Here is a 72,089-nt window from a genome sequence, read left to right as displayed (position 1 = left end):
GGGGTGATAAATACTTCCTCTATTCACTCAAGGGATCGCTTTTGCTCATTTCAATAGCTGAGAAACACCCTTGAGAGTGCCAAGGAGAGCATGGTCCTAGTGAGGTGATTGAGATTTGAGAATCCAAGAGAGAGGCCTCATTAGTGAAAAGAGAGTAGCAAGTGTGCATCTACCCTTCTTATTAGGCTTGTTGTGGTCAAGTGAGAATTCTTGCTTGTTACTCTTAGTGATCGCCATCACCTAGATGGCTTGGTGGTGATTGAGAGTTTGGTGATCATCCGGTGGAGCTTGTGGATGACCCAAACCAAGTTGTGAGCAGTTGTGGGTGATTCACCACGATGGAGTATCAAAGAATCAACCCATAGAGAGAACTTGATCCTTGCACAGATCAAGGGGGAGCTACACCGTTGCGTGGGTGCTCCAACGAGGATTAGTGGAGAGTGGTGCCTCTCCGATACCTTGGCAAAACATCGCCGTGTTCCTCCTTCTCTCTTTACTTTAAGTATTTACTTTGAGCAATTCAATTCTTGTCTTTACATTTGTAGAATTGTCATACTAGAGTAGGATTGGAACTTAGAGTGCAAAACTTTTATGCGGTAGAACATTAGAAACATATTCTAGGCATAAGGGGTGAAGTGGACTAACCGTATGGTTTAATTATTGCAAAGAATTTTAGAATTAGCCCAATTCACCCCCCCCCCCTCTTGGGCATCTTGATCCTTTCACCTTGCTCAATGCTTTCAATAATCAAATCATTACATGATTGTAACAGAACCGCCCAATTTATACAAGATCAAGTACGGTTGTCCCCGCTAACATGTTGACACACACATACTTTCACTCATATAAACCCGGTAGTCCGCCGAGTGTCCCGAAAGACCTCGGTAAATCAACATCACAACCAAGATCGCGTGATTAAGCAAATACACATCACATACATAGGATTGTAGCGGAAAATAATATAATAAATGAATTCACAAATAATAGTACAAGTTTGGGTTTCAAAACCGATTAGTGAAAACAACATAGCTTTCAAAAGGTTACATTAATATATGTTCCAAATACATTGCTAGCATAAGTGACATCATCCGACAAAAGCATATAGATGAGAAGTAACTATAGAATCACCGAGCCACCGGCAGTTAGCCACCATCTTCACAGGCCGAGAACTTCACCTGCAACATGGTGGGATAAACCCTGAGTGCGAGAAGGTACTCAGCTAGACTTACCCGTCAAAACCAGAAATAAAGGACACCAAGGGTCATGCAAGGCTTATGAGGTGGGCTAGCTTGACATAGTTGCATAAAAGAGCTTATGAATATAGTAACCAATTTAAACTTAGCATCAAGCTTATCATCATTTACCTGTCCACTAGATTAGCACCTGTACTAGAGCACTCACTTATTAGGAGCAAACAATATTAACCATAGCAGGTATAATAAGGATGTCATCATCATATCATCATTTCTAAACCATTAGGTTATTAGTGTATCTACTTTGGAGATAAGCCCGTCAAGTTCTCACTAACCGGGAGAGATGGCGACTTGAATCGAATTACAACTCAGCTGAAGGGGTATTCCTAACTCTCACCCTGGCATACTTTGCAAGGGTAGCCATGGGTCACCTTTGGGACAACTCAGGAACCAAATTCGCAGGTTCGATCAGCACCAGCGCTCTCAGGGATTACCCTTCTGCCAGGATGATCAGGACTTTTAAATCACCTGCCCTTGGACTCACGCCTATGGCTCCCTTCCGAGGCGTACTTTATACTTATCAACTCCCGGCCTGAGTTGAGCTACTCGGCTTCGCGGTCGGTCTTCGAACATGGCCAACTAAGAGAGAGGCATGTGTTCAACATGAACAGGAAAGGCTCCAAGAATCAGTCCTTAAGCGACACAGACGGAGTCACTACAAACCGGCAAGCCTCTGTCCGGTCTTCATTTCAAATTAAGACTGGTTCTTTTCCACGATAGCAAATATAGCCAACCGTGCCATATGTATCTTCCTATATCTCGCAGGTGACAGGAAATCACCTGACTTCTACTGCGTTTAAGCAGGGCTAAGCACTACACGAGCCTGAGCTACATAGGATTCAGGGTATCAATATCTGGACAAGGATTGGATAACCAATGCAGCAAGTGTTTGCATCCAACACCTAAACTTAATGCAACAATATATATATATATGTAACAATAATACTTTAACTGCATTTCAGAAATTAGGAGGCTTAATATGCTCTGGGGCTTGCCTGGGATCCCACACTGAGTTAGTGTTAGTTAGACGACACTCGCTAAGTGAGCATCTCTCGTCCTAGCACTTGTCCAGTCCTTCCACCTTCGGGATAGGTCCACCATACACCGTCTTCGGGTTCGGCTCCAACATCACATCCTTCACATGGTGCATCTAGCATACCTAGATGAGATGCAATATGCAAGTGCATAAATATGAAGAATAGTACCATGAGACGCCTCACAAAATAGCAAGCAAGACAAGCATAGTTTACACTAACACACTTAAGTACTTTGCGATGCTTAACTTAAACATCACACAATCTATCATGCTAAGATGGCAAAGAAGACGACAACACCAAGCATGACACAAGTTTCCCAAGATCTCAGGTGCTCTAACTCAGTCATCATTCAAGGCATGAGTCACACTTAACAATATACAAGCAAACACTATAATTGGAATCTGCCAATTTCTAGATATGCAAACAGCAGCTACAAGATTTAGCTATAACTGGAGTTACACAAATCCAAATGACTTGCAAGAAGCCATTTTGGAAAGCTTATGAAATTATCTACATTTCATCTGTAACCATCATAGCATGATTCACAAGTTAAGTAGGTCGAAATTATACATTTACAGAAACTGGTTCATACAAAACAGAGAGCAACAAATCCTGTATTCTAACTTTAAACAGTTGTAACTCAAACACTACTTGGCCAAATGATACCAAATTTTAACAGCAGCTAGATACATAAATTATCTACCACTTTTGTATAAACAAGTTTCACAACAAAGCACATTGTCATGAAGAACTTTGCTAAGTTCCCAGATCTATCCATAAACCACATCGGCAAGAAAATAATTATTAACTTATGTTGCAAATTCATAATTGGGCAAAACCAACTTTACCAACATGTCACACATGACTAAAGAACACCAGAAAAACTAGTGTCCATGACCAAATAAATTCTTTTAATGCATTTCTTAATTTATTTTACATAACAAGGCGACTTAATGAACATATACCAAAATTATACAATAAATTCTACAAAAATTACAGTGGCTCACATATCCTCTCAATAGTCTACTGTACAAATTTCACTCCATTTGAATATATATAGCAACCTCTATGAAAAAGACAAGTTGCTAAAGCAAGAAATCATGTGAGAGCAAGATAAACCAATAACTCACTCATACATCATCCAATACTCATGAAATTTTTACCACACATCAACTATCATATGAGTAGCATGCCACAAAAATTTCACATCATTTGGAGCCCTATATCTACAGTTATGGAAAATAACAAATTCAACTAGCATTACAACCTTACTGCACATATCTATTTTTACCGCAAAATATTGAGACTAAAACATGCCATATTATAGATCTAATGCATAGAGAATTTCACATGGATTCCAAAAAGTCCACATTTACTATTTTACGAATTTCCTATGATTTACTATGATTTTCCAAACTTTCAGCCGATTTAAAACAAATAGGTCCCTTGAGGCACTATTCACTTGAGTCAATGACATTGCAGCTAGGCCCTTGACCTTCGTCGAATTGTCGCGCGAGGTCCTCGACGTAGATTTGCACAGGGAGGTCGTCGGGGTCTCGTTGCTCCGGCCGGAGAAGGCCATGCCGTCGGTGGCTGAGGGGCGGGGGAGCACCAGGGGGTCCTTGCGCACCCGCAGGGCTGCTCGGCTTAGCCCAAGGTGGCCCACGGTGGCTTGGCCACGAGCGGGCACCGGCTGCAGTGCGATGGCCGGAGCTTCCACGGCTAGGGTGGCAGGTTGCGACGGCGAGCACGAGCACGGCATGAAGGAGATGGCAGCAAAGCTGAGGGTGGTGCTCGTGGGGAGTGAGAAAGCTGGGAGCGGCGAGAACGGCTGCGGCGGCGAGCTCTGTTCGGCCATCAATGGCGGACGCGAGCGAGGGCGAGGAGAGAGGCAAGGAGAGCGAGCAGTGGGGGGGCGCGGAGCGTCTGGGAGTGGCTCAGCGTCCACAAAACGCGAGGAGGAGGCAAGGCACGCGGCAGGAGGTGGGGGCGCTCGGCTCGCATGGCTGCCACGCCCTGGCCACACGTCAGCATTTTGACGAGCAGGTGGCGAGCGCGATCCAGCGCGTCTTGGAAGCCGTTTTTGGGCTGGTTCAGTTGGGAATTTGATGGTGGGCCTTTAACGAAGTTTGATCTCCATCCGATGCTCTACAAATTTCGTTAAAGGTTCATAGCCATTAGAGCAAAGGATTAAGAGATAATTAGGCCCTAATTTGACACTATCAATGAATTAATGTCGATCAAAGTAAAGCTCGGTTTTTGTTCATTTTGGGAAGTCAAACTTGGTCCAATTGATCCCATCTTTGGGTATCCTCTTCTCCAAATAATTATCTCCATATTTTATTTTGCAACCCAAACATGTTTCTTACAAAATTTTGGAGAACACGGAATGTCATCGTCGATGCCCAAGATTTCTGACTTAGGTCTACAAACAGCAGCAGTTTCGATCTTGTAACCTCTGTTTGCATCATCTACAAACTGAACTAGGGCATACTCCAAAAACAAACTATGTTGTACTCAAAACAAAGAACAACTTTTATTAAAGGATCAAGGTCTGGATCAGCTCGGTTTGCAAGATATAAAGCTCCAAAGTAGGGTACCCGCAGTTCAACCTCAGTTAGGACTTAGCCAAATTCCTAGGCTCCAAAACAACACTGTATTGAATCTTGTGAGTTCCATTTGACTAGGTTAGAGGCCAAACTAACTCTTGACCATTAAACAAAGTTTGTTCTACACAAGATGAACTACAACTTTTGTTAAAGGTCAAACCTCATAACTGGTACATAAGTCAAACTTTCACTTTATAAAACAATTCAAGCAAGGACATAACTTGTCATTTCATGTGACTTCTTGATTCCAAACTTCACGAAACTTTTCCATGGATCAATATAGATAATTATTGATGCAAGACACATGAAACAAGTACATCCAGCATTTCCCAAGCATACTCTTTAGAAAGGGCAGCATGTAAGCAATGGTGCATGGTCCAAGTTTAAATGGTGACTCATTTTCATATGTTTAACCTAACATCTACATCACTACTTAACATGCCATGGTTGAGCTTAAACTCAATGCTTAACTGGTGACAAACACCTAGCTAGGGTGTTACAGCCCTCCCCCTTAAAGGAATCGCATCCCGAGATTCGGCGCGAAAGACTTTTAAGGGAAGAGAAACATGTTACCCAGTTTCCAACATCAGTGATAGCATTAGGCCACTTAACTTTGGAGTATCAAAGAGACTAATTTGGTCATGACACTTTCTGATACTTGCTCTTCTTCGTAAGTTGTTGTCTAAAGAATTTCTTTCGTTGGCGTCCATAAAGCATTATTATATTGGAAGGAGTCCAAGATAGCATTGTCCTACGTACTTCGTCCTTGAGGTACGAAGAGTGATACAAACATAGACTAAATACTTGTAGCATTTACTTCTCTAGTGGATATAGCACAGAACTTATGGACTTTGCACTAGATTGCAGTCGGTTGACGGATATTCCTTACAACGGTGTTATATTGGCTCCTAAGGTCTAAAAAGCAGTTCTCTACTAAAGTGGCTTGAGCACAACTTCTCATAAAGGATGTGATCATAGATGGGGTAAACATCCTTTAAGGGTATGAGAAGTTAGTTAACCAATATCCAAACTGGTTGTAGCAGTGCAATCACTCAGATGTCAATTGATGGAAAGCTACATAATGTTCCATGTGTGTAGTGCTCTTTCTCTGATAACACACTGTATTATCTGAGTCTATTGAGTGAGTGGTAAACGTAATAGCTGACTCAGTCGGCTCAACGTTCTCAATGATCATTCCTTAGGGAGCCTTTGGATCCAAGTTGCAATAGTGATCTGGTTGAGTCTGATGCAACCTATTGGGTAAAAACACATATAAGGTACCAAAGGCATGTCAGCATTGGAGAACCATTGACGTAGAAGGATGTTAGCAAGGCTTGGAGGACAACATAAGTTGCAAGTAATCACAAAACTAGGGACTAGTTGACTACCAAGCAGGTTAAGTAAAATTTGCCTTCGTGGTGCAGTTGCACAGCAAGTTGGGTTTACCTGCATTGTAGCAAAACCAGCTTTCTTAAACTATATTTGACGTAGTGGCTTCTATTCTTAGGCCAATCAATATCTCAAAAACCATAATCCAAAAATCTATGGTTTGACACCTTTCCAAATTACTTTCGAATTGCAAGGGCACAATTTGACTTCTAGAACACCTGAATTGCTCACGCATTGCTGATCTAAGAGGGCAAAAGTAAGGCACATAGGGGTGCAATTAGTCTTCTCAAGGGTATGGAGGGTTGCCTAACAGCAATACACCTACAAGTTGTAATTTCTTGGCATGAATGACAAACACAACCGTCTAGTGCAAATGATGATCGCAGTCACAGCAAAATTGCAGATTCTGTACCCTTTTGTTTTCTATTAATATCTCACAAAATACTGCTCCAATATGCACAAATTTTGGTGGGCATGTAGATCCATGGTTCTTCTAACTACTCACCAAAATTTAACTCAACCGGACACCGTTTGACTATCCAAAAAATTCATCTATCAAAATTGCTCTGTTCTGAAATGACAGCAACCGAGCCGACAAGATATCTCTCAAATACAATGTTTTACTCAACCAATCCTCAAACAAACTTAAGGCATTGAAAGGTCCTAAGCAAGGAATGAGATCACCAAGTTTGGGGTCAATCCAACTTCGCTTGAGTCAATATCGCCGGCTTGAAGATAACCGGTTTAGTGCCACAAAATCTGGACAGATTTCTCGTTCTTCCTTTATAACCACGGTAGCTTTCTCGCTGAGGATGGAGGCTAGGGTTTTCCTTACATGCCTCTTAGGAAAAAACCTCAACCGTTGATTTAGACACCAACTCGACGATGCGCAAGCATTTAACTGGTGGGATGTTTTCGTAGGGCACAAAGCATTATTCCACCTGGAGGGCATCCCTATATAGATAAGGAACCGTTTCTAAATATTCTCTGGCACCTCGTCCAATAGAGCCTTGAACAAATCCATTTGTGGTACCTAGGGGCACAATGATGCTGATCGAAACTAGGGATATGCTTTCTCTAGTTCTTTACTTAGCTGATACAACATCTTGCACTATATACGTGATTGTCCAAGATGGAATTGACTTGATAGCATAGGTTTTGGAAAACAAAGCAATAGTTGCATTGCTAAATGTCCTTGTTGTTTCTTTGCTTAACATCGTCCTATGAGAACATAGCCTTCATAGCTACCAATAAGTCGCTACCTAGCTGGAGATTAACCTTACTATGGGTAACTAATCACTTGTCTCTCAACACTCAAAGTTCCAAATTCTTACTCTTGACCACAACAATAATTGCAATCAAGGCACAAATAGACGGTCGCCAATGAAGTCTACAGATAAGGAGTCACACTAGAGATGGTTGATTTCAACTGTATGACCATCATGCACCTACAGATCAAGAACTTGAATGGGAGGTTCATGAGCACCCGGTGACCTGTTACACCACATGATATCGCCATACATTATCATTAGATTGATAACTTGTCCAACATTAAGTGTTGGGTACCATTCTGATCCAACATGGATGACATAAGTTGTTCACTAGGTGACGGACGTCAATACTGGGTCAACCAAGTGGAGTCACTTGTCTACCACCTCTTGTAGTCTGTTAATGTTTATGTCAGTGACTAGTTCTTCAAAGGGTATCCTTTTTGTGACTTCAAAAGGAAGCTCTACTACTTTCGGTCTGATATATGGATCTTCGATAAGATATAGAGAGATAATCAAGGAAGAGCTCACGTGAAAATAACACATCGGTGCAGTTCGACAATGGATCATGACTAGAAACCTCGATACCAGTGCACACCCAGCAGCACAACCATGCGTCGGCCACCCACAAGGAGGCCCTAGGTTCCGTCGCGGCACCGTAGATCGCTAATCGTGGCACCATTACTGATAATACAACCAAAGCAAAATTTCCAGTGGCACCAATTAGATTGTAAGAACAAGCATTATGCAAAAGAGGGATAGCAAACAAGGATAGTCATAAGGTTAGGAATCAACAAGGAGGCGATCAGAAGATCAAAACACAGTGCAAAAGAACATAGCCTAATTGCCGAAGGCAACTAAGCAGGAGACTCTTGCTAATTTCCATATACGTCTTGTGTCCACCCAAGTGATTACCAGATAAAGGTTAACATGAGATTTGGTCTTGTCGAGCAGCAACATGAGATCAAGACTGATAAACATCCAGAGACTTGAAAGAGTTGAAGACAAAATACACGAGATTCGAGGGACAGAGCCATTGCACTGACTAGAGATTTAGTTGATAAAGCAACAACATGATCTACGAGGAAGAGGTTCCAAAGCCAGGGCAGATAGCGATTAGCGTTGCACTAGCTCATCAGTAAGAGAAAGAGCAATGAAGTCCGACAAAGATTTTTGAGCAAGGTCCTCCCCCACACGAGCGGGACAACCATGACACATGCAAGCATTCAAGGGAATTAAGCTTGGGCCTAAGGTCAAGCAAAGGCATGGATAAAGGTCTTCATAGCACAACGTTCAATGGCTAGCAACCACATGTACAGGCTCAGGCACCTAAGAGAGAACTTAATTGAAAACGACAACCATGAGATTACCAAAACTTGGACGTTGTTCTAGGATAGCGCTCTTCAACACTCATATGCTTTCCGAGGACAAAAGGAGTGACAGCTACGGCACTACCTAGATTACGAGCATCCACACCTACATCATGGTCTTAAGCAAGCATTTCAAAATACTCAATCTAATTAGCTTAAGCGACTATTACTAAGCACAAAGCTCACACCTAACAACTAGTCACCTACAACAACACCGCTACACATATCATGCAAAACATGGTGGTAAAGTATTGTTATCTTTTATTTTATTTTATTTTTTTATTTTTTTTATTTTTTTACTAAGTAGGTGGATATCTCTACAAAACAAGTTTTACTTACATTTAGCAATTTAGTTTTCAAAGGGGTGAACCTTTTGCTAACTATTAACTTGTCATCTATTTCCTTTGGAAATAAACATATAAGGCGAAGCTAATCACACACTATCTTCAAGCACAACTATTCAAGCAGCATGGAACAAGGCATTTTGTCTAGCTTCACATTGGTCACAAGTTACTTAGTATTAGAACAAGGTGAGGGAAGCATATTTATGCACAAGCACAATCATGATGCATGCTCGTCCTATTTGTTCTCACAAAATTGCCAGCCTAAGGCGACAATCACGTTCTATGTCGGTGGCATAACACATACTCTCTCGATATATAGCTAGTCGTCAGCTATATTCAATCTACGCATTCGTGGTTAGCGTACCTGTAGGCAAATTCATTGCAGCCCATCCCCACAAGAGATAAATAAGCACACAATGAAAGCAGTAAACTAAGATACTCTCCATATATATATCCCCCGATGTATATACTTCGGTATCCATAGCTACCCGATAAATATACCCACAATTAAGTACCTTCATATATACATGTGTGTAACATGTAAATATTCTAGTAACCAAAGCTAACTCTCCCCTAGACCGACGGTTGGACGGTCATGCTCTCACAACTCACACTTACCTAGGCGTAGAGGCAATGATCCATACATTACCATTCAAATGAATGGCATCCATACAATAGCACGCCATATGGACGACGAAAGTAAAAACCCCCATGTTAGTACTTAGATAACCACCTAATAATCCTTAACTGGGCATAAAGGACGATGTCGCTAGCATAGTTTTGCAAATTAGTTTTTGATAACTTTGCCTGTAGCTAAAGTTTTAGTTAAAATGGGCTTTTTAAAACCAAAACTTTGTTTTTAAAACAATGTACATGACAGTATTATGCTTAATCTTGCTCTGATACCAGCTGTAATAGAACCGCCCAATTTATACAAGATCAAGTACGGTTGTCCCCGCTAACACGTTGACACACACAAACTTTCACTCATATAAACCCGGTAGTCCGCCGAGTGTCCCGAAAGATCTCGGTAAATCAACATCACAACCAAGATCGCGTGATTAAGCAAATACACATCACATACACAGGATTACAGCGGAAAATAATATAATAAATAAATTCACAAATAATAGTACAAGTTTGGGTTTCAAAACCGATTAGTGAAAACAACATAGCTTTCAAAAGGTTACATTAATATATGTTCCAAATACATTGCTAGCATAAGTGACATCATCCGACAAAAGCATATAGATGAGAAGTAACTATAGAATCACCAAGCCACCGGTGGTTAGCCATCATCTTCACAGGCCGAGAACTTCACCTGCAACATGGTGGGATAAACCCTAAGTACGAGAAGGTACTCAGCTAGACTTACCCGTCAAAACCAGAAATAAAGGACACCAAGGGTCATGCAAGGCTTATGAGGTGGGCTAGCTTGATATAGTTGCATAAAAGAGCTTATGAATATAGTAACCAATTTAAACTTAGCATCAAGCTTATCATCATTTACCTATCCACTAGATTAGCATCTGTACTAGAGCACTCACTTATTAGGAGCAAACAATATTAACCATAGCAGGTATAATAAGGCTGTCATTATCATATCATCATTTCTGAACCATTAGGTTATTAGTGTATCTACTTTGGAGATAAGCCCGTCAAGTTCTCACTAACCGGGAGAGACGACGACTCGAATCGAATTACAACTCAGCTGAGGGGGTATTCCTAACTCTCACCCTAGCATACTTTGCAAGGGTAGCCATGGGTCACCTTTGGGACAACTCAGGAACCAAATTTGCGGGTTCGATCAGCGCCAGCGCTCTCAGGGATTACCCTTCTGCCAGGACGATCAGGACTTTTAAATCACCTACCCTTGGATTCACGCCTACGGCTCCCTTTCGAGGCGTACTTTATACTTATCGACTCCCGGCCTGAGTTGAGCTACTCGGCTTCGCGGTCGGTCTTCGGACATGGCCAACTAAGAGAGAGGCATGCGTTCAATATGAACAGGAAAGGCTTCAAGAATCAGTCCTTAAGCGACACAGAGCCTCCGTCCGGTCTTCATTTCAAATTAAGATTGGTTCTTTTCCACGATAGTAAATATAGCCAACCATGCCATATGTATCTTTCTATATCTCGCAGGTGACAGGAAATCACCTGACTTCTACCGCGTTTAAGCAGGGCTAAGCACTACACGAGCCTGAGCTACATAGGATTCAGGGTATCAATATCTAGACAATGATTGGATAACCAATGCAGCAAGTGTTTGCATCCAACACCTAAACTTAATGCAACAATATATATATGTAACAATAATACTTTAACTGCATTTTAGAAATTAGGAGGCTTAATATGCTCTGGGGCTTGCCTGGGATCCCACACTGAGTCAGTGTTAGTTAGACGACACTCGCTAAGTGAGCATCTCCCGTCCTAGCACTTGTCCAGTCCTTCCACCTTCGGGATAGGTCCACCATACACCGTCTTTGGGTTTGGCTCCAACATCATATCCTTCACGTGGTGCATCTAGCGTACCTAGATGAGATGCAATATGCAAGTGCATAAATATGAAGAATAGTACCATGAGACGCCTCACAAAATAGCAAGCAAGACAAGCATAGTTTACACTAACACACTTAAGTACTTTGCGATGCTTAACTTAAACATCACACAATCTATCATGCTAAGATGGCAAAGAAGACGACAACACCAAGCATGACACAAGTTTCCCAAGATCTCAGGTGCTCTAACTCAGTCATCATTCAAGGCATGAGTCACACTTAACAATATACAAGCAAACACTATAATTGGAATCTGCCAATTTCTAGATATGCAAACAGCAGCTACAAGATTTAGCTATAACTGGAGTTACACAAATCCAAATGACTTGCAAGAAGACATTTTGGAAAGCTTATGAAATTATCTACATTTCATCTGTAACCATCATAGCATGATTCACAAGTTAAGTAGGTCGAAATTATACATTTACAGAAACTGGTTCATACAAAACAGAGAGCAACAAATCCTGTATTCTAACTTTAAACAGTTGTAACTCAAACACTACTCGGCCAAATGATACCAAATTTTAACAGCAGCTAGATACATAAATTATCTACCACTTTTGTATAAACAAGTTTCACAACAAAGCACATTATCATGAAGAACTTTGCTAAGTTCCCAGATCTGTCCATAAACCACATCGGCAAGAAAATAATTATTAACTTATGTTGCAAATTCATAATTGGGCAAAACCAACTTTACCAACATGTCACACATGACTACAGAACACCAGAAAAACTAGTGTCCATGACCAAATAAATTCTTTTAATGCATTTCTTAATTTATTTTAGATAACAAGGCGACTTAATGAACATATACCAAAATTATACAATAAATTCTACAAAAATTACAGTGGCTCACATATCCTCTCAATAGTCTACTGTACAAATTTCACTCAATTTGAATATATATAGCAACCTCTATGAAAAAGACAAGTTGCTAAAGCAAGAAATCATGTGAGAGCAAGATAAACCAATAACTCACTCATACTTCATTCAATACTCATGAAATTTTTACCACACATCAACTATCACATGAGTAGAATGCCACAAAAATTTCACATCATTTGGAGCCCTAGATCTACAGTTATGGAAAATAACAAATTCAACTAGCATTACAACCTTACTGCACATATCTATTTTTACCGCAAAATATTGAGACTAAAACATGCCATATTATAGATCTAATGCATAGAGAATTTCACAAGGATTCCAAAAAGTCCACATTTACTATTTTACGAATTTCCTATGATTTACTATGATTTTCCAAACTTTCAGCCGATTTAAAACAAATAGGTCCCTTGAGGCACTATTCACTTGAGTCAATGACATTGCAGCTAGGCCCTTGACCTTCGTCGAATTGTCGCGCGAGGTCCTCGACGTAGATTTGCACAGGGAGGTCACCGGGGTCTCGCTGCTCCGGCCGGAGAAGGCCATGCCGTCGGCGGCTGAGGGGCGGGGGAGCACCAGGGGGCCCTTGCGCACCCGCGGGGCTGCTCGGCTTAGCCCAAGGTGGCCCACGGTGGCTTGGCCACGCACGGGCGCCGGCTGCGGCGGTGGCGGCCGAAGCTTCCACGGCTAGGGTGGCGGGTTGCGACGGCGAGCACGAGCACGGCGTGAAGGAGATGGCGGCGAAGCTGAGGGTGGTGCTCATGGGGAGTGAGAAAGCTGGGAGCGGCGAGAACGGTTGCGGCGACGAGCTCTGCTCGGCCATCAATGGCGGACGCGAGCGAGGGCGAGGAGAGAGGCAAGGAGAGCGAGCAGTGGGGGGTGTGGAGCGTCTAGGAGCGGCTCAGCGTCCACAAAACACGAGGAGGAGGCAAGGCACGCGGCAGGAGGTGGGGGCGCTCGGCTCGCATGGCTGCCACGCCCTGGCCACGCATCGGCATTTTGACGAGCAGGTGGCGAGCGCGATCCAACGCATCTTGGAAGCCATTTTTGGGCTAGTTCGGTTGGGAATTTGATGGTGGGCCTTTAACGAAGTTTGATCTCCATCCGATGCTCTACAAATTTCGTTAAAGGTTCATAGCCATTAGAGCAAAGGATTAAGAGATAATTAGGCCCTAATTTGACACTATCAATGAATTAATGTCGATCAAAGTAAAGCTCGGTTTTTGTTCATTTTGGGAAGTCAAACTTGGTCCAATTGATCCCATCTTTGGGTATCCTCTTCTCCAAATAATTATCTCCATATTTTATTTTGCAACCCAAACATGTTTCTTACAAAATTTTGGAGAACGCGGAATGTCATCGTCGATGCCCAAGATTTCTGACTTAGGTCTACAAATAGCAGCAGTTTCGATCTTGTAACCTCTGTTTGCATCATCTACAAACTGAACTAGGGCATACTCCAAAAACAAACTATGTTGTACTCAAAACAAAGAACAACTTTTATTAAAGGATCAAGGTCTGGATCAGCTCGGTTTGCAAGATATAAAGCTCCAAAGTAGGGTACCCGCAGTTCAACCTCAGTTAGGACTTAGCCAAATTCCTAGGCTCCAAAACAACACTGTATTGAATCTTGTGAGTTCCATTTGACTAGGTTAGAGGCCAAACTAACTCTTGACCATTAAACAAAGTTTGTTCTACACAAGATGAACTACAACTTTTGTTAAAGGTCAAACCTCATAACTAGTACATAAGTCAAACTTTCACTTTATAAAACAATTCAAGCAAGGACATAACTTGTCATTTCATGTGACTTCTTGATTCCAAACTTCACGAAACTTTTCCATGTATCAATATAGATGGATATTGATGTGAGACACATGAAACAAGTACATCCAGCATTTCCCAAGCATACACTTTAGAAAGGGCAGCATGTAAGCAATGGTGCATGGTCCAAGTTTAAATGGTGACTCATTTTCATATGTTTAACCTAACATCTACATCACTACTTAACATGCTATGGTTGAGCTTAAACCCATTGCTTAACTGGTGACAAACACCTGGGGTGTTACAATGATGTAGCTATATCAATCTTAACAACATAGTTAGTAGCATCATGTGGCTCATTGGATAATAGCTCATGAGAAACAACAAGATTATCATGATTGATCTTGAGATTTGTATATTCTTCTTTTAGCATTTTGTAGCTAGTGATGAGCTCATTATGTATCCCCTCAAGTTTATCATGTTTTTCTTTAAGCTCCTTCTTAGTAGATTTGAGCTCCTTGAGTTTGGATGACATAGCTTCATTTGCTTCTCTAAGCTCAACACTAGCTTTTTCGCTATGTCATATTTAGCTAAAAGTGAATCATTCTTAAGTTCTAGCTTTTTATTTTTAACTCCTGTCTTTCTAATAATTTTAGTATATTGATTGAGCAACTTGACAAGATCATCATAGGAAGGTGATTCAAATTCATCATCACTATCACTATGATCATCACTAGCATGATAATTACCACTACTCTCATCATCACTTTGTACCTTTCATTCACCCTTGGCCATAAGGCATAAGTGTGTAGAGGATGATGGCGATGGTGTCGGTGAAGATAGTGAAGAGTCAATCACAATAGCGGCCACCTTCTCGTTCTCACTATCATCATCGGATGAGCAACTTGATAAATCAATATCCATGAGCCAATCACCGATGATGTATGCCTTGCCATTTTTCTTCTTGTGGAAATCCTTTTTCTTGCCATCCTTCTTCTTGTATGGCTTGTTTTTCTTCTTCTCATCATCATCTTCATTGCTTGAGTCATCTTTCTTGCCCTTGTACTTCTTCTTGTATTTGTATTTCTTTGGCTTGGGGCATTGATGTGTGAGATGACCAAGTTCTCCACAATTATAGCAATCCATCTCCGAGATTGACTTCCTTTTATTGCTAGTGAAGAACTTCTTCTTTTTGCCATCAAACTTGACACCGTTCTTGTTGAGCTTCTTAAGCATCTTGCGGTTCTTAAGCATCCTCGTTGGAGCACCCACGCAAGGGTGTAGCCCCCCTTGATCTACGTAAGGATCAAGTGCTCTCTATGGGCTAATTCTTCGACACTCCGTCATGATGAATCACCCACAACCGCTCACAACTTGAGTTGGGTCATCCACAAGCTCTGTCGGATGACCACCAAACTCCCGATCACCACCAAGCTGTCTAGGTGATGGCGATCACCAAGAGTAATAAGCATGAACTCTCACTTGACCACAACATGCCTAATGAGAAGGGTGGATGCACACTTGCTACTCTCCTTGCACTAATGAGGCCTTAATCTTGGATTCTCAAATCCCAATCACCTCACTAGGCTCTTGCTCTCCTAAGCACTCTCAAGGGTGTTTCTCAGCTAAACAAATGGGCAAGAGACCTCCTTTGGATGAATAAAGGAAGTATTTATACCCCCTCATTCAAAATGAACCGTTAGGAGGTTGAGTCAGCACTCTACGGGGTGACCGGACGCTCCGGTCAGTTATCCCCATCATAGAGCCGTTAAGTTGTGACCGGACTCTAACCTGTGTCCGGTCAGCACTGACCGGACGCGTCCTATCACGAAAACTGCTCTCTGGAACCTTACTGATGTTGACCGAACACTAGTACCCAGAGTCCAGTCACTTCGCTGCTCAGTGTCCGGTCAGTAACTAGATCTTGACCAACGTCCGGTCAGCACTGACCGGACACGTCCGATTAGGAAACTCCCTCTCTGAAACCTCTATGGAGTTGACCGGACATAGGAACACAGCGTCCGATCACTTTTCACTCAGTGTCCAGTCGCAACCAGATGGCTCCAGTTGATCAAATGAACTAACCGGACTCACCCTTCAGCGTCCGGTCACAACCAGACCAGCGTTCGGTCAGTCATTTGACCCTCCATTTACTTCCAACTCGAAATCATATGTGAATGAAGTTTGCTCCAATTGATCTTAGGGCTACTCCTAAGCTACCTAGTGCTAGATTTGACAAGTGTGCACCACACCTAACCCACTAGACACACCTAGGTCAAGCTACTAGTCCATACCCCCCTTAATAGTACGGCCAAAGGAAAAATAAAGTCCTAAACTACTCTAAGTGTCTCTTCAACACCAAACGACACTTAGAACTAGTCCATCCTTAACCTTGTCATCCATCCTTTGAAAACCAAAACGATTGCTATCGTAGGGGCATGACAACCATGATCGCCCAATCACTTGCCATTACCATGACCTAACTTAATTGCCTCTACAAAACACACGTTAGTCATAGTAATCTCGTATTGTCATTAATTACCGAACCCAACTAGGGACCTAGATACTTTCAATCTCCCCATTTTTAGTGATTGATGACAATACAACCTCGAGTATGTGTAAGAGATGAGGTTTTCAACATGCTTGGTTCATATAAGCCTGTTCGCTTGGTCGTATTTGGCTTATAAACTATGGTTTATCAGCTAACGAACAATATTTTTCTCTCACACCAAACTAGCCAACAGTACTTTCAGCCATGGCTTATAAGCCAAACAAGCCCAAACGAATAGGGTTTAAGCACCAGTCAAAGACCCAAAGAAGTACTCTGTAACGTTCAACATGGACTTTCTGCTCCCAGACTCTCCAACAAGTTCACACAAGCAAACGAAGACAATGGCTCATGGAGTGCATAGTTCCACACAGTTGCTATGAACCCTACATGCACCATAGTCCACAGTCCACATACACAGCTCCAAGACTATCTCTAACAATGGGAACCCAAAACCAAGATCCATTTCATGTTTGGGTAGTGCTATAGGCAAAGGTTTCAATACATATTTTTTGTCTTCTCCAACAATAAGACATAAAAGAGAACCCTTTCAGCAAATAGGTCTCTAGAAGAGAGGATACTCAAATTTAGGTTGTGCCTCTCCAGGCACCCAAAATGGGTCTCCTGTATAGGTACTCTGTTGGAGACCGTTTGGGTGCCCTTGTGGGTCACATGTTGCAGATAGTCTAACAGCGCCATTATAGACCAGGAAAAGGTTGGACTTTTTTTATTTTTAATCCTTTTTAAACAATATTTTAATAGTAATCCAAAAAAAGTATTTGCAAATCTATCTCTTTTGGTCGCGCTAGCACGAGTGGCACGAATGCACCACTTTGTCGTGCCACATGCGCTGGCGCAATAAGGGGTGCCACGGTGACACGCATCGTTGACCGGAGCTGGCGTGGCATTCCATGGGGCCCGCCCTGTCGCGTCAGCGACTCAGGCACGATAGGGTCATATACGATTTGGTCGGCCCGGCCCATTTTCCTTTCTCTCTCGCTCTCCCTCCCCTTCACTCCGCGCGCCTGGGCGCCGCCACCACCCCGCGTCCCCGGGCCACGCTGCGTTGGCTGGGAGCCTGGGAGTAGTTAGTCGCACCAACACCCCACAATGGCATCTAGGAGGATTGGCTAGACGGCGCAAAGCAACGTCAACCTTCTCTGCCTCTGTCATTTCCGGAGGGTTCGGTGGTGGCGGAACCCAACGAACAAATTCTAAATATAGAACACTCTTCCAGGGGTCATAAGGAAACAACATAATCAACGGATCGAACATTTCATTCCCATCGATCCACTAATAGAAGCTGCATCCCTCTAGGTAGGCATCAAGTGTCGAGGGGCAACGTTTAAGTTAGCAACAGTAGAAAGCATGCCCAGCTGACGCGGGATGCTTTGACTGCTTCATAAATGCTGGTAACTCATGGTAACACAACGGTGTTGGCTCTGTTGGTAGGAAAGGATCGATATCACCTTGGTCCTTCGGATGGTGCACGAATTGGTTGTCATTTCGAACCGCCATTGAACCTATTATAAAGTAGTTCAAGTAAGCAAAGATACGAACCAATAATCATGTAAACCCATGAAGCCAAACCCTAAAACAAACTTATTGAATATAAATGATGTATATACATACATAGTCCAACTCATCTATACATCTAATCACCACAAAAAAACACTTCGAATAGTGCAACCCATACCGCTGTCTAAACCCTAATGCACTGCCAACCAAAACCCTAATGCACTGCCAACCAAAACCAATAAAAAATCATAAAAGTTCAACAAGTACAACATGAGCCATAATATATTAGACGTGATTAGCCAAAGCAACTTTCATTCAACCAAACGAAAGCCGATATTGCAAACAGCAGTCTAAACCAGAGCAGTATATAAACATCAACTAAACACAAAAAAACAGAGGTGAGGGAGTCATACCTCATGCACAAGACCGTTCAAATCTGAAAAGCAAATGCAAACTTGATCAAAGGTAAATAGAGGATGGGAGGAGGAGAAGAGAGACAACACGACACAACGATGACCTCGAGCCTGCCCAGAGTGGCCACAGAGTGAAAAGAGATAGACAAGAGGGAGGAAAAAGGTGGTGGGCCACAGCCTTTATATGGGCATGTCCCGCCTGGCGCAACAGCGCTGTCGCGCCAGAGTCGGCCGGGGCCCACGTACCGCCACAGTCAACACCAGGTGCCACCGTGGCTGGGCTTGTCGCGCCAACGCATGTAGCGCAACAGCGTGGTACTGTTGCGCCAGCCGCGCTGGCGTGATCAAAAGGGTCACTTTTACAAATACTTTTTTTTAGAATTAGTATTAAAATATTTATTTAAAAGCATTACAAATAAAAAAATTCCGAAAAGCTCGCAGAATCCAGCTGCCCGTTTGGATGGAGAGAGAGGGAGTAGTAGCGAGCTACGAGCAGCAGGGCATGGCATGCAGCCCTCTCCCCTGCCCTGCTGCAGCAGCAACGCACAAGGTAAAGGGAGGAGGGGCGCAGGAAAAAGGTGACAGACAAACAGAGGCGCAATCTTGGCCACCCCGCACAACGGCACACGGCGATTCCCACCTACAGGAACGGAACAAGCGCAAGCGTCCACAGCCCCATTTCCTTGGACTCTCCCACGCCGCATAGGTAGTGTTTGGTTGGTGGCATAGGGTGGGATGGGATTGAGATGGTCCTACTTTCAAGTTGTTTGGTTGAAAGGTGAGCCCGTCCTACTTTCCTTCTACCTGGAAATATTCTCAGTTGATGCCGTGACTCTCGTCCCTGTTTTTTGGACGGACGGAGTCGTCCTCCCTTGGATAAGCCACGACAGGAAGACGAGCACGGGCAGCGAGGTGGCGTATGTGGGTGAGCTCCGGCGCCGGCCATGCCGTGCAATTCATCTCTGCCGCCAGCCATGCCGCGCGAGCGAGGAAGAGGCGGCGGCGCACATAGGCCCGACGAAGCAAGGGGAGGAAGAGTGAGCGAGGTTCGGCGCCACCGCGTCGGCCAACCCTGTGAGCGCGCGAGCGAGATCCGACCTTGTGCCATGTGGCTAAGCTCGCCGGTGGAGGAAGCGCTCAGTGGCTCGCTGTCGAGCTCGAGGCAGAGGAGGCCCATGGCGGTGGGCGGCCAAGCTCGAGGCGGAGGACGGAAGAGGCACGGGGCGGTCGGCCAGCTGGCCTCGCCGACGGAGGAGTCCCCAGGCAGGCCACGACCGTGCTTGTCGGGGAAGAAACGAGGGGCGACGCGCGACCAAGGTATGGAGCAGGCGTCGGGAGGAAGAGATAAGGAGAGAGAGAGGGGGGAAGAGATAAGAAGAGAAGGAAAAAGATAAAAAAAAAGAGAGAGAGAGAAACTTACAAATGAGTCCCACTTGTCGATAGCTCATTTCACTTTTTATCTCTGAACCAAACACAAAATAAATCAATACCGTCCCTCGTCAACCAAACAGAAAATAGAGCCATCCCGTCCCCATCCCATAAATCAAGACAGAACCGTCCCACTCCACCTTACTCTCAACCAAACTCCACCTTACTCTCAAGCAAACCAAACTCCACCTTACTCTCAAGCAAACGCTACCTTATTCTCTCACCTGCACGCCTCCCACTTCCTTTCTCGGGCGACGTGACATTCCCTACCTCCTCCCAGATTCTCTCTCATACCAGCAGTGGAGTATAGTGTTCCTTGTTTTTCAATCAGCCCATAAACATACTACAGGCATACAATCACATAATGGAAGATGAAAGAATTGGCGCAGCTTGCAAGACGACCACAAGACGACGCCCTGCGCCGTGACAAAACTTTGCGGCTTATAAATACGCACATGCCCAAGACCACCCTTCAAGCTGCTAAACCCCACACACCGAGCGAAGTAGACAGACACTGAGATACACACGAACACGTAACTGAGACTCGGAGTAGTTTGTTCCTGAGCTGAGTGAGCTCCCCTCTCCTCAGTAATCATGGGGGTGCAGAGCTGCGAAGGCCAGGTGATGTTCTCCTCCATCGCCCTGCTGCAGCAGAGGTTCAGGGAGCTGGAGAGGATCAGGGAGAAGCGGGAGAGGCTTCTCCACGTGCTCGCCCCCCGCCCTGCGGCCACCGCCTCCCCGAGGGAGATGCCCGTGAAGTGGTTCTTCCACCCGGAGCTGCTCTACCCATGCAGGCCGCTGCGTGACACCACTGCCGCTGTCGCCACCGCCTCCTTATTCCCGGCCGTGCCAACCACTGTCTGTGAATGCAAAAGCTTCCAGCTCCACGGCGATAGCAACCCCATCGCGGTGGAGCTGTGGCCCAGTAAGACCTACAACTACAAACATGTCTCTGGTGAAGTCGACGTCGACACCTCGCTGCACCTCTAGACTGCTACTGCTACTCCTGCTACTGAAAAATGTTGCAATGCCTTAAACTGCTGTTAACCTCTTGGTGTTGCTCTCGCAGTTATTTTGGTAGCCTACTACTATGTTCTTCTCTTCTGTTGTAACAAGGGGTATTAGGAGGGTTGACGGTGTGCTGTAATTATTACCAGTAGTACGATGGTCTTGGAGTTCCTTTATTGTCACCTCTTGGCACTAGAACTGCTTGCATCTTCCAACAAAGCACTGTTATCATCCGAGTACGAGAGTACCTCTGCAGGACAGCCATTCTCTGTTATATCTGGATACTCATCACCAGAGGAATCATCAGAGCCCTTCTTCTTCCGTTTGACGATCTTCTTGGAGATCAGGCGGTTCACACCCTTGTTGTCAACACCAACACATTCACTGCTTATTGGCTTAAATAGGACTTTGCCCACCTTCCTTGCATTAGCTTCCACTATCTGTGAGCAAGAGAGGCCAGGTAAAGGTAGTAAAAACAACTACAGAAGATTATTTAATTCTGCAACAAAGAATGAAATTTTGGGTGAATTGTGAAACAGAAACTATGGATTTCTAGGGCTGCAGCAATTCAATAAAGTGTAACGAAGACTTCGGGAAAATGGGAGTTGCACCAACTAATAAAGGTTGTGTACCAATACCAACACAATTTCACTGAAATAACCTTATAACCCACAATATGAGTTCTGAATTGACAATTGAGTAGTAGCTTTTCTTATCTATTAGTTTTTGTATACTTTCTTTTTCTAGCTTCAAATAAAAAAAGCAAGTACAAATGGAGAGTAGTATTAGCACCACATAAGTGGAGGACATGTTATAGCAACCTTCTGAGTATTGTTGTCTTTTTATATGCACAAACAAGCATGTAGAGGTGGTCGTGGATAATTGTTTTTATCAGTTGGTTCTTACTTCTTATAGTATGATAAGGCCAAAAGCATCTCGAAATTTATATAGTACAAAATATCCTATAAAATGATCTAAGAACCAAATGCCCTGTATGGAAAATTGATTCTAATGAGAGTTATTTAACAAAAAAAGGTTTCATGGTATTGCATCAACAAAGAAAATTGAAGCTTTTAGTGGTGTCTTTCAGCTTTCAAGTAATGACAAGGAAAATTCATAATAGTTATCTATACTAGTAAGTTCTTAGAGGGAGATTTCTAGTGATGACAAGATAATCGTATAATAATAATTGACCTGGTACTAGAACTCTTGAGCAAACAGAGTACACAAGGAGTTGTAGCAATTACCTCAAGTTCGTAAGCTTGAGTTTTTTCTCTATCATCTTGGCGATCAGAACCTTCCTCCTGATATTCACCGTTTTCTTCTCTGTAATCCTTTTCAAGAATCACAAGCATTTTCCCACCTTCTTCTGGAATATAGCCAAAAGATGCACAGACAAAACCAGACACCGTCTCATACTGATGCCCCTGCCAAAAGATATTGTCCAAGTGTCTCAAGATATCAGCCAATCTACGAGAAACATGACAGAAATACACAGCACCATATAATGATGACTGCCAAGGGCATATCTCACAAACAGAACATTTGTGAATATTTTGTTGACCTAAATATTAAATGTCCAGTTTCCACCAAAAAAATAGATATAATCACGTCATATCTGTATAGATTCTGCAAACCAGGCATCTCTAAATGATGGAACTCACATTTCGATGATCATCATACGGTGTCCACTCCAACATATACACATGTCCAAGGGAATGCATAGCAACTGTAGAGAAAGCTAAGATCAAATGAGAAACAATACCTCTGGTATTTTGATACCAAGCTCTTCAGATAGGTGATCTATCGATGTATTTGCATCAACATCAAATGTTCCATCTCCCCGCCTTACTATATAGCCTGTTTTCTTCTGGATTTCCTCCTGAAAGGGTGAAAAACAGAGTAGCAGAAGGAATTGAGAGGCTGCCTAAGCAAATGACAAATAGCAACTAGCTTGTTACATGGAAAAATCCTTTGTTTTGACTAGGATACAGAAAATAGGAGTGAAGCAGCTGCTTCCAGAACTTGGAGAAGCACTGAGGCAGGAGATCTAATCTCTCCAGTTTTCAAAACCAAGCTAATGGAACTTCAGTTTGAGTTAGCCAGATAATCTTCAAGAGTCCTGTTAATTTCCACCGTACTATATGTCTAACTATAGATTCAGGACACTGGATAGTTCCCAGCTGATCTGGTTCTAGGCTTCTCCACTTCTGGCTTATGAACCCTGCTTGTGTTATGGCCATGCCCACAATAATTCCAAATTCCAAGAAAATGCGATCACATAAATACCAAGAGCACACAAGTTGATAAACAAACACAAAACTCTTTGGAAGTTCACAAATAAAACAGTCCTCACTGAATGTCTCTTTTCAGTTTTTGTACTGATTTGAGACACCCTGAAACAAGATTGTTGGCATTGATATTTGTTTTAAAAATACAAATATAATTTAAGAATACATTCCTACAAGGATCCAGCATACTAAGAATGCGATAATCTGTATTTTTAGTGTAAATAACTATATTAGTGTTTTCACCCTGGTTTTGCAGTCGCAAAGTTGACCTAAATATATTGGTAATTGATACATGACTTACCTTAGGCTTGTTATATACCACAGGAAACTGGTTTAGGGCCTCATTGGAATGCAAAATTCTTCTAGAAACGCAGGAATAAGAGAAACGTAGGAACAAACTGCCCTAAGGAATTATATAAGAATTTCACATGAATCGGTTCATTTTTCACAGGAAAAAGCAGGAACAGGAAAAAAATCCAGCGTTCCAAAGGGGTCCTGAACGTTGGGATGGAGCGCAGGAAAAACACAGGAAGTCGGGGAGAGAGTGACACAAAGGAAACTTTCCATGAGGTTCAATCTCCTGGTCAAATTCCTCCAAATTTCCTACGAAACAAGCCATTCCATAGGAATTTCATAGCATTTGTAAGAACCCAACCCTTTGTTCCAAAGAGGTTCACAGGAAATTTTTCTATAGGATCTCTAGAATTCCTCCATTTTTCCTTTGTTCCAAAGGGGGGCCTATTTCTTTTACCCTTGCTCCTGCACGTATAAAAAGTGGCAGAGACGACACCTAAAATATGTCCAACAGCAAAATATGACCATATGATTTGCCTGTCTTTTTTGGCATGGCTCAGTATGTTTGGCCCACTAAATTTCCTAAGTTCAAATGCTAGCATATCATTATTTATTACCAAGATATGAAAAGTCAGTTCTGTAATAAGAACGATAGTTACAAGGCAAAAATGGAATAATAAGCCAAAAGAAAGGGAGAAATAATTTTGAAAAGGAAATGGAAAATAATAGTATGCATATGTATGGCACTGAACACCCACTTGCGATGAAATAAAAAATTCCAGAAATAATCACCTTGGAATCATTCTCGTCAAAGATTTCACCAACTATTTCTTCCACTACATCTTCTAGTGTTACAATCTGCATTTTTTTTTTGCCAAAAGTCAGAGAGTAATTCCCAATGTCCCATGCAGTGATAAACATATGAAATTACAAACTGTTCTGATAAACATTTTCTGAACACAACAGGACTTAGTTGCTGCAAGAAATGGATAGATATCGCTACATGAAAGGGTAATTGCTCGAAGACTGTACTTGCCAGGGGTATGTGTAAGACAAAGGAAGCTCATGGGTAGTAGCTTTGTCCAATCATTTGTAACTTTTACCAATGAGCATCAGTAATGAGAAAAACAGCTTAAAGAATTATCCTTTCGGCAGCAAACATAATCAATTCATTGCTCATCAACTACTTCTGAAAACAGAAACTGTTGAAAAAACTGTGAGCATAACTACTTCCTAAGAAACAATCTCTAAACTTGTGGAAAGTAATAATCTCTGCTGCATGGAGCATAACTAATCTCTATGCATGCAGCAAGATCACTTGAAGCATCACATCACATGCTTGTGCTAAAAACATGACCATTGTGGAATAAAAGCCAGTAGTGATGCCAATAAATGGCCATCAAAATGTCACCATGTACTGACTAGCATTCATCAATGATTAGCCAAACTAACTAGCATGCTTGGAAGTTACAGCTAAAAATCGATTGGAGTAAACGATGTTGAACCTCATTGTGTGCCATAAGTCAAAATGGTCTCAATCAAGCAACTAGACTTGGATGAAATGCATAACTAGAATCATTAAGTATAAAAAATGGGTTTCATAGGGACATACACCAATAGTTCCACCATATTCATTGAGGACCACTGCCATATGAACCTGCCTGATCCGGAACTCTCTTAATAGGTTCCAAACAGACATTGAATCTGCCAGATGAAACAGATCATATCATATGTTACATCCATGACGCATAGATGGGAGAAAACATGTGGCAGAAATGATTAATTGTTGTGGAAAAAAATCCAACCCTATGACTACTGACAGATGCCTTCTTTTAGTTCATCATGATACTTGTATCCAACAATGTTACTAAAAATTACCTGGAACAAAGTATGTAGGCATATGTGCGATTTTCTTAACAGTGATTTCATTCAACTTCTCAACCTTCAAATGAAAAATACGCCTTTTACTTTCCCATTAGAGAAGCATCGTGTAGAGCAAATAAGACTCACTGCGATTAAGTTTTATTTTGAATAGGAGTACTTGGAAAGCAGCTATTGAAGTGCCTGAACCGTGACTTGGGGCTCTTGGTAGGTTTCAACTCTAGCCTACCCCAACTTGCTTGGGACTGAAAGGCTATGTTGTTGTTGTTGTTGTGATTAAGTTTTACATTAAATGGTAAACAAGAGACATACCTCTTCAACATATTCAAGCATGTCCATTGCATATGCAATTCCAACAATATTATCTATGCGCTCCTCAAATACAGGAACTCTGGAAATAATAAACAGCAGCAGATGTCAGTGATAAGACTTGAAAATACACGCGACAATAATAGTTGACAATACCTAGAGTACTGATGAGTTTCCCACAACTTTTTGAAATCAATAAGTGTTGCAATAGCATCAATTGCAACTACGTCCACCAAAGGCGTCATTACTTCCCTCACCTGTGTATCTTTAATTTCCAGGACATTCTCGATCATATCCTGTTAAAAGACTCAGGTGTTGACTTTAGCTGATCAAGTAGAAAAGTGTCCTGCACAAGCAGGCACGGACTAGGAATTCATAATAGTGTAACACAGCTATAGGTTCTAGGGCCTAGAATCTAGGCACACATAAATAACTATATGGTTCTTTTTCTTTCTTTTTTTTCTTTTTTTGTATATGTGTGAGTGGGCTATGCTATCACAAAACTACAGATTTAAGAAGTTTTATCACAGAATTATAGATTTAGTGTGTCCTTGTTTTTGAAAAACTAAAACTACACATTTAGTATTTCTATGTATTGCAAAAGTACTGATTTCATCAGGTAAAATCTGTAATTTGTGACAAATTGACACGATAAATCTGTAGTTTTAGATAGTTTCAACAATCTATCAGTACTTATGTATTTCCATGTTACTTAACACAATTCTTACGATGATTCTGAGGGAAAACTATGCAGAATGAATACCTGTGATCGAGAATAATGAATTCGAAAGTTGCCTGCAGGGGCAACAAATGGGATCACTTCCTAAAGATCAATGGGATTGCTATGGAAAGGTTCTGCAAAATACCTAAAGGATAACAGTAGCCAAAGTGTGCTAATAAACTATCAAGAGGCAAAATCCTAGTCTGCAACAGTATAATCTAACTCAAACCTTTGGGGCCACACTGCTTGTCAAATTCTGGATATATGTGATGAGATGGTGTACAAACATTAAATTAGCAGTTAAAATCATGCAAAAATGTTAGTTACTATTTTCCTAAAATTTCGTTAGTTCACTCTTTATTTACGGAAGTATTCAGCTTTCGATATGATATAAAAATCGTAAGTAAAGGCTTGCGTAGATTGCACAGGATAACAAAATCTTGCTGTGAGGTACACAGAAACATAAAGAATAAAGAAGGAAATGTGCAGCACAATATATGGGCATCTACATATACTAGATTGTCTAACCTGTTCATCTTCTGCAATTGCACCACTCAACTCTGCTCCTCGTAACATTAACTTCAGTTCATCTTCAGTAACATATGGTTCACTGAGGAAAGAAGTGTATATGATGCACAAGATTCAGAAGTGGATCTCCAGAAATGTAAACCCACCATCGTCACGTATTGAGATTTTGTCAAGAATTTAAATATGAAAAAGGAAAACTAAATCTTATCTATATAGGAATCACAATTGTATATTGGTTAAACATATACAAATGTAGTAAACTAACAGACATAGCAAATCAGTGTACTTGCGTAGTGGATTTTGTAAAAAATGTAAAAAATAACATACAAATGTGTATTGGATTACAATATCAGATACTAAATTCAATTTGTACACTGTAACACCCTAATTTTGCATTTTCAAAAAAATAGTCAAATTGATTTATTTAAGCAATTTATGTGAGTATTCTAACATAGGAAAGTAATAATTTTTATAAAACTAAAATCAAATATAAGATTAGCTACAAGTGATGCATACATGCTGCTGCATATTATTTTGTGAATGTTTGTTATTGATCAAAAATTTCAAAGAGAATTGAAATTTGAATTTAAAATGCTTTTGGAAAAATTGTTTGGAAAAAGAAAAAGTGAATTCTTTCCTTTCCTCCCCTTCTCTGTTTTCGGCCCGCAGGCCTTCTCTCCTCACCGCGCCAGCCCAGCTCAGCCTCCCCCTTGCGCACCGCGCTGGCCCAGTACCGCCGGCCCAGCCTAGCCGAGCGGCATCGCAGCAACTGCCGCGCCTCCCTCTCCCCGGCCGCTGACCGACCGGGCCCGCATGTCAGCTCCTCCCCCCACCTCCCTCCGCGCGTCTCGCAACCACCGGCGCGTGCGCCTGGGCAACCGCCGCCCGGTCTTCTCGCGTCGTGGGAGCGCCTCTCCCCGCGCCTGGCCTCTTTAAAACGGAGCCACGCCCGAGCCGCCCCCCCTGCTGCCGCTCCCCGCTCCATTTTCTCGCTTTTGCTCGCGCCTCAGAGGACGCAACCGACGCACGGAGATCTCCGAAGGCCGCCGTCCGCCGTCCGCCGTGACCCGCCTTCCCCGAGCCGACTCCGACCCCGAGTTCCCTGCTGTGAGCCTCCCCATGCTCTCCTCTCTCTCCCCGACCTTCTTTGGCGTTTGGGGGCTTCTAGCGCCGTAGCCGCGAGCGCCGTTTGCTCTTGGACGCCGGCCATGGCGACCGCCGCCTCGGCCTTCCCCTCCGGCCACTTCTTTGGCCTGGCCGAGACTCCCTACTTCCCCCGCTAACTCCTGTGCCCTCGGTTCTTCGATTCGTGAACCCTAGCCCCCATACCGCGCTCGCCGGCGAGCTCTCGCCGCTGTTCATGGCTGAGCCGCCGCGGCTGCCACTGTTCCCCGCCGGCGTCTCCTCTCTCCCCCGGATCCGTTTCTGGCCGTTCCTTTCTAATCCGACGGCCACCAGTGACTGATACCCCCTTCGTGGGTCAATTTGCTAAAGAGACCCCGTACTTTTCTAAGTCCTAACCCGCAGTCCAAAGCGCATTTCCCCGATTATGCATTCTCGTTTTGAAAGCGTAAAGTTCACTGCTTTAGTCTAAAATACGTTTTCAGTATTTACAGAAATGCCATTTGAATTGTTTTGCTTATAAAATTGTCATTTTAGCTCCGAATTGATTCGTTCAAATCGCGTTAGCTTCGTAATTCCATAATCTACATGTTGGAACCACTGATAGTCAAGTTTGGAACTTTTTAATTTTATGGTTAGATTTAATTAAATATATTGCTATAGGAAATCCCGTTTAAATCATAACTTTCGCATTTTAGCTCCGTTTTTCGTAAACTTCGCGTTGACGTGATCGAAGCGAGACGTAGATTATTTTCACAAACATTTTATTTTGTTTTCTATACTATTGGTGTACTGTTCTAATGATAGGAATGTTTGCTTTGCATGAATGCTTTTGAAATGTTGTATGTTGCCGTGTTGGTCGCGTTCAGACGGTGAGGAGAATGTTGGAGACCAAGAATTCTTCGACGACCAGCAGGACCAGCAAGAGTTTGTGAACCAAGGCAAGTATAGCATGGGCCTACCTTGATGTCCTATTTCACTTTAATCAATTACTCATTTGCATGTGTCTAATTTTGATACCCGTAAAGACATCCTAGTGATTGATTATCATGTTCCTTGTCTTCTATGGGTTATTTGCATATGGGTAGATTGCTAGTGCTCTAACTGAACATGATATACACGATGATGAATGATTCTATGAAACTAAAAGTATAACATGAGTTATAACAACTGTTCCATAGGGCGAAGCTGCAAATGACTTTTGATCATGTTGCTCCCAGCCCTCCATAGCTGGGACTGACAGTGCAACCGGGAGAGTCAAATGGCTCTGACTTTAGCTCAGTAATAGGACATTTTCTAGCTAGTTAGAGGTTACCTTTTTGACGCAAATGGGGCTTGCCACGTTGGGTATAGGGCTGCCTCTGTTCCTATGTGTATAGCCGCGATGGATATGTGCCATAGGAAAGGGGGGTTCCTACATCTGCCTGCCAAGGAAACCTAGCGGCCTTAACTTGTTAAAGAAACCTATGAAATGGCTTCATAGTGTACCCTGCCCGCTCACCTTGGCAGTGACATGGGAGTAATTAACCCGGACATATGGGAATCACGACTCGCGGTAAATGTGCACCACCTCTGCAGAGGGTAACAAACTGTTATAACAGCCGTGCTCACGGTCACGAGCGGCCCGAAAAACTCACAGAATAACTGGTTACTTGTTGTTGATCATTTAGTTGTTATATGATGACATATGGTACACTTGACCCTGATATATGTTCTTATGGGATTAAATGGGAGCTTAAGCATAATTTGATAATATTTGATAATAAAAGCTTGTCGTACTAAAAATTCTAACTGCAGTAAACCAGTGTCAACCTTTTGAGCTTCATAACCCAATGTTAACTTGTTAAGTACGGGATGTACTTACACTTGTTTATTTCTATATTTGGATAAAAATCCCGGATGGGTAACAGATGACAACGGGTATGAGGAATTCCCTGAGGATTTTTAGGCTTGTGGTCAACCAGTTGACCTGCTGTGATGAAGCCCGCGAGAGATTTATTATCTTTTTATTTTCCGCTGTGTGATGTAAGACTAAGTTGTATTACGGATCTGATGTAAGGACACCGTGATGATACTTTATGTAATTTGTCAGCTTGTGTGTGAGTTGGATCCCTGGGCACACACGAGTTTTGTGCATTCAATTTTTTTCCTTAAAATTGGGTGTGACAAATTGGTATCAGAGCCGTGTTGACTGTAGGACGCAAGCCTAGTTAGAAAACAGTTGTTTTAGCATCTTTGCTCCTCTGGTTTCTTGCTTACTGTCTTATTCTTGTTATTTTATTAAAACATTTATGCTTTTCATACCTTAATCTATTATATAAAATTGTTGATTCTAATTCTATCTCACTTTAAATCTATAGATGTCTCATACCCGAAGACTGCTCACCTCAGCACTGCTGGCTATCGTGCCCTGTTCACCCCACGTGCTCCACAGGCGGAGAAGGAGATTGTGATCATCTCCGACGACGAGGAGATGGCTACCCCGACGCCTGCACCTGCTTCTACTCCAGTTGTCGCGCCGGTCTATCCTGTCGTAGCTTCATCTGAGGAGTCAACGGCTACTTCCCCTACACCTGCACCATCCCCAGCTGTCCCCGTGGTGGAGGAGGAGATTGGCTGGAAGTGCAGGTACTACTTCAAGCCAGCTCCAGAGACGGCCTACTACCACACCCTCCTCACGTGCTGGACGACTACTACCCCGACTTGCACGCCTCCATCAGCTACCACTGTGCCGAGTACCAGCATCCATTGGAGGCTACCTTCTGGAAGCTGGTGATCACCGCCTGGAACGACATCAAGAATGGACATGAGGTGGAGACTGTCCACCGTGCCCCTGCCAGGAGAGCCCATGCCTTGGATGGCATGGAGGATGCAGCACAGAACGCCTACATCCACTACCATGGTCGTCGCTTTGAGGCCACGAGGGAGGATCGCTTCAGGTTCCTTCCTCGCAATGATCATGAGGGTGTTTGGCAGGTCTTGGCTCCACCAGAGAGTGACCCAACTCTGGAAGCAACGGTGCAGCATGTCCACGCTATGCAGGGGGTGGATGAGGAAGTCAAAGGAGAACTGCGTGCATCTCAGAAGGCTCAGAGACGCCTCCAGAAGCAAGTGGATAAACTTCGAGCTCAACTTGGGCAGCCATCCATCTACAAGAAGAAGCGACGGTCCTTTACCATGATTGACACCGCTCCATAGGTGTTAGATGCCTTGATCTAGATTACCACGTCGTTAGTTCGTGTTTCATATTTAGTTTTGTTTGGTCTTGTGAACTTGGATGATTAGATGTTTAATTTGTGAACTTGGATGATTTGGTATTTGTTTGATTGCTGAAAGTTTGTGGGCATGTCCACAACTTCCTTAGATTGGAACTTTAAGTTTAGAATGAAATCTTAATGCAGATGTTTCGCTTTATCTTATCTCTGCTGTGCTGATTTCTGGAGCAGCCTGTGTTCTTTATCTGGTATCTCGAAATCTGGGCTGTCAAAAATTCTGAAATTTTTGTGGAGATAACTAGACTTCTGTATCTTTCAAATGTCTCTGGAATCACGTCAATAGCTGTTCAGGTTTGTGAGATCTAGCTGACACAAGTTGATGTTCTTGCGCTGTCTGGAACCCAGAACAGATTCGGTTTAGCTCTACTTTTGACCATGTGTGTGTCAGAATCTGTAAAAGTGATCTAAATAAAAGTTGTAGTTGATCTCCTAAGCTTTCTAACAAATCTTGGTGCACCCCTGTTGGATCTCTGAAACTCGAGTTATAACAGTTTTACTGAACTGCTAAATTTGAATCTTATCCAGAAAATTCTCAACTTTGTTTGTTTCTTATCTTATGTAAGCTCTCTATAATTAGAAAATCTCTAAATTTTGCATATTTGTTGGAAAACAGATGGCCACAAGAGGAGGAAGAGGCAGAGGTCGTGGTCGTGGACGTGATGCTCTCATAAATCCACCACCACCGCCACCTATGACCATGGAACAAATATTGGGAATGTAAGCACAGCTGAAACAAGCTATGATGCAGCGCTTGGACAATGAACCTGCAAGAGGACCACCGCCTGTTCAGGTCAGAGATAAACGTGGAGAGTTTATGAAGGGTCGTCCACCGGTGTTCACCCATGCCTCAAACCCTATGGAGGCAGATGATTGGTTGCGTGCTGTGAAGAAACAACTGAACATAGCACAATGCAACGATCTTGAGAAGGTGTTGTATGCTTCTAGGCAACTCCAAGGAGCTGCTCAGGTTGGTGGGAATCATTCCAGTTTAGACGTCCCAACAATGCTCCTGCTATCACCTGGCAGGAATTTAAGGACAATTTCCGATCATACCATATTCTAGATGGACTAGTGGAACTGAAGCAAGAAGAATTCAGGTCTCTCAAGCAAGGATCCATGACTGTGGCGGAGTATCGAGACAAGTTCGCACAATTATCACGCTATGCTCCAAATGATGTAGCGGACGACAAGGATAAGCAACGTCGTTTTCTCAAGGGACTCTATGATAGACTGCAGCTCCAGCTGATGTCTAATACTTACCCTAACTTTCAGTCTTTGGTGAATCGCGCTATCGTGATTGACGATAAGCGCAAGGACATGGAAGTTAAGAAGAGGAGGCTACAAGGGCAAGCTTCTGGAAGCAACACTCGCCCACGTGCTTATCCTCAGCAAGGTTTTCAACAAAGGAATCAAGGACCAACTCACCAGGGAAACCGTGGTCAGTATCCTCAGCGGAACCAGTTCCAGCAACGCCCCCACTACCAGCAACAATTTAGAAATCAGCGTCCCCCGCAACAGACCAGCAATCCTGCAACACGCCAGGGAGTGCCCAACAATGCTCCTGTGAAGAGTGGTGCACCCAACAATCCCAACGCCTGCTATCGCTGTGGAGAAGTAGGTCACTATGCTCATCAGTGTCCAAAGAAGCAGAACCAACAAGCACCTCAGAACCAGACCGGCAATCAGAAGTTCAACGCCCAACCACCTCACACTGCGAAGGTGAATTATGTGTCATCTGATGCAGCTCAGGAGACGCCTAAGGTCATGTTGGGTACGTTCAGCGTCAACTCTATCTCTGCTACCGTACTTTTTGATTCCGGTGCTTCACATTCTTTTATCTCCCAAGCTTTTGTTAGAATGCATAGCATACCTTTGTGTGCCATGAAAAAACTCATACTAGTAAATTCCCTTGGAGGTAGTATGCCAGCTTCTTATTGGAGCCCCTCAACTAGCATTTCCTTAAGGGGATAGACTTCAAGGTGAAGCCTATTGTGTTGAGAACAGCAAGAATTGATCTTATTCTGGGAATGGATTGAATGAAACAACACCGGACAGTGATTCAGTGTCAGGAGAAATCTGTGGTTGTGACATCACTCAATGGAAATAGAATCTATGTAGAAGTGGTAGTGCAAGCTCAGCCTACAGCCACAGTGAACCAGCTAGATGGTGAAGTCAATGAACAAGATCGTGTCGTGGAGGAGTTCCCGGATGTCTTCCCCGATGACTTGCCACGTATGCCACCTAACCGAGACATTGAATTCATTATTGAATTATTACCTGGAATTGCACCAATAGCTAAACGTCCATATAGAATGGGAGTTAATGAATTAGAAGAGTTTAAGAAACAACTAAAAGAGTTGCAAGAAAAAGGTTTCATACGCCCCAGTTCTTCCCCGTGGGGGGCACCTGTGATCTTTGTAGATAAGAAGGATGGTAGTCAACGGATGTGTGTGGATTACCGTTCACTTAATGAGGTTACAATCAAGAATAAATGCCCTTTGCCTAGGATTGACGACCTGTTTGATCAGTTGAGAGGAGCCCATGTGTTCTCCAAGATTGATCTCCGCTCAGGGTATCATCAGTTTAAGATTCGAAATTCGGACATACCCAAGACAACATTCACTACACGGTATGGATTATATGAGTACACCGTTATGTCTTTTGGATTGACCAATGCACCTGCATACTTCATGTATCTGATGAATAAGGTGTTCATGGAGTTTCTGGATAAATTTATGGAGGTATTCATAGATGACATACTAATATTCTCCAAGACTGAAGAAGAACATGCTGAACATATAAGGTTAGTCTTGCAAAAGCTTAGAGAGCATAAGTTGTACGCTAAGCGGAGCAAGTGTGAGTTTTGATTGAAAGAAGTCTCTTTTCTGGGTCATGTTGTCTCCAATGGTGGAATAGCAGTGGATCCAGGCAAAGTGCAAGATGTATTGAATTGAAAACCACCAACCACTGTAAATGAGATTCGTAGTTTTTTGGGATTAGCTGGATATTACAGGAGGTTCATAGAAGGTTTTTCCAAGCTAGCCAAGCCTATGACAGCTCTGTTGGAAAAGAATGCTAAGTATGTATGGTCAGATAAATGCTAGGCAAACTTTGATGAGCTAAAGAAGAGATTGACTACAGCTCCAGTATTAATTTTGCCCGATTTAAGCAAGAACTTCACTATTTATTGTGATGCATCCCGTTTGGACCTTGGATGTGTGCTTATGCAAGAAGGAAAAGTGGTGGCATATGCATCTAGACAACTAAGGAAGCACGAGTTGAATTATCCTACTTATGACTTGAAATTGGCAGCTGTGGTTCATGCTTTGAAGATCTGAAAACATTATCTAATTGGACATAAGAGTGATATCTATACTGATCATAAGAGTTTGAAGTATATCTTCACCCAATCAGATCTGAATCTGAGGCAACGTCGTTGGTTGGAATTGATCAAAGACTATGATTTGAAAGTGCATTATCACCCGGGAAAGGCAAACGTCGTAGCTGATGCACTTAGCAGAAAGAGCTATACCAATAGACTTCAGATGACATCTATGTCAGCAGAGTTGTGTGCTGAAATGGAGTATCTCAACTTGAGCCTTGTCACTAATGCAATGGAATTGGTGATAGAGCCTACATTGGAGCAAGAGATACGCAAAGGTCAATTGGAGGATGAAAAACTTAAAGAGATAGCAGAGAATGTGGTGCTTGGAAAGGCACCAGGATTCAGAATTGATGAGAATGGCACTCTTTGATTCGGAAAAAGGATATATGTACCTGAAGTGAAGGCTATCCGTGATGCAATTCTGCAAGAGGCCCATGAGTCTGCTTATTCTATACATCCCGGAAGTAACAAGATGTATTTGGATCTCAAAGAGAAGTATTGGTGGTATGGTTTGAAGAGAGATGTGGCAGAGTATGTGGCTTTGTGTGACACTTGTCAAAGAGTGAAAGCTGAGCATCAAAGACCTGCAGAGTTACTACAACCAATGAAGATTCCTGAATGAAAATGGAAAGAAGTTAGTATGGATTTTATCGTAGGATTGCCCCGCACACAAAGAGGTTATGATTCAATATGGGTAATAGTGGATCGACTCACCAAGGTTGCCCACTTTTTACCAGTCAAGACTACCTATACGGGTGCAAGATTAGCAGAGTTGTACATGGAAAGAATAGTGTGCTTACATGGTGTTCCCAAAAAAATTATGTCGGATAGAGGCACTCAGTTTACATCGCAATTCTGGCATAAAGTACATAGATCCTTGGGGACAAAGTTAAATTTCAGTTCAGCTTACCACCCGCAAACTGATGGACAGACTGAAAGGATCAACCAGATTTTGAAAGATATGTTGAGAGCTTGTGCATTACAGTATGGTGATAGTTGGGATAAGAGTTTGCCATACGCAGAGTTCTTATACAACAACAGTTATCAGAAGAGTCTCAAGATGGCACCTTTTGAGGCGTTGTATAGACGTAAATTTAGAACATCTTTGTTCTGGAATCAGACTGGAGAAACTCAAGTGTTTGGACCCGATGTCCTTAGAGACGCGGAAGAACAAGTGAGAATGATTAGAGACAATTTGAGAGTGGCTCAGTCCCGACAGAAGAGTTACGTTGATACTCGCAGAAGAGAGCTGACTTTCGAAGTTGGTGATTATGTATATTTGAAGGTATCACCAATGAGAAGTGTGAAGAGATTCAATATGAATGAAAAGTTAGCACCAAGGTATGTTGGACCTTTTAAAATCCTAGAGAGACGTGAAGAAGTAGGTTATCAGTTGGAACTGCCTGAGAGTTTGTCAGGTGTGCACGACGTATTCCATGTTTCTCAATTGAAAAAGTGTTTGAGGATACCAGAAGAGCAAATTCCTTTGTTAGAACTTGCTGTTAAGGAAGATCTTACTTATGAAGAGTATCCGATAAAGATCTTGGAAACTGCCGAAAGAGTTACGAGAAACCGAACCATAAAGATGTGCAAAGTGCAGTGGAATCGGTATACGAAGGATGAGGCTACTTGGGAAAGAGAAGAGGATCTGAGAAAGTCTTACCCACAACTGTTTGAGTAAGCAATCACCCGAATCTCGAGAACGAGATTCATCTTAAGGGGGTAGAATTGTAACACCCTAATTTTGCATTTTCAAAAAAATAGTCAAATTGATTTATTTAAGCAATTTATGTGAGCATTCTAACATAGGAAAGTAATAATTTTTATAAAACTAAAATCAAATATAAGATTAGCTACAAGTGATGCATACATGCTGCTGCATATTATTTTGTGAATGTTTGTTATTGATCAAAAATTTCAAAGAGAATTGAAATTTGAATTTAAAATGCTTTTGGAAAAATTGTTTGGAAAAAGAAAAAGGGAATTCTTTCCTTTCCTCCCCTTCTCTGTTTTCGGCCCGCAGGCCTTCTCTCCTCACCGCGCCAGCCCAGCTCAGCCTCCCCCTTGCGCACCGCGCTGGCCCAGTACCGCCGGCCCAGCCCAGCCGAGCGGCATCGCAGCAACTGCCGCGCCTCCCTCTCCGCGGCCGCTGACCGACCGGGCCCGCATGTCAGCTCCTCCCTCCGCGTGTCTCGCAACCGCTCGCGCGTGCGCCTGGGCAACCGCCGCCCGCGCCCGGTCTTCTCGCGTCGTGGGAGCGCCTCTTCCCGCGCCTGGCCTCTTTAAAACGGAGCCACGCCCGAGCCGCCCCCCTGCTGCCGCTCCCTGCTCCATTTTCTCGCTTTTGCTCGCGCCTCGGAGGCCGCAACCGACGCACGGAGATCACCGAAGGCCGCCGTCCGCCGTCCGCCATGACCCGCCTTCCCCGAGCCGACTCTGACCCCGACTTCCTCGCTGTGAGCCTCCCCATGCTCTCCTCTCTCTCCCCGACCTTCTTCTTTGGCGTTTGGGGGCTTCTAGCGCCGTAGCCGCGAGCGCTGTTTGCCCTTGGACGCCAGCCATGGCGACCGCCGCCTCGGCCTTCCCCTCCGGCCACTTCTTTGGCCTGGCCGAGACTCCCTACTTCCCCCGCTAACTCCGGTGCCCTCGGTTCTTCGATTCGTGAACCCTAGCCCCCGTACCGCGCTCGCCGGCGAGCTCTCGCCGCTGTTCATGGCTGAGCCACCGCGGCTGCCACTGTTCCCCGCTGGCGTCTCCTTCTCTCTCCCCCGGATCCGTTTCTGGCCGTTCCTTTCTAATCCGACGGCCACCAGTGACTCATACCCCCTTCGTGGGTCAATTTGCTAAAGAGACCCTGTACTTTTCTAAGTCCTAACCCGCAGTCCAAAGCGCATTTCCCCGATTATGCATTCTCGTTTTGAAAGCGTAAAGTTCACTGCTTTAGTCTAAAATACGTTTTCAGTATTTACAGAAATGCCATTTGAACTGTTTTGCTTATAAAATTGTCGTTTTAGCTCTGAATTGATCCGTTCAAATCGCGTTAGCTTCGTAATTCCATAATCTACATGTTGGAACCACTATTAGTCAAGTTTGGAACTTTTTAATTTCATGGTTAGATTTAATTAAATATATTGTTATAGGAAATCCCGTTTAAATCATAACTTTTGCATTTTAGCTCTGTTTTTCGTGAACTTCGCGTTGACGTGATCGAAGCGAGACGTAGATTATTTTCACAGACATTTTATTTTGTTTTCTATATTGTTGGTGTACGGTTCTAATGATAGGAATGTTTGCTTTGCATGAATGCTTTTGGAATGTTGTATGTTGCCGTGTTGGTCGCGTTCAGACGGTGAGGAGAACGTTGGAGACCAAGAATTCTTCGATGACCAGCAGGACCAGCAAGAGTTTGTGAACCAAGGCAAGTATAGCATGGGCCTACCTTGATGTCCTATTTCACTTTAATCAATTACTCATTTGCATGTGTCTAATTTTGATACCCGTAAGGACATACTAGTGATTGATTATCCTGTTTCTTGTCTCCTATGGGTTATTTGCATATGGGTAGATTGCTAGTGCTCTAACTGAACATGATATACACGATGATGAATGATTCTATGAAACTAAAAGTATAACATGAGTTATAACAACTGTTCCATAGGCCGAAGGTGCAAATGACTTTTGATCATGTTGCTCCCAGCCCTCCATAAGGACTTATCTGTCGGCAAAAGCTGGGACTGACAGTGCAACCGGGAGAGTCATATGGCTCTGACTTTAGCTCAGTAATAGGACCTTTTCTAGCTAGTTAGAGGTTACCTTTTTGGCGCAAATGGGGCTTGCCACGTTGGGTATAGGGCTGCCTCTGTTCCTATGTGTATAGCCACGATGGATATGTGCCATAGGAAAGGGGGGTTCCTACATCTGCCTGCCAAGGAAATCTAGCGACCCTAACTCGTTAGAGAAACCTATGAAATGGCTTCATAGTGTACCCTGCCCGCTCACCTTGGCAGTGACATGGGAGTAATTAACCCGGGCATATGGGAATCACGACTCGCGGTGAATGTGCACCACATCTGCAAAGGGTAACAAACTGTTATAACAGCCGTGCTCACGGTCACGAGCGGCCCGGAAAACTCACAGAATAACTGGTTACTTGTTGTTGATCATTTAGTTGTTCTATGATGACATATGGTACACTTGACCCTGATATATGTTCTTATGGGATTAAATGGGAGCTTAAGCATAATTTGATAATATTTGATAATAAAAGCTTGTACTAAAAATGCTAACTGCAGTAAACCAGTGTCAACCTTTTGAGCTTCATAACCCCATGTTAACTTGTTAAGTACGGGATGTACTTACACTTGTTTATTTCTATATTTGGATAAAAATTCCGGATGGGTAACAGATGACAACGGGTATGAGGAATTCCCTGAGGATTTTTAGGCTTGTGGTCAACCAGTTGACCTTCCCTGTGATGAAGCCCGCAAGAGATTTATTATCTTTTTATTTTCCGCTGTGTGATGTAAGACTAAGTTGTATTATGGATCTGATGTAAGGACACCGTGATGATACTTTATGTAATTTGTCAGCTTATGTGTGAGTTGGATCCCTGGGCACACACGAGTTTTGTGCATTCAATTTTTTCCTTAAAATTGGGTGTGACATACACTAAATTATATAGAAAGCAATCAATAAGTTTCTAGCAAATTTAAACTAGAATTAGATCCTTCATGAACAATAACAGATGATATGCAATTCTTGGAATAGTGTCATATGGTCATCTATTGATTAAAAATGTAGTCACTACACTATTTTACTAATTATAGAAATTTTAGAAAGTATAACTAGCACCCAATAAACTAGACTCAACACATACAAAAAATTAATCTAATCTAGTCCATGTTGTACCATCTCATTTGTACTTGAATTCTAGTACTATACAAGTTTAATCCATTTTTTAAGAAGAAAACAGATGAATATTTTATTTGGCAGAAACTCAATCAGTGTGCTTCCCTGGTTATTTTCTTTCTCGAATGACGCAAGAGGGCTGCATGCCATTCCATCAAGAAAAAGATACAGACAGACGAAGCTAGAGTTGCCCACCGGAGCAGAACCCACGCACACCTAGAAACTCAATCCTTGTGCTTCCCTGGTTATATCCACTATGCAGAGCAAGCCATATGCTCTTAAAAAAAAGGGTTTTGTGTGGTTCTTGCAGCTTGAATGAATTTATTGTTTGTGTATCCTTCTTGAAGAAGGGCGGGCTTGGTGCAAGCGGTAGAGTCTTACCGCCTGTGACCGGAAGGTCCCGGGTTCGAGTCGCGGTCTCCTCGCATTGCACAGGCGAGGGTAAGGCTTGCCACTAACACCCTTCCCCAGACCCCGCACAGAGCGGGAGCTCTCTGCACTGGGTACGCCCTTTTTTTGTGTATCCTTCTTGAAAGCATATCATAACTAATGGGGGATATAATCTATGACTAACATGAGCTTATTGAGTTGGAATATTTTCAAAGCAATTTATCTTTTAGTTGATCAAGAACTAGAGTATTATGCATACTCTTACAGTCTTACCTTCTCCCTTTCAGGCCTAGAATCTTTAGCATTCCCATAGACAGAAAAGTAACAATCCGCCCAACTGGATAGAGGATCAGCGAAAGCCATGCGACCGGTCTGATATATCGCAACAAATGCACAGTGTTCAGTACTCGAAATAAACGTGTTTGAAACTAAGTTATACTTGATATCTCTCACCTTACCACAAACCTAGCGACCTCGGTGGCATTATGGACTGCAACACTTTTGGGAGTGATTTCTGTAAGAAGTAAGATAGCGACCTAAAAAATGGTGCTCCATAGTTAGATTCAAGAACACTTTCAAAAGAGCAGAAGGCCAGTATGAGACAGGAGACATACTGTCATGACACCTGTTGCTGCACTAACACCTGCTTCACCAAACATTGCTGTTGCCGCCTCAGTAACAATTGCTGTTGCGCCAATGTTGACTACACTATTTCATACAAATTATGCCCGAGATTAGGGTTTAGGGTTAGTAAAACAAAATTGCAATAAGTGATGCACAACTTAGAAATGTCATGGATTACGTTGTGCCAATGAGAATAGTTGTCAGGAAACGAGTGACATCATTTCGGAGCATTTTGAAAACACCATTCTCAGGTTCCTTCTCAGCTAGTTCACGAACCTAATGCAAAGGAAAAAAGAAAACAGCAAAGTCTCAGCACATAGATATTCGCTCTCAGCATACAGTCAGTTACTATAAGAAAAGGGTACCACTATGAAGCAAGGTTTCAAAACACTGATCGAAAAATGCCCTAGGTGGGTAGAAGGGGGTGATGCCTCAATGCCTGAATAGAGAGGCTAGCTAGCTATCGGGCACTAGGCAGATCACTAGAAAATTAGGCCTTGATGTGGCAATTTCCAAACAATGTTAGAAAAATAAACAAATGCAAAGGGGGAAAAGGTATGCAACCTATTACACAATACAGTGTTGCTATTTCTATGATTCTTGCTAGTTTTTGAACATCAAGCATGATTCAATTGAAAATTTTCCCATGAATCAAACTTCAATCCCATGCGTGCTGTTATGGAAAGACTCTGAAGCACCAACCTCTAATACTTTAGCCATTTCAATATGCTAATATGTGTGCAAATGCTTAAACCCACAATGATAAGTGTCAGTGAACTTGAATCCTTAGGCTCAACTCTGGAGGAAAAAATGCACTAAACTAGGGCTTCATTATTCCTGTGCTTGCAAATAAACCTCTACTAAAAATAAAATGCAAGTTCAGCATGTGAATAACTGAATCCAGCCATCAATTTACATTGATCACCTTGTTGTAGTCTTTGAAGAATTAGAATTGAATTTAAATGTTGATAAACATGAACAAGGAGGCAGGACTCCTTTAATGATAGTTACAAGAGCACCAATGTTGGGATCCTGTTCAAAGCTATAAATATTCTGAACCAGAAATACCTATCCAGTTGATGAGATTAGGTGTGAAGGGAGATTATATATAAAGTCAGTAAGACCGGTAATCCAATACCAGTGTCATTAGTTCCAGTTTCAAAATAATAAACACTTTCCTTGCATAGATTCCCTGCCTAATTCTCCTACAGATCACTAGCACAGCATGTCACTAAAGCGCATGTGCACACTGATCATTATATCTGAAGCCCCTCGCTGTTGTCAGCATGTCAATCAGTGATGCCTGCTGGTCAGCCCTCTATCCTACAAAAAAAAAGGAGCAATAATGCTTTCCCCATGTCTTTCAGCACAACTCCCAGCAGTGACATCGCTTCTCAAATACAAACTTGTGTTGTGGATTACATCACCACCAAAAGGGCGTACCCAATGCAGAGAGCTCCCGCTCTGTGCGGGGTCTGGGGAAGGGTGTTAGTGGCAAGCCTTACCCTCGCTTGTGCAATGCGAGGAGACCGCGACTCGAACCCGGGACCTTCCGGCCACAGGCGGTAAGACTCTACCGCTTGCATCAGGCTCGCCCTTCATTACATCACCACCAAGCGAGACAAAATTATCACATCACTGCTGAAGCAGGATGCGCTTGACAACCACCACATCCTCGACCCACACATGCCACCACCCAACCCAACAGCCTAAGCTAGTGGGTATCCATTTGCTTTGTTCAAACAAATACTCATTATCCTAACTGGATTGCATAATCACCCATTTAGCAGTAGTTGATACAAGGTACCCATAAGACACTCACCCCATCTCTATTGGTTGCAGCATCCCCTCTTAGCAGCAACACTACACCAATACCAATCTGCTCATCTAAGCATCCAAAATCTCCCAATATCCTACCTCGTAGCTCAGTGAACCAAACTGATTGCAAAACTGGCAGCATGGTTCATTTCGTGTCTGCACAGCAATTACTATGGCAACAACAGGAGTGTAAGAAAATGGGTCTCCGGAGACTTGCTGCACGCACCTTCCAAGGCCAAAGCGTCGTGATAGAAGTTTCTGCCATGGAGAAGAACGCAGAGAGTCCGAGCAGCACGGCCAGAACCAGTCCCTGCTCCCTGATCAGCTGCAGAATCTGCAGCACTCTAGGCCAGCTCCAGCGCAGCGCCATCCCTCCAATCCCCGCAGCAGCCTCCACCGCCCCCGGCGCCCCGGTCCCCGCTCCCGCCGCCGCGGCCGCCCCCACAGCCATCGCCCGGCGACACCATGCTGCTGCGAGAACCCCGCACGCCACCGCCACAGCTACTCTCCTCACGGTTGCGGCCGCCCCTCCCACCCAGCTATCATCCTCCACCTGCGGTGGGGGAGCGGCCGTCACCGACACGGGCAGCGCGAGGGCGGAGGCGGAGACGGGGGACAGAGGGCGGGGGCTCGCGCTGGCGCGGCATCGGGGGAGCGGTGTGAACGGGGACGAGGCCGGGCGGCGGAAGGGGGGCTTGGCGGGGGCGCGGAGGGACTGGAGCTGGAACCGCGGGAGCCTGGCGCCGCCCAGAAGCAACGAGGTCGCGGAGGTTGACGGCGCGGCGGGCATGGCGCTCGTCGACGGCTGCTGCGGCGCGGGCTAGGCGAGGAGGGTGGTGGGAGAGCGGTTAGGTGGTTGCACGAGGGGAGGAGGAAGAGGAAGGGGGTGATACCGGGAGTGGTCTTAATATCGATGTCTTTCTTTAACCTTTGGAGGTCGAACCACTGAACCTATTTCTTTGACCTTGGGACCGATAGGAAGAAGAAAAAAAAAACGAGTGGAACGAAGGAGAGTAGACTAGCGTTAGGAAGGACAAAGGAGACAGACAGAATTTACATCAGAAAAAGAAAAAAAGGACTTTTTGAAGTTTGAGTGAGGATAATTGTCTTCAATTTCGGAGAAGCGGCTGAAAAAACAACTACTCAAACTACAAACTTGTATTAATAGACTTGATTGCTGAATTCTTCTTCTGTTGGAGAAAGTACTTTGCTTTTCGTATGAACAATACGTTTTCTTGCTGGAAAAGAAGCTAGGAAGAACTTCTCTACTTGATACTTTATCAACTACTACTTGAAACACTTGTTCTCTCCTTTTCTTCGAATGAGTACATTTACAACAGATGAGAAAGTGTTTTAGGGGTGGAGTGCAAATGTGAATAGAGAGATTAGGAGAACAAAGGAAGAATTGTTGACCAGTCTGGATAAGTTGGAGCTTTAGCAGGAAGAGAGGGAATTGGAGCAAGAGGAGTGGGAGTGCGTTGATTACTGATTTCATTGGGGTTCCCCTACCGTCCAGAGAGAGTTGTCGCGAGGTCCTCGAAAAAAGAATCTGCCATAAAAGAGATGGAGATTGATCGGCCACCCTTAAATAAAAAACGATTATTTGTAGGCAGAAACATCTATAGAAGCGAACCTTGGCATGTATGTTTTCTTTGACCTTAGCGGCCTTCTTCATTGGAAAGAACATTTCTCCCTTTTTCCGCTGCGCATTTCTCCGCCAGAATCCTCGTAGTACTAAGTCGTGGCTTACAAGCTAGCCCCTACTCCTTGCCCCAAACAAAAGTACTTGTTTTGACCGACCTATTCCGAGCCAAAAGTAGTACACACAAGAGTGAAGTCAGGGCAAAAACCCTAGATGGTATTTGGAGAATATCCTAATAAGTTTAGCTTATTTCCTTGCTTTGTCAAAATACCCTATTTTACATGGATTGACCTGGTAACCTACCTCTACTGGTTTGTAATTTCCATATCTTTAGGAAAGACCGGATCAGAACATGAATTTCTGGGCTTACTTAGAAGATGTTGATCGAAGTACTCTATATCCCTCTTATGGGGCTAAGCCCGCTATCAGGCTGTGAGCTGGAATCAATATTTTCAATTGTATCTAATAGAATTTATTTGAAGGCTTTCCTTGGAAAAATCTACGCCCACCATAAAAAAAGTATCCCTTTCTCTTTCTCTTTTCGTGAGCAGAGCTTCAAAAGATGAACAGTAGCGATCGCGTAATATCAATTTATCGGCCTCGTCATCGAAAGCGGCTTCCAATTGCTCGGAAATTCTTAGCTATATGGGGGACTTTGATGGTGAGCAAAAAGAATTGATCAAGAAATTGGTAAACTTTCGCATGATCGATGGTAAAAGAACGAGAGTTCGTGGGGCGGCCGGTGCGCGCACGGGCAGCAGGCAGCGAGGGCTTTTATCTGAGTGACATTATAAAAGTTTGCAATTACTTACGAGACATTAAAAAAATTAAACGGTTATAAATGCCACTGGTCTAAACTTTCTTACTCTCGATGCCAATTTTCGTCACATTCTGTTAGTTTTCAACGATTTGACCATCCTGATATGTGGGTCCCGCAACCCTATCCTTTGCAGGCTCTCGTCGGGAGCGACAGCTGTAGAGCCCGGCGGCTCCTCTGCAGCTGGCGGCGGGCAGTCGAGTCTCACAAGGCGGTGCGAGCGCGTGGCTTCAAGGTCGTCTTCTTCCATGGCTTCACCGGACAGCAGCTCCCGCGTCGACACCGGCTCCCATGACCGCACTGTACCTCGCCACGGGGAGGCGCCCGCGCCTACGTCGTCCTCGGCTCCGACGCCGTGCTCTGCTCGGGCTCCTGTTCATAGAACGCCTTTACCGTGGTGCCGCAGGACCTCCGTGGCTGCATCGGTGCCTTTGCCAAGAGGATCAGCCCTGGTGTCAGCGTCTGCGACGACAGCACCTAGTGCGTGCGGATACGGCTTCATGGTGCAGTCGCAGTAGTTCTGCGGGCACTCCGGTGAGATATGTGACGCCTCAGTGACGATTCGCCGTGGACACCCTTCCCTACCCCCATCATTAGCGTCCGCCGCCGGTGTCGTCCTCGAGTAGGCGCCTGTCCAAGGCTTGGATCGTGTTCATCGGGGTGGTGATGCACGGATGCTGGAGTCGCTGACGATGCGGCGCGCCATCTTGAAGGGTGCGAAGAGTGGGAGCCCCACGGCCGCTTCTGCACACTGCGCAGCCTCGGCTGCTCCACCGTCACGGCGCGCACATGCCGCTGATAGTGCTGCTTTCAGCGAACGACTTCGATCTCGGCGCCATTTGGATGTTGGTTTCACGTACTCGACACTCGCAGCGGGCACCTCCTTTGTAGCGGGCGGCGCGGTGCCGGTCGGTTCCCCTTCTCGCTGGCCTGTGCAGCGCTAGCTGCCCTTTAGATGCGGCTTTGGTCACCGCAGACTCGGCTCCTTTTTGTCACATAACGCGACGCGTTCGATGATCCATGGACACTTCGGGCGTTATGGACGAAGGAGTTATTGCATTTTTTTAATTTAAGGAGTTGTTGCATTGATAATGAAGAAGTTGACGAACGCGTCGTCTCTACGGCAGGCCGCCTGGCTTGCACAGGTGCACGTACGCCTTCCTGGTGACGGAAGAAGCTTACTGCTGCTACTTGCATATACGTGTATATACTTCTATTAGCTTATCGCATACCTATATATACGTACATGATACACACATGCAACTTGCTAGCCTATTTCTTCTGACACACCTCACGTACGTAGGCGATTAGTTCATGCATCCTGCCTCTTTTCTTTATAGGGCAAATATGTGAATGCTTATATATTCTGGTTACTAGCTAGCTTCTTACATTATTAGTCTGTGATCAATAACTCCCGTAGATAAATATAGACGACGGCATGTATACCTGTCTGGTGGGCTCTCTTTCTTAAATGAGTTTGAGCTCCATTACGTATTTTGAGAAATATAATAATATATATATGCTTCGTACATGCAATTGAAGTTCCTGCTAACACTATATAAGTAAACACTAAAAAAATTATTGTGATGTATTTTGTCTCTTAACTATAATTTTTTGTTGTGATGTCTTATGCTAAAGTTCTATGCAATTTTTATTTTTTATCAGTACTCGCTTTTCGAGGATGATAGACACGACGGTCCTCGTCCAATCGAACGCTCTCCCGCTTCGTCCTGCCAAAACACTCGTGGCACAGGAGAAAAATTAAATTTCAGCTCGCTTCTTTAGTATAAGGGTATTTAAGTCTTTTCGTAGCTCAGTTTGACACCATTAGCATTCAACGTGGACGGAATAGCGTGGAGGCCAAATAAAAAAGTTTTGACCAATGACACATGTGCTTTTTAATGACTTATAAGTAATTATAAACTTTTATAATGACACAATAACGAAAGCCTCGCAGGCAGCAGCGGCCAAGCCGAGCCAACTGCGCGGATGGGCCCCACCAGCTGCTCTCCACGAATCAACGCACACTCTGAACCAGATATCTCCGCCCGGCGGTCGCCACCACGTCCAAATTCCAACTCCAATTCCAACACCAGAAATTAGAGTATGAAGAGAATCGGGTCAGGTTTTGGGCCAGCTGCTTCATTGGGCTTCGACCCTGTTTAAAATGGTTTATTGGGCTGTTTAACATAAAAGCTAAGTTCCAGATGGACCACGACTACTCTAATTACGACGGTAGTAGCAGCCCAGTAGCCTTTCTTCAGTCGGCACGGGTAGCCCTTGTAAGTCACAGTTGGTAGGACCGCCGATGGGCAGGCCCCAACTCACCACGTCCCAGCGGCCCAGGATTAGGCATGGCGCACGACCAAACGCCTAGCCTCTCCAGTAGTTTTTTTTTTTTGAAAAAAGTCCATTTTACCTCCGGAACAATGCTCAAAGTTTAGTTTTCCTCCTTAATTAAAAAACCAGGTAAAACACATCTCTTAACTTTTAAAACTATTTATTTTACCTCTCTGACCCGGTTATAGGTGATTTTTAAAGGCGGTTTTGTCTTTTTTATTTATTTATTTTGACTAAATATTTGAAAAATCATAGTAAATCGTAGGAAAATTATAAAATAGAAAATCCAATTTTATTGGACTCCACATGAGTAAATCTACATAGTAAACATATAATATGATATGTTTTAGTATAAAGTTTTTGTTATAGCTTTAGATCTATATTTTTTTGTAATTAATTCATAGCTGCAGTTTCTATGATCCAATTATGGTGAAATATTTATGGTGGTCTAATTATTGTATGCTTTAATTATAGTAAAATTTTCATACTCGTTTCTATTTTTACACACTTTTAACTATTTTAAAACTATTTAACAAGCATAAAACTAAATAAATCTATAACTCAGTTATACATGATCTAATGAGAATGAAATTTTTACTAGATTTAAATCATATAATAATTAGCCCACCATAAAAATTCACCACAATTGGACCATAGAAACTACAGCTTTCAATTAATTACATAAAAACTTTGTACTAAAGCATATCATATTATATATTCATTGTGTATATCTACTCATGCGGAGTCCAAGAAAATTAGATTTTCTATTTTATGATTTTTTTGTGATTTACTATGATTTTTCAAAAATTTAGCCGAAATAAATAAAAAAAGAAAAAGACAAAACCGTCTTTGAAAACCACCTATAACCGAGTCAAGGAGGTAAAATGGACGATTTTAAAAGTTGAGGGAGGTGGTTTACCTGGTTTTGGAGTTCAGGGAGGAAAACTAGACTTTGAGAATAGATTAGGGAGATAAAATAGACTTTTATTCTATTTTTTCCGGTGTCTAGGAAATGAACTAGGTGGGCACTTGGAGGAAGCCCACGAAGAGAAGCTTCTTCAGCTTTCCCACGCTCGCATGTAGGGATGACAATGGGTACTAGAGCCAAAACCTGATAAATTTTACCCTTCTAGCTTTGCCGAGTGTTACACTCAACAAAGAAGCATTTTGCCGAGTGTCAGGGTTAAAACACTCAGCAAAGTAGACACATGGCAAAATTCTGTGCATTCTGAGACTAAAATGACTTCTTTGCCGAGTGTCTTTTAGGGCGCGTTTGTTCCACTGGCCCAAATGGTTGGCCAGCCCTGCCTGTTTGTTTGCCTGACCTAGCCCACCAGCCCGACCAGCACGCACACATGTTAATGCAGCGAAGATGCTGAGCCTGAAGAAACAAAAAAAACTTCCGTTCCTCCAGAGCTAGGCCTGCTGCAGCCACGGGAGGGTGTTGCCGTCACCTCTGGTTCGTAATCTCGCCTCTCTCCCAAGAATCCTGCTTCGCCCCCTCCGATCCTCCCCACCTCGCCATGAGCAACACCGCCGTCATGTGCCAGCTTGTCGACGGCGAATCCATCTCTCCACCTCTCCATGGGCAACCCCCGACGCTGCTTTCGGACAGAGCTCCTTCAAGGCTGTGTTGCTCGGAGGAGGCGACCCGCCGCTCGCTGTGCGTGCCTCTCCCCCGACAAGAACTGAGCGGCAGCGGCACTCCATGGCCGCTCGGCTAGCCCCTGGTCGCCACGGACGCATCCACGTAGGCCGCGGGCACAGCGCCACCACTACGCAGGCCACCGTGAGCGGGTGAGGGAGGCAGATGCGCCGAAGGGACGACAACATGGGGGTGCTGTGGAGCATGCAGAGCCGGAGGTCGAGGTGGAGGAGATGCGCGTCGCGCTGCTGCTCCATGACGCTCACGAGCTGAGCCACCATGAATGTAAAAGATAACGACGTTGACCTGGAAGTATACACCGATTCTATGGTATATAATTCTTATTTTCAGCTATTTTATATGAATTTTGATTTTATAATTATTGTGATACTTAAATGTTGATTTTATGGATTATTTTTCTAGGAGAAGATGATGATGGTAACATTGAATCTATGGACTTTCCTAAGTTTGTGGTGGCAAACAATTAGTTAGTATGCTAGAACTGTATGATTATGGATGGACCAGCTATGCTCCACGGTTGATACTTTTGATGAACATGATATGTATTAATCATGTATGGTTGCATAATGGTGAATGTCACCTTCTAAAATTAATGTAGCATAAATATTATAAACATGCATGTTCTATTTTTTTAGTAGCTCACGAGCTAAACGAGCCATCTCAAGCTCAGTAACAAGCCGAGTCGAGCTGTCCCTCTAGCTCGTAATATTAACGAGCTGAACTGGCTCGATATCCAGCCCTACTACCAACCTACCAATGGGTATGTACTACCATATGGACACATGTATGGGTACAAAATTGCACACACATATGGGCATGGATTGCTTCGTGAGCACAAAACTTTTTGATAGGCATATGTATGGGTGGGTGATACCTATTGGGTACAAACCCGTTGTCGTCCCTACCCACACGTCACCCTTTCTTTGTTGACTCCATCCTCGTTGTGCGGTTGTGACCCTTCGCATGCCTCCAAACTCATAGTGTAGCCATAACTCTGCGCCCAAGCACCACTCGTCGGAGCACCGTCCGATCTGAGCTCACTCGTGATTGCCGTCAACCAAAGTTCACTTGAGCGTCACCATCGATATTGCCCGCAACTCCCGACGTCGACCTTACTCACGTCCGTCGCTAACTAGATTTGGCGTAAGCGCCGCCGTCGACCTTGCTTCAGACGAGATTTGGTGAGGGCCTCGCGAGCTCAGTTCCATGATGCCACAACCATCGCGGGTTGCGGTTGGGCCATGCAAGCGTCTCGTTGGATCTCTGGTGCTACTGACGTCAAGGGGGTGGCCTTGGCAAGGGGGTTGAGGCTGTCAAAGGCAAAGGGGGTGGGTACTAGAGAGGAGTGAAAATATAGGTATGTCAAACACCCTTACTTAGGGTGTGATTGGTTGGATGTATATAGCCCAGCCATACTAGTGGGGTGCAAATTTCTCAATAGACGGGTGGGATGTATGTTTCTGTTGTTTGTTATTTGGTTTCCTGTACCACCTTTTGGATCTAGCTTGTGGGATGCAAAATAGGCCTCTCAAATCTGGCTCTACAGATATGCAAATTTTAAGCATTTACGGGGAGCCAGACTCAAGCTCGATGTAGGTGCTTATTTAGGTAATGATGTTATTAGTGTATGATTAGTATGTTTCAAGTGATATTAATATTAATGGGTTTTAAAGAAGTTTAATGCTATTAACACCAAAATTTGGTAGAATGATGGACAAAGCCTTGTTCAAATGAGTATGATTCTTGCAACAAGTTGTTTTGGTGTTAAGAAATACATAATAAGATAAAATAAAAACTTTTAAAATATACTTGTACAAGATAAAAACCATCGCCATAACATTGTATTATTTTTATCTCATGCAACATATCTTCGTACAAGCAACCAAACAATATTTGTTCTCAACCAGGCTAAGTAGATACACACAACCCAACACGATAGTGTTATATGCGTTCAGCTTGTTCCACGGGGCCTGGTTCCCAAATACAAGCCAGACTCGACTCATACGTGAAGTGAAGTCGTGAACCAGTCACCCCTTATATTCTTCAATAAGTGAGCTTTAGTGGAAAGTGATAAAAAGTTGACTTATCAAAGAAGCTTCTGAAAATTAAGTGGATCCAAACCAGGTCTTCAGAAGGGAGGAAATAAGTATGTTCCTTTTACTGTTATTGTTATAAAAAATAATTTATCCATATTATTTTACTTCTGTTGTTACAGTGGGAAGTGACAAATGGTTTATTTCGGATGTTTGTTTGGCTAGGATTCACGATTTAGTTTTATAAATGACTATTCAACCCCCTCTAGTCGCCTTCCTCGATCCTTCCACCTACCGCTGGACTACTCAGGTGCGGTCTAAAGAGCGCATCCAGAGAGCTTCAAGACCCACCCAAATACTTTGGTGACCCACACTGGAGGATTTCGGGACCCTTTTAAACTTCGCATGGTCTACAACCATCGTTGATTGCCGCCATGTGTCCAGTGACCCTTTCTCCGGTGCCCTTCTCTATGGTAGCACCATAAGAATATGTCTGCCTCTGAACTTTTCATTTAAATCAACTAACCCTACTAAAGGAGCCTAAACTCTGGTGCTCAGACCTAGGGGCACTGGACTTTTCTAATGGCCCACTTGAAAGCTCTAGTTTGGTTTTGGTGAATTGATGAAACCCTAAGTGCTAACCTAGTTTATCAAAGTGATCATAAGATAGGTAGCACAATCCAAGTGATAAAGAAAAAGAAGATCATGATATGATGATGGTGATGCCATGGTGATGATCAAGTGCTTGGACTTGAAAAGAAGAAAGAGAAAAACAAAAGGCTCAAGGCAAAGGTATAAGCGGTAGGAGCCATTTTGTTTTAGTGATCAAGACACTTAGCAAGTGTGATCACATTTAGGTTTGATAGCCATACTATTAAGATGGGTGAAATTCATATCAAAATACAGTTATCAAAGTGTCACTAGATGTTCTAACTCATTGCATATGCATTTAGGATCTAGTGGAGTGTTAACACCCTTGAAAATGTTTGTGAAAATATGCTAACACACATGCACAAAGATGATACACATTGTGTTTAGCACTTGAGAGCAAGGGTTCAAAACATCACCGGCGGAGTATCCGCTTAACACCTCTGGTGTTACGAGCTTGTTTAGCACCGAGGTTTAGACCTAAGAGGATTTACCGAAACGATTTTCTTAGATTTTAAAATTTAACTTATGTTTAAAAGTGTCAATTTTGGTGAATTATATTGAACAATGGGTTAATTAGTTCCTAGATGTTTTGTTTCTACGAGTTAGTATGACGTATGGACTAGTGCTTAAAAATGTCTGATAGCAAATAAAAGGGTGAATGGCTTGTTTATTTGATTAAGCATGAAAAATAATTTTTATAAACAAAAAATGTTGAAAGTAAAATTTGCTAAATAATAAAACCTTAGAGCTTTTGTTATGCTTGTAAATGCATAAAATTGTTTTAGAAAATAAATTTTTGGAAGCTAAATTAATATAAAATATAAACAGAAAAAAATCATAGCATCCGCAAGATATGAATATCGTGAATATGTTTGTATGCTTGTTCGAGTGTCAATGTGATGTTGTTAGTTTAAAAATAACAATGGAAGTGCCGTTGTCCACTCATCTCACCTACCTCGCCGGTACGACGCGCGCATTATGAGATAGGACTGAGCTTGCTAGCCTTGCCGGTTGCTTGCTCTCCCTCCCTCTGCTGGCCTTGTCGCATACAGCTCTCTCTCTCTTCCTCTCTTGCTCTGCTATGACCCGTGTCCTTGCCATGATGTCTGTCAGTTGTCTCATGCGCCTTCAAGCCGAGGCCGAGCTACAGCTGCCCCTCGTTTCACCTACCCCTACCGCAGCCCATGCCGCGTGGCCATTGTCTTTTGCCTTAAAGAAAGATGCCCTTGCCTTGCCTTCTTTCCCCAGCCCAGCTGCACCCCACCGAGCAACTAGCCATCGTAGCCGGCTGCTACCCCCATGGTCCCACGCTGCTGTCGCATGCCGCCGTGTGTGCCCATGCCTGGATATGCTTCTGGGATAGCACCGGTCTCCCTGCTCCTTGCCGCCTTGCGCGAGTACCCGCCCTGACTACGCCGTTGTCGCTCGATCATCGCGCGCGCCCCCTCGGCCTCGTGCTGGACCTACTGCTCCATGGCGTCGCCCTCCTATAGCCCTTGCGGTCGCTCCCGTCGCCGTCCACCGCACGCGCAAGTGCACCCGAGCCCTGCATGCGCATCCCCATCGTGGCCGTGCCACTGCCCCGGACCGTGCCACTTCACCTCCGTGCCTCGACCGCCGACCCTGCCATCGTCCACATCGGGTCACCCTACTGCTGGCGCCTACATTACCTTGGCCTGCTCCTCGTGCCCCGACCACACCATGTGCCCTAGGCTCACGCTCACCACGCGCAGAGCTCCGCACCGCCTCACTGCCCGGCTATTGCGCGAGTTCTAGCCGTTGTGCAGCTACCGCCTCACCTTCGTGCCATGTCCGCCCGGTGCCAGGGAGCCCGACATCACTAGCCACCAGGCCCCATAGCACCATCACTGCCAGCTATCAGCCGTCGCACCCGCCGCTGCACGCGGTCGCGTCTCTACGGGCCACGGTGGCGAGAGCTTTGGCCATGCCTATGCATGTCTAGGTCTACCGCTGCCCTGCGCCGTCTCCCCACCGCCGATGGGTGCGTTGGATGCTGAGATTTGGTCGGTCAGAGCCACCATCTTCTGCTTCTCTGCTTCACCGTAGGAAGGAGAAGGTGAGAATGTGTAATTAGAAGTTTTTTGGGGGGTTAGGTGTGAAAACTATGACTCGCATGAACAACAGAATACAAAATAGATAGAAACATGGGGATGTTTTTGCAAAACTATCATTGCGCTTGGGCTCATCCGCATTGGGCCACGCGTAGGCCGACCGTTTCTAGTGGCTGGGCCGCTGCCTGCTGAAAGCTCTAGTTTGGTTTTTGGTGAATTGATGAAACCCTAAGTGCTCACCTAGTTTATCAAGTGATCATGAGATAGGTAGCATATTCCAAGTGGTGAAGCAAATGAAGATCATGACATGATGATGGTGATGCCATGGTGATGATCAAGTGCTTGGACTTGAAAAGAAGAAAGAGAAAACCAAAAGGCTCAAGGCAAAGGTATAAATAGTAGGAGCTATTTTGTTTTTGTGATCAAGACACTTAGAGAGTCAAACGCTGAAATGACTAGACGCTGGCTGACTGCGTCTGGTCACACTGACATGGTCATGCATAGGGGAAATGCCGTGTGACCAGACGCTGGGTGTGTCCGGTCGAGCATGACCGGACGCGTTCAGTCGTGAAAAATCGTTTCTGGCTAGAGGGGGATGAATAGCCTATTAAAAATTTCTACAACAACACTTAACAAACCAGTTAGATAATTATGAGGCGAAGCAAGTGTTGCGCTAGCCTACTAAAATAGCAAGCCACCTACCTCAATTCTAGTTTATATAGTTTCTAACCACACAATAGATATGACACTACACTAAGTTAGTGTGCTCTTAAAAGCTAACTAAAGAGCCACACTAACCAAACTAACAAGCTCTCACAACTAGCTACACTAAAGAGCTTGACAACTAGTTTAGGGTAAAGTAAAGAGAGTGAGCAATTTATTTATACCGCCATGTCGAGGAAGGAGCCAATCAATCACAAGAATAAATACCAATGAAGACCAATCACCTCAAAATCAAATGATGAACACAATGATTTTTTACCGAGGTTCACTTGCTTGCCGACAAGCTACTCCTCGTTATGATGATTCACTCACTTGGAGGTTCACGCGCTAATTAGCATCACACGCCAAACCCTTGATAGGGTGCCACACAACCAACACAAGATGAGGATCACACAAGCCATGAGCAATCCACTAGAGTACCTTTTGGCTCTCCGTCGGGGAAAGATTAAGAACCCCTCACAATCACCACGATCAGAGCCGGAGACAATCACCACCCTCCGCTCGACGATCCTCGCTGCTCCAAGCTATCTAGATGGCGGCAATCACCGAGAGTAACAAGCGAATCCCGCAGCGAAACACGAACACCAAGTGCCTCTAGATGCAATCACTCAAGCAATGCACTTGGATTCTCTCCCAATCTCACAAAGATGATGAATCAATGATGGAGATGAATGGGGGGCTTTGGCTAAGCTCACAAAATTGCTATGTCAATGCAAATGGCCAAGAGAGTGAGCTTGAGCCAGCCATGGGGCTTAAATAGAAGCCCCCACGAAATAGAGTTGTTGTAACCCTTCACTGGGCACAACACGGGGTGACCAGACACTCCGGTCATATCAACTGGATGCTAGATTTTAGTGTCCAGTCACGTGATGCGTGCCACGTGTCCCCTCTCTTCAAATGTTGATTGCCCGATCTCAACAGTCAAGTGATGACCGAACACGCTGCTGTGAAGTGACCGGACGTTGGACCTCAGCGTCCGGTCGTTTCTAGTAAGCATCCAAAAACGATTTTTCACGACCGGGCATGTTCGGTCATGCATGACCGGACACACCCAGCGTCCGGTCACTCGGCGACTCATCTATCCACTGCCACATCAGCAGGACCAGACGCACCCTATCAGCGTCCAGTCACTGAGTGACCCAACGTCCGGTCAGAGACCACCGCTGCGTGCCCTCTGTTGCCACTAACTGGATGCGCCGGTCCAACCGAGACCAGCGTCGGGTCACTCACAGTGACCTCCGTCTTTTCTATCTAGGGTGCCGGTGGCACCGTCGAACTGTCCGCACTCTATGGGCGAATACTCCACCGGTGAAGTTCCTAACCCTTGCTCAAATGTGCCAACCACCAAGTGTATCACCTTGTGCACATGTGTTAGCATATTTTCACAAACATTTTCAAGGGTGTTAGCACTCCACTAGATCCTAAATGCATATGCAATGAGTTAAAGCATCTAGTGGCACTTTGATAACCATATTTCGATACGAGTTTCACCCCTCTTAATAGTACAGCTATTGAACCTAAATGTGATCACACTCGCTAAGTGTCTGGATCACCAAAACAAAATGACTCCTACCATTTATACCTTTGCCTTGAGCCTTTTGTTTTTCTCTTTCTTCTTTTCAAGTCCAAGCACTTGATCATCACCATGGCATCACCATCATCATGTCATAATCTTCATTTGCTTCACCACTTTGGAATGTGCTACCTATCTCATGATCACTTGATAAACTAGGTTAGCACTTAGGGTTTCATCAATTCACCAAGCCATTGGATGAGAAAAGGTTTTGCAAGCTAAGGAATGAGTTAAACATATTGGATGAGAAAAGGTTTTGCAAGCTAAGGAATGAGTTGAACATATTGGATTTCTCAAATATTTGTTGATGAACATATTGGCACGCATCGTGTGACCAAACGCTAAAATCTAGCGTCCGGTCGATATGACCAGAGCGTCCGATCACCCCGTGTTGTGCCCAGTGAAGAAGTACAACAACTCTATTTCATGGGGGCTTCTATTTAAGCCCCATGGCCGGCTCAAGCTCTCTCTCTCTCTTGGCCATTTGCATTGACATATCAACCTTGTGAGCTTAGCCAAAGCCCTCCCACTCATCTCCATCATTGATCCATCATCTTTGTGAGATTGGGAGAGAATCCAAGTGCATTGCTTGAGTGATTGCATCTAGAGGCACTTGGTGTTCGTGTTTCGCTGGGGGATTCGCTTGTTACTCTTGGTGGTTGCCGCCACCTAGATGGCTTGGAGCAGCGAGGATCATTGAGCAAAGGTTGGTGATTTTCTCTGGCTCCGATCATGATGATTGTGAGGGGTTCTTGACCTTTCCTGGCGGAGAGCCAAAAGGTACTTTAGTGGATTGCTCATGGCTTGTGTGATCCTTATCTTGTGTTGATTGTGTGGCACCCTATTGAGGGTTTGGCGTGTGATGCCAATTAGCGCGTGAACCTCCAAGTGAGTGAATCGCCACAACGAGGAGTAGCTTACCGGCTAGCAAGTGAACCTCGGTAAAAAATCATTATGTTCATCATTTGATTCCGAGGTGATTGGTCTTCATTGATATTCATTCTTGTGATTGATTGGCTCCTTCCTCGACACGGCGGTATAGACAAATTGCTCACTCTCTTTACTTTACTGCAAATCAGTTGTCAAGCTCTTTAGTGTAGCTAGTTGTGAGAGCTTGTTAGTTTGGTTAGTGTGACTCTTTAGTTAGCCTTTGAGAGCATATTAACTTAGTGTAGTGTCATAGCTTTTTGTGTGGATAGAAACTATATAAACTAGAATTGTGGTAGGTGGCTTGCTATTTTAGTAGGCTAGCACAATACTTGCTTTGTCTCATAATTATCTAACCGGTTTGTTAAGTGTTGTTGTAGAAATTTTTAATAGGCTATTCACCCCCCTTTAGCCTTTAGGACCTTTCACCTGCGCGTCTAGGCCGCCCGCGCCCATGACTGCGCGCCCGCTGGGCCGGCCTATCACCGCCGCGCTAGGCCACGCACGCCCCCGCGCGCGCCTACCCGTCTGGGCTGCCTTGGCTGCTAGACCAGGCCGAGTTGGGCCGCTTCGGGGGGCCCAAGGATCTTTTGTTTTCTTTTTTGGTGTTTTGTAATTTTAATAATCGGCTGAATGCTTGGAAATTCATAGTAAATCATAGAAAAATCATAAAAATGCCAAACTAGTTTTGTTGAGTTTCTAAAGTCATGATCTATCTGATAGGGTATTTCGTTCGTATAGGTTCCATATGTTTTTAGGGTTCCTCTAATTATTTTAAAGTGTTTAATATTGTTAAAATGTGAACTTGTAGGAATTTCCTTGATAAATCGGTGATTGTATTAACTCTAAAAATTTTACAGTAGATTCCTAATATTATTAGCTGCTCAATGTAATTTTTGTAGCACTAGAATAATTAGTTTGCTAGATAGATAATGATGCCCTATTTTGAATAAAGATTAAATCGATAGAATGAAATAAAGAAACACCTTGGAATTGTATAACTAAAACACTTGTTGGGAGATGACACCTTTCTCGACGATGTTGATACGTAGATTAGTATGTTAGTCATTAGAGCTAGCTTGTTAGTTCGTAGTATGTACTCTATTTTAAGAGTTGTTGTCTTGTTAATTATCTGTTTCATCATTTGCATAAATGCATATCATATAGGTACGATGATGGATCAACAAATCAATTGAAGGATGATTAGGAATCTGAAGATGGTGTAATGGTATTCTCTCCAAGAGATGATGTAATGGGCTTTCTATTCAGATGATGGTGGATGATCTAAAGATGCAGATACTAACTTTTTAGTATATATCTTACCCGGGCAAGCCCCAGTGCATAACCCCTACTCTTCTGCACTTTAAATTATATTTGTGCATTAAGTTTAAAGGAGTTGAATGAAACCCACTTGCATATATAAATCTTTATCCTATGAGTCTTACTAGTATGACAGGATCGTGTAGATTGCTATGCTATAGGACTCCGATAGAAGTCGAGTGATTGCCTGTCACTTATGAGAGATAGGAAATATATTATTGTTGTTACTATATTATTATCACTCATGATAAAATGGTGGAAAGGAAAAATAGAGACCGAGCAGGGAAATAGTATGGGTATTGGTGGGTGTAAGAGGTTGTGTCCTGTGAGCAACAGGGCATAGCTTGGTTACACTTTTTCCTTGTCTGTGTCGGTTAAGGACCGGCTGTTGCATTAGGTTCTAGGTAGGTCACAAACTTATTATCCCAAGCACATACTTGGGTATGGGCGCGGGAAAGACTTATTACTCTCTTGTCATGGGTTTATGCTCTTTTCGGACCAACTTTTAGGGTGGTTTTTGAGTGGAGATCCTTGCACTGCACTGAGTTCGGGACTTAGGGGCGGGGGCTTGGAGTCCAAGTTTGGATGGGGACCTAGACCCCATGATAGGAGGGTAGTGGGTTGATCCTACTTGTGCCTAGGGTACAAGCGGGGCATGTGTTTTGGGATACCCAGCTAGGCACATTGATTCATGAATCACCGGGTGATCCGGTATGGCTTGTCTATAGTCTAGCAATGTAGTAAGAACTAGAAGATGAAATATGGTAAAAATGATTCTAATTGCTTACCACCTCCTTAAAAGTAGCACATGTGCTTACATAGAATGGTTAGTTAATGAACTAATAATGACTACTAATAAAATCGAATATAAGAACGCATATTTAGTAATGCTCCTACAGATGCAATAAACCCACAAGCCAGATAGCCTTGCATATCCTTGGAGTCTTTTCTTTTCTCCTATCGGGTAAATCTTACTGAGTACAATTGAGTTCTCAGGGTTTTATTTCCCTCTGTTGCAGGTGATAGGCGGATGCTAGAGCTGACCATTATGTGTGGATTCCTCCTGGTAGGCTCAAAGAGGATTCCTTTACGCTGCGATCATAGTCTTTATTTGTAACTCTTACTAAATGTTTTTATAAATCGAAGTTTTATAATCTGTTGTCATAGTTTATATATCAATGCTTCATCATGTCATGAATATATAATTATTTCTGCTATAACTCTGATCACATGTTTATATTGTGTTGTTAAATTAAATTGTTCATAACTCTAATAACATGATTATATTCTACTATTATAAGAATAAATATTATACTCTGATGTGCATAAAAAGTGATGTAAGAAATGGCTAAGATGTTGTAAGCTTTATTCTCTCATTTGTGATCCTGCTAGAAAAATGTGGATTTTTTGGTTCTCCCCTGGGATGTGCCCGACGGAACCATGTAATTTAGTGTCCTCCCTTGAGGACTTAGTGTCTAATGGAAGACAAGTACTCCTGAGAGGCATTAGATTAGGTGGTTCTACCACATCCGCCCATAGAGTGTGGACAGTCCGACGGTGCCACCGGTGCCCTATATAGAAAAGACAGGGTTTCACAGAGTGCACCGAACGCTGGTCATGCAGTGACCGGACTCTGACCCTGCGTCTGATCAGTAGCAGCAATGAGCACATAGTCTTGGTCTCGTGACTGGACGCTGGCGCGAAGAGTGACCGGACGCTCAGGGCCTACGTCGATCAGTGCTGACATACGCTGACGTGGTAGCGTGAGGAACAACAGTGACGCATGGCAGTTGGAGAATGACCGGACTTAGGTGCTGCATCTGGTCGTATAGGAGCGGATGCATTCGGTCGCAAAACAGAGGTTCGAGGAGCTCTCTATAAATGACTAGACTCTGGCTTGTCTGTGTTCGGTCGCTTGTAATTGGACGCGTCCGGTCGTGACTGGTACCTTACTAGAAGTGATCGGACGCTGGGGTCCTACGTCCGGTCCTACACTGTCGAGCGTCCGATCACAACTTAAGTGCACTGTTGATCGTTGAGATCAGGCGATCAACATTTGATGCAGGGGACATGTGGCAAAAATCTGAGGACCAGACACTGGGGTCCTACGTCCGGTCAAACCGACCAGTGCGTCCGATCGCCTCGATTTTCACTGGACTGAGGAGCCAACGGCTCTATTTCGTGGGGGCTTCTATTTAAGCTCCATGGCCAGCTCAAGCTCACTCTCTTGGCCATTTGCATTGACGTAGCAACCTTGTGAGTTTAACCAAAGCCCTCCCACTCATCTCCATCATTGATTCATCATCTTTGTGAGATTGGGAGTGAATCCAAGTACATTGCTTGAGTGTTTGCATCTAGAGGCACTTGGTGTTCATGTTTTGCTACGAGATTTGCTTGTTACTCTTGGTGGTTGCTGCCACCTAGACGGCTTGGAGCAGCGAGGATCGTCGAGCGGAGGTTGGTGATTGTCTCCGGCTCTGATCGTGGTGATTGTGAGGGGTTCTTGACCTTTCCTAGGTGAAGAGCCAAAAGGTACTCTAGTAAATTTCCCGTGGCTTGTGTGATCCTCATCTTGTGTTGGTTGTGCGGCACTCTATTGAGGGTTTGGCGTGTGGTGCCAATTAGCGCGTGAACCTCCAAGTGAGTGAATCGCCACAACGAGGACTAGCTTGCCGGCAAGCAAGTAAACCTCGGTAAAAAATCATTGTGTCATCATTTGATTCCAAGGTGATTGGTCTTTATTAGTATTCATTCTTATGATTGATTGGTTTATTCCTTGACTCGGCGGTATAACCATCTTGCTCACTCTCACTTTACATTATGGCAAACTAGTTGTCAAGCTCTTTAGCGTAGCTAGTCGTGAGAGCTTGTTAGTTTGGTTAGTGTGGCTCTTTAGTTAGCATTTGAGAACACACTCACTTAGTGTAGTGACATATCCATTGTGTGGATAGAGACTATATAAACTAGAATTGTGGTAGGTGGCTTGCATTTTTAGTAGGCTAGCGCAACACTTTCTTCGCCTCATATTTGTCTAACCGGTTTGCTAAGTGTTGTTGTAGAAATTTTTAATAGGCTATTCACCCCACCTCTAGCCATTAGGACCTTTCACCACTACACAGTTAGATAGGCTCACGACTGGACTAGTTACAATGGGGTTTCCTAAGCTCCAGTGGTACCTCTCTGATGACCATTGGACTTGTCCGGTGACTGTTGAAGCCACCTCACCAAGCTCATATCTCAAACCCTTTTTCAAATATGCTAACTCCCATATGTGGCTCATGGGACAACATACCCTTTAGCACTGAGTTAGCATTTTCAAAATGTTTTTCAAAGGTTTTCACTTGCTTCCTCACCACGTCACTAGGTCTAACACATGCATTGTTGGTCCTCACCTAGTGGCACTAGATAACAATATTAGCTTAGAAAATCTCATCTTAATACTATGGCTATCTATCCTAAATATAGTTCTGCACTCTATTGCACTTTAATGGCAAAAGCAAAGTTCTACAAATATATCATTGGCTTCAGGCCTTTTCTTCCAACTCCTTGCAACGCTTCCAATGGGTTACAACTCCTTGCTGGTCATCACCTCCTCCACCACGCTCCATGCTTTGTTTAGCCTTGCCTTTGTGGACTAACCTAGCTTATCAACTCAAGTAAAGAATTGGTTGGATGAACATTGTGTTCAACAAAGTTGAGATGTGGGTAAGGATCTTAGATCTGCCAATTGGTTGGATGAACAGAGATAAGGGTTCACGTGTCATGGACATGATTGGCAAGGTTGTTTCCATGGACGTGGATGCCGATGGAAAAGCCAGTGGAGCCTTTCTCCGGGCGAGGGTCGCCATTAACATTGACAGACCCTTCCGGAGGGGCATCCTACTCAGACTAAAGCGACGAGAAGAACCGAAGTGGTTTAAGGTTCAGTATGAGAAGCTCCCATACATTTGTTTCTCATGTGGTAAATTGGGGCATGCTGATTTGGAGTGTCCAACTCCAGCTGTTAGAAATGAGGAGGGGAAGTTGCCATACGATGTTCAGTTGAGAGCACCGGAGGAGAAGAGACGCCGACTGCAGTCCTTTGCCGGGGCAACAGCAGAGACTTTTGGGAGTGGCTCCTCCTCGGGCTTTTACCACACACGTCAATTGAATTAGTCGGGGGACCGGAGCTCTAGAACCGGATCTCGCTACTCTGATAGCGTGATGGGGGAATCGGAGGAACAAGAGGTGCAATCACCTCTGAAGGAGGACCGGGTGGACGTGGCTAGAAGAAATAATGAAGGTGGGCAGGGTGCAAGCAGGAAGCTTGATATGATGGATGAGGAGGGGCGCCGGCCGGGTCCTCGCAAGAGGAAGTCGAAAGGAGCTACCCCAGCCACACATACACCTGACCTAAACATTCTGGTGGATGGATCATCTGCTCTGGTGCCAGCGGGACTGGTGAGCTCGCGGGTGAATCAGACGGATCCGGGGGCTGAGAGTGGGGAGAGTATGATTGAAACCCTCAAGAAACAAAAGCGTGGTGCAAACAACAATGCGAGATCGGCGGCGGCTGCGGAGAGCAGTCCCCGCCGGGCACAATGAATATCCTTAGTGTGAACTGCCGGGGCTGCGGGCGGCCCGAGGCAGTTCAAGAGATCCGCCAGTTGGTGGTGGAGAAGAGGCCCGCGGTGGTGTTCCTGATGGAGACGAGGATGGGGGAGGGGAGAGCTCTCGGCTTGATTGCAGACCTTAGCTTCCAAAATGCCATAGTGGTCAAGGCGGAGGGTTTAAGCGGCGGTTTAGTGCTGTTGTGGCGTGGTGACGTCATGATCGCAGAGATGAGCAAGTCAAGGTCACATATTGATGTGATGTTGTCATGTGAGCGGCTGAAGATTTCTCATTGGCGGCTTACGGGGTTTTATGGTGAACCCAGAAGGGAGCGAAGGATGGAGAGCTGGTACCTCCTGCGATTTCTGCGAGCATAGTCGAGTGAACCATGGCTGTGTTTGGGGGATTTCAATGAGGTTTTGGCGGTGGAGGAGCAGATTGGAGCCATTGAGAGGGAGCTGTGGCAGGTGACCGCGTTCTAGGACGTGGTCAGTGACTGTGGCTTCACCGACCTTGGTTTCCATGGTCTACCGTACACCTAGGACAATAGGCAGGATGCTGATCGAAATGTCAAGGTCAGGTTGGATCGTGCCTTGGGAGACTGTAAGTTCATGGATCGGCTAGGAGGATCCGAAGTGTTCCATCTCCCTCTGACAGAGTCGGATCATGCTGGCCTCTTGGTGGAGGTGAGGAATTTAGAGCCGGTGGCGCGGGCGGGGGGCAGGCGTCCCAAACCATTCCGGTATGAAAACATGTGGAAAACTCACGGGGAGTACAATGAGTTTGTGAACAAATCCTGGGACCCGGGGTCAGGTAGGGCAGATTTGTCCACAGTGGTGAATACTCTCTCAACTTTGCAAGGAGCACTAAAAACTTGGGATCAAGACGTCTTTGGCTCAGTCACAAAGCAAGTTAAGGAGCTCAGAGCGCAGCTAGAGGAAGAGAGAGGAAATACTCTCTATCGAGGGCCTACGGATAGGGAACGATAAATTATGTCATGGCTTGCAGAGGTCCTTGCACGGGAGGAAGTGATGGCAAAGCAACGATCCAGGATCAGTTGGCTTCGGGAGGGCGACAGGAATACTAAATTTTTTCAGGCCAAAGCCAAAGCTAGAAGCAGAACTAACCGAATCAAGCAGCTCAAGGATGATGATGGTCGTGTCTTTACAGAACAGGTAGACAAAGAAAGATTGGCATGTGATTTCTACCAACGCCTTTTCTCAGCCCAGGATGATCTGGTACCGGAACTGGTGTGTACTCACGTGCCGAGAAAGGTGACGCTGGAGATGAGTGAATTACTAGCGGTACCCTTTTCTGAACAGGAGGTTGAGGCAGCGTTATTTCATATGGGACCAAACAAATCCCCGGGTGTTGACGGCTTCAACGCGGGCTTTTTTCAAACGCACTGGGACCTGGTCAAAAAGTGTGTGATGGAGGCGGCATTGGGTTTTCTGAATGGTGGAGAGCTACCCGAGGAGGTCAATAAAACCTTGCTGGTCCTTATTCCTAAGGTAACTAATCCACAAGATTTAACCCAGTACCGACCGATTTCTCTATGCAATGTCCTATATAAAATTTGTTCCAAGGCGATGGCAAATCGACTTCGCCGGATTTTGGAGGAGGTGATCTCAGCTGAACAAAGTGCGTTCATACCGGGCCGTTTGATTACTGATAATGTCCTAATCGCGTATGAATGCATACACTATCTGAGGAACAAAAGGGGAAAACAAGGTGATTGTGCAATCAAGTTGGACATGGCTAAGGCCTATGATAGGGTTGAGTGGCAATATCTTGAATGCATCATGAGAGCAATGGGATTCCCTGAAGTTTGGATTTCTCTAGTGATGAAGTGTGTGACATCTGTGACCTTTTCAGTGAGGGTGAATGGAGTCTTCTCTGATGAGTTTAAACCATCGAGAGGGCTACGTCAGGGGGATCCCATTTCGCCTTATCTGTTTCTAATATGCTCGGAAGGTTTATCATGTATGCTAAAGAACATTGGACCACAATATGTCTCAAGGGGGGGTGAGAGTCAGTCGACATGCGCCATGGATCTCGCACCTTTTGTTTGCTGATGATTGTTTGATATTCACACAGGCATCGAAGAGGGGGGCAGACAGAGTGGCAACGATCCTTGACGAGTATCACCGAGGGTCGGGGCAGCTTGTGAATAAAAACAAGTCTGCCATCTTTTTCAGTCCGAATTGTGACGATGAAGACAGGAAGGTGGTTCATACCAGCTTGCAAATTGGTACTGAAGTGCTGGGGGAGCGCTATTTGGGCTTACCTACGGCGGCTGAGCGTGGTGCAACTGACGCGTTCAACTATGTGCCAGCAAGGATGCGCGGCATGGTGGGAGGATGGGCAGAGAAGGGACTCAGTTGTGCTGCTCGAGAGGTACTTCTGAAAGCCAATGCACAGGCGGTGCCCACCTACCCTATGTCTTGTTTCAAACTGTCGCCTACGGTGTGTCAGAAACTTACCTCGACAGTATCTAATTACTGGTGGGGGAGTTCCCTCGATAACCACAAAATACATTGGCTAAAATGGGAGAAACTCACAAGATCGAAAGAGGATGGAGGAGTGGGCTTTCGTGATTTTGCTTTGTTCAATCATGCAATGCTTGGGAAGCAAGGATGGAGATTGTTTTCATAGCCGGACTCTTTATGCGCCAAGGTACTGAAGGGGAAATATTACCCTAACTGTGATTTCCTTTCAGCTACCAAGAAAAGACGAAGCTCAGCTACGTGGAAGGCAATCCTTCATGGCAGAGACGTCCTTGCCCGGGGTCTGATCAAGAGAGTAGGACCAGGGGACATCAGTATTTGGGAAGACAACTAGATCCCTGGCGTGCGACCTCTCAAACCTTTGGTTCGTATGCCTAGGACCACCGTGGAGTGTGTACGGGATCTGTTCATACCCGGGACACGTGTGTGGAATGAAGCGTTGATACGTAGCTCATTCTTGGCGTTGGAGGCGGCTGAGGTGCTGAAGATCAAGCCGAGCAACCGTCTAGATGAAGATGTGATCGCCTGGGCACATGAAAAGCATGGGGCTTATTCAGTAAAATCTGCTTACAAGCTGCTCAAGCGGGACCAGATGGAAAAAGCGATGGCCGATGATAACAGGCAGGCATCAGCTTCAGGTGACTCGACCTTTTGGAAGGTGCTATGGAAACTGAATGTGCCACCCAAGGTTCATGTCTTCTGGTGGAGGGTGCTCCATAATTCCCTGCCGTCAAAGTCAGAGCTCAAGAGGCGACATGTGGCAAGAGAAAGCCACTGTGAGGTGTGTGGCAGTCGAGATGAGACCTTGCTTCATGTGTTCTTCGACTGCCCGCTCGCGAAGCGATTCTGGAAAGAGGTGAAGAAGGAGACGGGGATGCCGGTGCCAAGCATACAGAGTTGCACTTGGGCTAGGGATGTTCTCCACATGCGGTCAGGGAGGATCGCGACCACTGAAACAATTATATGTGGCGCCTGGGCACTCTGGACTGGTCGCAACGCGCGTGGTCACGGGTGCAAATCCTGGGAACCAGGTGCTACTGCTCGGTTCATATCAAAGCTTCTGGAAGACCTGGCGTCACTAAAGCGAGCACCGGTGGTCAGACCGAGGGCGCTGAAAATGAAGTGGGAGAAGCCATCGCCGGGCTGGTTCAAGATCAATACGGATGCGGGCTTCGACCAGGTGACCAATACTGGCTCGGCAGGAGTGGTCATCCGCGATCAAGATGGTCTAGTGGCAGGTGGATCAGCAAGATGGTTTGAGGATGTACCGGATGTGCTTACAGCGGAGGCCATGGCGGCGAGGGAGGGTCTCGAGCTGGCTGTGGAATTGGGACTCGACCGGGTGATGCTTGAAGTCGATTGCCAAGAACTCTCGAAGTTGCTGCTAAGTCAACATGCGTCTACTTCACACATCGGAGGCTTATGTTTTGACATTTTAGAGCTAGGCAAGGTTTTTACTGAGTTTAAGATTAGATGGATTCAAAGTGACGCGAATTCGGTGGCAAACCTTTGTGCATCTATGGTTTCGGCCACTGATCGCTGTCACTTCTGGATTGATAATGCACCGGGCTGGCTAGTCGATCTAGCGGCTGCCGATTGTAATCTTGCCATGAATTAATAGAAGCTCTATTACTCAAAAAAAAACTCAAGTAAAGAATTAGCTCACTAGTTGTCACTTAATTACCAAAACTAAACTAGAGACTTTTCGTACATCCAGGCTTCGACATAGACTACACCATTATCTTTCATATCTCACACGAAAATTGTAGTCCACACCACCACATGTATTATCATTACCCAAAACTTAAATGGGGGCCTAGATGCTTTTAGCCATAGAGCACACAAAAAGATAATGGTGTTGTCCACATGAAAGCACCTTTACGAACAGTAGCACTAGATAACCCGCTGACCCTGAACAGTAGCACCTTTCACCTTCCTAAACTAGTTTAGGCTAGTTAATAGGATTGGCTTTAGATTGCAAAACTACTTGTACATTTTAGGGGAAATTGGAGCATATTAGAAAAGGTGTAGCTGCACATCATGCTAAAACTAGTTTATGGATTTTTAGTGGTAGTTTTATCTGGGCCCTAGGATTAAGGTTTTTAATTAGGCACCCAATTCACCTAATCACCTCCCTCTTGGTTGCTCAAGGGGACCTTTCAACAAGCACGTTGCCTATCACTGGAAAAATAGTGTCATTAGATGGGACCTTAAACTTAAATCTGGACGAAGAAACCTAATCAGCTAAACGCATAGTTTGCAATGCATTTGCATTGATCATGGGTGTCAACGTGTTTATGCTGATTATTTGGTGATTTTGGACCTTGATATGTTATGTTTGAATTTAATTTAAATTGGAATTTCACATTACATATTTGAAACGTTTTTCAATTAAGTATGGCCGTGACTTTGAATTATTATGATGTTGAAATAGAATTTGGAGAAGAAAAATATATGCAAAAGGGGAGAGAAACTGAAGTTATAGGAGATTGATTACAGGGGAACTACTGGAGCAGCTATCCTTTGATTCCCCTATACGGCCCCATTCGTTTCACTGAAAAAACAAGCTGAAACATTGTTCCGGCTGATTTATTATGAGAGAAAAATACTATTTTAGCTGAAAAAATAAGCTGAAAAAGACAAATTATAAGAGCGAACAGGGCCTACATTTATAGGATATAAGAGAAATTAAAGAGGAGCAACTGGAGATGCCTTAATATAAATGATGTTACGGTCTTATGACAGCTATGTTTCTAAAGTGGTGCAAAAGTTTTAGGCTGAAAGAGAAAGAAGATCAGATATATGTGCAATGTGCTGTGGCGCTCGTGACTGCTAGCTATGAAAAGTTGGGCACCGTAGCATATACTCCCTCCACCAAGAAAGAAGACAATTCTAGCATAGTACTTCTTATCATATTTTACCATCCGATAAGTTTGATCGATTATAGATAAAAAAATATTAATATTTATAATATTAAATAAATATTATTACATAGTTATGAAATATATTTTCATAATTAATTGATTTGGAGCTGTAAATGTGAATACACCTCATTAGAAGTTTGATCAAATATGAACCAACAACTTATAGTTGTATTTTTTTTTGAACGGAGGGTAGCTACCGTGGGAAGATTAGAAAATATTTCTTCTCCGTCAGAAGCTAAGGCCATCCACAATGTATGATTGAGTGGTGCCTAAAAGACGAGAGAGAAGATTCTGACGTCGCTCTCCACATTGTAGCAGGCGAAGCCAACTCCAGCTATGCGAGAAAAATAGAGAGCGACGCAACTGCCTGTGCTGGCGCCCAAACCATAAAATAGTATTTTCTTCGTCTGTTCCGCTGTCTTATCATCGTATACTATATATAATAAAGCGTTTGGTTCGTATCCGGAGTACGCCGTAACTCGCCACAGCACGCCACGCCCAAAGTTAGCCGATGTTTGTTTCTTGACCAGACTTACGGCGAGCCGCACGTCGCCTGCATGATGCTAGTTCATTTTGATGTCTGCACTCGCCAAATCTCGGGCGCCACTTTTGCTCGCCAGATTTTTGGCGTGGTCCCAGTTGAGTTACGGCGAGTTGTGGTCACAGGCCAAACACGCTATAAGTACGGAGTAGTAGATGAAAACAAAATTAGAATTGATATATATGGTGAGGCTCGCGAGGCACCAACGAAATAAATATCTCGTGGACACAAGGATTACCTGTAGGATGGGAATAACAAACACAGCAGCGCCTCCATACTTTGGATATGTTGTTGTTATTCACCGTGTTCGCTTGATCGTTTCTGTGATTTATAAATTGGCTGATGCTATTTTGTTACGAAAGAAAAACACTATATCATGACTGATAAGCATTACTGATATGATCAAGCGAGCATGGTGATTAGAATCTGCCGTCGCCCGAGTGTTTTGGCTCCCCATAACACTAGATTTTTTTCCCACCGTCTTCTTTCTCCTTCGGACGCGCCGCCGTCACCCGCTGGGGGCGGAGCTAGGGGCCCAAAATCACCGGGTCAGTTGTACTAAATCATGACTTAAATCTACTGTTGAACAGTAAAATTTGTATAGGATTTGGTAAAAGTCATAGGGGTCATCAGCTGATCTCGGTGACAACACGTAGCTATATATGTTCCGTGTGTACTCCTCTCTCTCTCTACTCTCTCTCTCTCTCTATATATATATATATATATATTTTTTTTTTCTAGTCCTGGTTTCAACCTTGTTGGTGGACTATACAATCGGAACTAAAGGTTTTGATTTTACAACCGGAACTAGATGTGTTTTTTGGATGAAAAAAGGTGTGGTTGTGGAGATTTGAACCCAAGATCTTCCACTTTAGCTCTTGTGCGCGTTACTATCTTACCTCCTACCACACATCTAACTTAGATAAGATACATTTTTCTTTTAAATTCACTCCGGAAACATCTTTGGTCTGGGTTCGTGTCCCAAACCGGACTAAAAGTCACATTTTAGTCCGGGTCCGTGTCTCAAAACGAGACTAAAGCTTTTCGCACTGACACACCTCTGACACGCCTCAGTAAACGTTACAACCAGGACTAAATGGTGGAATTAGTCCGAGCTTATATTACAAATCGAGACTAAAGGTCTAGTCCTCCCTTTAATCACGGGTGCAATTTTGAAACCGGCACTAAGCTATGGAAGAAAGGTTGTTTCTCTACCGGTGGCATTGCCTTTTCTTCGTGTGTACTTCCTATATATGTTCCGTTGCCTATCGCTGTCTTATCTAAGCGTATATACAAACAATACAGAATTAATATACCTGTACTGTAGTTGCGTGGGAATATCAAACGCAACCATGGAAAAAGATCCTTGTTAACGATGGAGAAGATTTATTCGGCCGCTGTTCGGTCAATGCTTGGCACAGCCCCCAGCGTTTGGCCTGTGCCCCGCTGCCCGCCAGGGCTATGGCAGCTGCCGCTCATCATCGGCAGCGTACGTACGTGCACCTGCCGGCTGCCGGGCACGCTGCGAGAGATGTCCGGAAGAATGGTTAGGTAGCGCCCCTCGGGGCAGGCACGTATAAATAATGATCTTATAGCTAAACTAATAATGGTCTTATGGCTAAACTAATCAGCACATGTCTAAGTTGTTTGGAACGAAGGTTTGCATTCTTCGTCGTGCAACATATGCATATATTCATGTCTTATACATTTGGGCTTTGCCGTGGTCCGTCCATTTATTTCGATCGGATGGTCACGATCACCTATTACCTCCTAGGAGAGATAGTAGTTGAAATGTATATTTATTTATTTTATAAAATAGGACACTACGTAAAAAATAATTTTTAGCAACGGTTCGATTTTTTTTGTAGAGGCGGCTGGTGATGGAGCCGCCCCTACTGTGACGTGCTCGGGTGCCTAGACACCAGCCGCTCCTACAAATGAAACAGCAGGGGCGGCTGGTGATACGAGCCGCCCCTACAAATGGGGTCTGATTTATAGGGGCGGCTCAATCACCAGCCATCCTTAAAGTTGCTATTTGTAGGGGCGGCTGATGATTGAGCCGTCCCCTACAAATGCCTCCGTATACATAGCTTCGATTTGTAGGGGCGGCTCAATCACCAGCCGCCTCTACAAATGATCCACATATAAAACAGCTGTAGCACATTTTTCCTCATCGGGTCACTCACTCTAACCCGTGAAAGAAATGTGGAGATGCCTTGGGCACCTCCCAAAAATTGCTCTACTTAGGGGGAAATGTTTTGATCTCAAATCCTTTGGTGGAGAGGTTGTAGAAGGTAAGAAAAATGTTATTCCACACTTTTTTTTGAAGTTTTAATAGTTGGTTAGTGAGTAATTAGAGTTTTATTTTTCTCTCTCTTCTATGGTGCTTGAGCTACTTATGAAGCAAATTAGACCAAAGTTTTAAATATAATAGGGTAAATTAGGAAGGGAAACAAGATCATATCCTTATTTGGTCCATGTTTCTTGATTTTAGTAATCAATTAGTTAGTTTTATGGATGTTTCATGTGCATGTGGATCTAGATCTAGGGTTTGGTTTTTTTATTAATTTCGTTTTTGTAAATTTATGTTTGATGAAATTGGACTAGGGTTTGTATGAAAGATATTGGGTAAAGTATAATTGTTGCTAATTGTTGTCTTTGAAATTGTTTATTGTAATCAATAAATATGTATTTTAATTATTTATGGATAAATGGACCATTAATTAATTTTCCTCTACCATGGTGTGTTTGTATGCTTCATGTAATTATATTAGATTTATATTCATATATATCTAAAGTATATATAATTATTCTCAAGTAAT

At 44.0% G+C, this 72,089-nt stretch overlaps 2 protein-coding genes across 2 annotated transcripts; one reads left to right on the top strand and one right to left on the bottom strand.

Moving 5' to 3' along the window:
- The first annotated feature begins 20,455 nt into the window (after positions 1-20,455).
- On the top strand, positions 20,456-21,628 carry LOC136515256 (uncharacterized). Its single transcript, XM_066508923.1, has one exon. It carries the CDS (start codon positions 20,982-20,984, stop codon positions 21,375-21,377), a length of 396 nt encoding a protein of 131 aa, XP_066365020.1. The 5' UTR covers positions 20,456-20,981; the 3' UTR covers positions 21,378-21,628.
- Positions 21,509-43,836, bottom strand: LOC136515163 (DUF21 domain-containing protein At1g55930, chloroplastic-like). Its single transcript, XM_066508859.1, has 14 exons — positions 43,168-43,836; positions 41,302-41,399; positions 41,114-41,207; positions 40,953-41,035; positions 40,773-40,871; positions 27,420-27,501; positions 26,327-26,466; positions 26,174-26,252; positions 25,859-25,922; positions 25,593-25,684; positions 24,773-24,838; positions 23,161-23,277; positions 22,643-22,822; positions 21,509-21,835 (listed from the first exon to the last, which is right to left on the bottom strand). The coding sequence occupies exons 1-14, from the start codon at positions 43,729-43,731 to the stop codon at positions 21,575-21,577; spliced, it is 2,019 nt and encodes a 672-aa protein (XP_066364956.1). The 5' UTR covers positions 43,732-43,836; the 3' UTR covers positions 21,509-21,574.
- Positions 43,837-72,089: the final 28,253 nt, after the last annotated feature.

The sequence above is a fragment of the Miscanthus floridulus genome, chromosome 1, assembly GCF_019320115.1.
Source record: "Miscanthus floridulus cultivar M001 chromosome 1, ASM1932011v1, whole genome shotgun sequence".
Taxonomy (NCBI): domain Eukaryota; kingdom Viridiplantae; phylum Streptophyta; class Magnoliopsida; order Poales; family Poaceae; genus Miscanthus; species Miscanthus floridulus.
This window is presented reverse-complemented; position numbering and strand designations above follow the sequence as displayed.

What these genes read in the sequence shown, in the direction of transcription:
- LOC136515163 (XM_066508859.1), bottom strand. Translation starts at nt 43,731, where the DNA reads ATGCCCGCCGCGCCGTCAACCTCCGCGACCTCGTTGCTTCTGGGCGGC. An exon ending in ACTATTCTCATTGGCACAAC is followed by an intron (nt 41,208 to 41,301) that starts GTAATCCATGAC and finishes TGTATGAAATAG; the next exon opens with TGTAGTCAACATTGGCGCAA. An exon ending in CTAGGCCTGAAAGGGAGAAG is followed by an intron (nt 27,502 to 40,772) that starts GTAAGACTGTAA and finishes TTCTTTCCTCAG; the next exon opens with TGAACCATATGTTACTGAAG.
- LOC136515256 (XM_066508923.1), top strand. Translation starts at nt 20,982, where the DNA reads ATGGGGGTGCAGAGCTGCGAAGGCCAGGTGATGTTCTCCTCCATCGCC.